Genomic DNA, 72,089 nt, shown 5'->3' with positions numbered 1-72,089 from the left:
GAGCTTGCAAGCTCTGGGGAAGTTTAACAATTGCCTCAACATTGGACATTAAATAGACAAGGAGATGCTGCATGATTTAAAATCAGGAAAGGTATGCCTCAGGGTTGTAACCTGTCACTAAACACTTTTAATCCAGATGCTGAGCAAGGAATCTGAGAAGGGGAACTCTATGAAGAAGAGTTTTGCATTACTACTGGAGGAAGACTCATTAACAGCTGTGATAAATCAATGTTAGAGCTTTGATTGAGACTGTTAAAAAGACTTGAATCACATACTGATGCTGATTAAAGACTATCTCCTTCATAGATTATACCGTAACAATAGAACACAAAAATGTTCACAACTGAGACTAGCAACATCATTAAAACTATAGAAATGCTTAAGGATTTAACGTTTTTGTGATCCACAATCAATGCCCATAGAAGCTGCAGTGAGGAAAGCAATGACATGGAGCAAAGATGTCATTTTGCCTCGGAGACCCAAGAAAGCGGTGGTATTTTCCAGTTACCTATATGGGTACAAAATCTGGACAGTGAATAAGGAAGACCAGAGAAGAATTGATGCGTTTGAATTATGTTGTTGATTAAGAATGATAACTATACCAGGGACTGCCAGAAAAATGAATCTGTCTTGGAAGAAGTACAGCCAGAATGCTCTTTAGGAGCAAGGATTTTGGTTTACCTCTTTAGGCACGTTATCCGTTCCTGGAGAAGGAGGCTGTGCTTGGTAAAGCCGAGTGCAGAAAAGAAGACACTCAATAAAATGGATTGAGTGGCTTCAACAGTGGATTCCTATGTAGCAACAATGGTGAGCTGAACACAGGCCTGGGCAGTGCTCGATTTGGTTGTACATGTATTTTCAGTGAGTCTTAACCTAACAGTGCCCGGGACAGCTTATCAAAGCCAGATTGCCAAACTACCAATGTATTTGAAGTCCCTTGGCCTGAAGGACATTAAAACGGAGATCTCCAGGATTACACAAAATTGCATCACACCACATCTGTAATGAGTTATTGATGTCATTACTTCCTTCTGTGATTACTCAATTACAATAATTAATATTCACTGGGGTTTGCAGCCACACTACCAGGCGCTAAATTAGCCTTTGGGGTGGGGTGGTTATGGAATTTGTTGATTTCAGGAAAGAACAAAGAAATTGCTTTGGGGGAGCAATTTGTGCCCGTAGAGGAATGAACCGTAAACTGGAACAGATGTTGTTCGCTTTTCTTAATGACTGGAATGTGATGTAATGTTATCACTTGCCCCTCCCAGGAAAATCTAGAAGGTAGTCTAAAGAAACTGTTGGAAGGCTGTCTCAGGATGCCGTGGCAGCAGGCAGCATTTTCAGTTATTGATTTCTCAGTGTTTCATGTATCTCTTACCAAATATACCATAAAATGAGCAATCGCTGAAAAGATTTTGGACTTAAAAATAATGAATTAAGTGGATGAATGAGCTGCTTTCATTTCAAGTACTCTTCTCTGTTAATCCAGCTAATTTTGGTAGAAAACTGAAAAGCACAAAATAAAGTATGGAATCCATCCTTTTGCTTCCAGAGGGCCGACATCCCAGCAGCAGTCTTTCTGGAAGTCAGCCATCCCCTGCTTCTCTCCACAGCATCGTGCAGCACAAGGACCACGGGAATCAGCCGCCATTTGCTCCAATTGTGTCCTCCCACGGGCTGTGTGACCTTGGGTGAAAATGAACCAAGGTCAGTTTCTCCTTGTGAAAAATGGAGATAAATATATCTGGCTTATGGAATGTTTTTAAAAATTCACAAATAAACTCATGACTATTTCTGTTCAATAAATATTTTCTATATTCAAAGTCCCCATCGACTGAATGACAATCAATATTAGTTTTCAATAAAGTGGGCCATAGGGGGGAGGTGGCGAGGAGGTAGGAAAGACCAATTCAAATGTAGAGATGGATTGTAACACTATGTTCTGATTTGGGAAAGATGGAAATGTGAAAAAGAAAAGCTTGTCCTTTAGGTATGAGAAAGCACCATGGTGGATATTAAAGAGATATTCATTTATCCTGCTTAGCGCTTGAGAGCGTGCACAGCAGAGAGTAGTTAAGCAAACATGTGAGGGAATTGAACTGCTGTGATATTTATTAACAATATGCTTTATTTATAATATGAGGAGGTACAGAATGTGCCGGGTCAAACACTTTTATTCTGGGTCCTCTAGGCGTTCCCATGTGAACTTCATTTCCTGTGGGAGGATTGGAAATACAATGAGATTTGGGCACTTTCTGTTGAATTAGCCAGACTCATCAACGGTGTTTACTGGTGACAGCAAACCAGAGAGCATTTAAAACACTGTATTTATTGGGAGTCTTAAAAGAACCTTTCTAGCATAATAAGTGAAACACGGGCACAAGTCAATTGATTATGAAGCTCATTGTGAAGCTTCTTCCTATGTTTACCAAACTGAGGCATTAGTTTATGGATGCCGTGCTGTTTTTATTTGGGGCAGGATTGGATAGCAAGAAGGGAGAGGTTTGGAGGAAAACTGGCTTTGGCTGTGAGCTTGTGCTTGTCCTCCATGGCTATGCTAATCCTCCTAACATGTTTCTGCGGATTGTCACCAAGGGCATTAGGCGGGTCAGGGCTGGAAGACCTGGGCTTAGAAACATAGGGCCATGTAAAATTCTAGACTTTTCAAGACATTGAAAAGTCCGGTTATAGGTGGATGCTTCAAAGTTAGTTTAGATGCCATCCCGTCGGTTCCCATTGTTAACAGCCCTGGATACAACAGAACAATACTGTCTAGTTCTGTACCACCCTCGCAATGGCTGCTTTCTGCTATTGTTGCTTATTGTTATAGCCGCTGTGTGTGTCCAGGTGTGTATAGATTCATCTGTAGATTCATCTATCTAAATAAGCCAAGTGACCCTGTCGAGGGTTTGTGGCTCTATATAGGGATTCTGAGTCCTAGCAATCATACAGAGAGTTTTCAAGCCTTCAAATCTCTGAATTGTTATGGAGCAAACATTCGTCTTGCTCTCTCAGAATGACTTGCGGGTTTTAACCTTGTGGTCAACGGTCCACTCCTTCCCTGGACTTTCTACACACTGTTATATAACTCATATGAGAGGTATATAACTTGTGTATGCTGGTATGTATGTAAGGAGATGAAGGCACTTAGACAATATGCATAGTAACATACACTCACACTCACTGCCATCGAGTCAATGCTGACTTACAGTGAACCCCCTCTGGGTTTCCCAGACTGTAACTGTTCACAGGAGTAGAAAGCCCAGTCTTCTGCAGAGCTGCTGGTGATTTTGAACTGCCCACCATACGAATCACAGCCCACCAGGGTTCCTACATAGTAATAAACTTATGATTAACTAGATAAAAATTTTAAAAAATAAATCAAGCAAATAGGCAAACAGACACCACAGAAAGATTTTTCTCAGTGAAGAACCTGAAACTTGACCTTGACAGGCATTGCTCCTACTCACCCCCTCCTTCTCTCTCATGCACACACCAAATCTCTGCTCGGGAATTCTTGACCTAGGTTCTGAGACATGCTTCTTGCACCTGACCCAAGTGGAGTCCATTTCTTTGTCGATGTCTACTCTTTAACAGGGCTGGGATTACTTTGGGAGTCTCTTCTCTTCTCAGGATTCTTGGTCTTTAATTTTAGAAAACATTGTAGAGCAACTATTATTTCAAATGTCTCTTTCAGAGTGTCTGCAGGGCTCTGCTACAAACCTTTAAAACAAAATTTCAAATCTCTTTCTTGATGGCAACACTCTCCAGTGACCATTGAGTCAGGTGCCTGGCATTGGGTTCAGATAGCCAATCTTTCATTTAGTATTCAAGAGCTTCATCATTTTCTCCATCCAGGGGCCAACCTAAATTAAGCCCACTGCCATGAAGGCGATACCGACTCATAGTCACCCTGAACAGGATTTCTGAGACTGCAGTTTTTAATGGGAACAGACAGCCTCATCTGCTTGTAAATTTGAATCACTGATCTTTCAGTTAGTAGCCCACCACACCCCCAAGGCTTCTTACTCTGGATCCAAAAATATCATTAAACACTTAATATGTTCTCTGCAGAGTGTTTTTAGTAATTTAAGCCCGTTACTTCTCACCCACAGATTAGGAGAACAGCATTAGGGCTGTCATGTCAGAGGAGCACACTGAGACTACTTGGACAGTGAACGTCACAGGCACGTCGGTCACCCAAGGAACACTTTCATTATAAACAGCTTGGGGATGCCATCAGAGGGGACGGTAGCAGTGATTTATTTAGTCCACCTGCTCATTTGAAAAAGCAAGAAAGTGGGTGTCAGAAGGGAATAAGTGATTTTTCCCAAGGTTTACATGATTGAGTATCTGAGCTGCAAACAGAATTCACCGATCTCTCTCTCTCTCATTGTGTGTGTGTGTGTGTGTGTGTGTGTGTGTGTTTGGAATGAATGTCTCATGAAATGGAATGGCAACAAGTCCATTGTTCTGGGACCAACTGTAAATTCCTGAACGATGGACATTTCGACAGTGTTCACGAGGTTGTGCAGCACCTGGACAGCACCTGGAACCACGCAAGGGAGAAGGGGGTGAGCTGCTGCCCCTGTCTTTCCGGGTGGGGGAGCACGGCGGTTTTCATCACTCAAAACTGCTTTGAGCTCGCGCTGTCAGAGATATGCCTGATTGCTGTTCCTAGAAGGGGGAAGTAAATAGATTAGGCGCAAAAGAGTAGGACTTTTCTAAAGGAACAGGACATTGAAAACACATCAGACAAATGGGAAAGCACTTTCGTCTTCAACCACTGCCTCATTTCTGAGTTCCCATAGTGTGACTTACCTTATCTTTAAAAGACCACACGCGAAGTTGCAAGTTCTGGCAGTGGTACTCAATGCTCCCAAGCCTTCCTTTCTCTACCTACAGAAAATTCAGGACTGTTCTCTATGACCATTTCCTTAACAGAGGTGACAACAAAGTCTTAGGCATCCACCCTGACTTACAGCTTCCTTCTAGATCAGTGGTTCTCAACCTTCCGAATGCCGTGACTCTCTCATACAGGTCCTCATGTGGTGGTGACCCCCAACCCCAAAATTATTTTTGTTGCTACTTCATCACTGTAATTTTGCTACTGTTATGAATTGGGTGACCCCTGTGAAAGGGTTGTTTGACACCCAAAGGGGTCGCGACCTACAGGTTGAGAACCACTGTTCTAGAAGGTGTATGTGTGAAAAACCATGTTTTGTTTTACTCCTTCCCTCTCTGGTGGGTCTTTTGAACTTCGCGGATAAGAGAAGAGTTCTGAGGGGTAAGAGTATGTGAAGTAGAACTACTGTGGTAGAAAGAGTGATCTGAGAGTTGTCATACAAGTTGAGAAAAACAAAACAAATCAAAGGTCCTCTTCCTGTCTAGAAAGTCTGTTTGCCTAAGCTTCCCATATAGATGTAGGCTTAAAAATAGTTTTATTGACATATGAGTCATGTATCAGACAAGTCAATGGTTTTCTAGTTAAAAATGGTTAAGTGGTTTCCATGGTTAAAGAAGGTTGTGCATCCATCGCCACTATAGATTTTAGACCATGTTAGTCTTTGTATTCATTATTATTAGTTCCCCATTCTCCCCAACCTCCTCTGGCAGCACTCTAAGAAACTATTATTCTAGTTGCTGTCTAGATACATTTATCTCTCCTGAATTTCATATAAAAATCGATGAAATAAACACAAATGCATAAACAGCAGGAAAAAAAAAACAGAGAAACACTTCAGTCCAAAGATAGTAGTTTAAAGTAACGACTAGAATAAGTTAAAATGGATCAAAAGGGGGAAAATGGAAAGGTGTTAAATGTTAACCTAACTGTCTGCAGTTATTCCCTTTGCAATGTCATCTTTTGGGGGATGAGATTATTTGCAGCCTTGGTCAGCAGACTGAGGGATTTCAATGGAAACTTAATCCACGTAGAAAAATAAGTAAATGGATTTGGGCCTTTCACTGCCATCCATGGTTTTCTGCAAACCAGGTACTCAAAATTTAAGTTATAGCATCCCCCTATGATCTTGGATTTTATTTTTAATAGTCCTTTGATAACCCTGCCCGGTTTGTGAACTTAAATGGTTACCACTTTTTTAAAGACAACTTTTTAAGATCTCAGATTCTATCTTTCTGATAGCTGAGCACCAACTGATTTCCTCACCACAAGGAAACAATCGTATCTTTCCTGATCACTTCATGAGGACACATCTTGAGCAGCACCACATCATAAGAATGAATTGTTCTTAGAATAGGACTTACAACAAAGATCAAGTTCAAAATCCATTGTGTATCTACAGTTTTTATATGTCCTTGGTCTACTTTAGAGACAGTAGTATCATTGGTTTCTTGAAAAAATAATTTAATTAATCTCCATGGAATATTTGGTAGACCTAGATCTTTCAATGCTCCCTCAGTCACAAATGGATTCCTTGGTCTGAGTCACTGTGCAGGTGTCTTGGTTTATTCCTGTCTACCAGGAAGCTCATATAAAATAAAAAATGTTGAAAGTCTAGTGGCAGTTTTCCCAACCTTTATCTGAGAGTAAGGAAGGTCAACTCAATCCCTGTTGCAAGCGATGGAACTGACACAGGACCTGCATCATGTATGATGCACTGTAGGACACTAGTATATTGATGCTTGAATCAACGTCATCGTCTATGGTCTGACCTAGTTCCTAGGTTAAACAATGGGATAATTTACCTGTTGGATGTATAGGAGTTCATGGATGGCACAAATGGTTGAGCACTTGATTCTCTTGGAAGTTCAAAGCTGGCAATCAACCCACCTCGATAGAAATGCGTTGGAAAACAGTTCTGACAATCTACTTCCAAAAGGTCACAGCATTGAAAATGCTGTGGAGTGGGGTGTGGTGGTACTTACATAATCTGTTGTCAATTTGAGACTTAAGACTGAAGGGGTGGAGTTTACTCTGTCAATCAGTTCCCAGCTTGATGATCTCATTTGGAGGTGGAAGGAGATAGATAGCTGATGGTCCCCGGCTATCAAATGATAGAGCATCTGGGGTCTTAAATGCTTGAAGACAATCAGGCAGCCATCTAGCTAAGAAACAACACACCCGGACACAAACACTGAAGACAGAACGGGTGCATAGGCAAATGCGGTGAAGAAAGCTGATGGTGCCCAGCTGTCAAAATATATGAATCTGGGGTCCTGTAGGCTGGAAGAAAAACAAGGGGCCATCTAACTGAGAAACAAGAAAGCCCACATGGAAGAAGCACACCAGCCTATGAAATGACAAGGCATCGAAGGGATCAGGTATCATGCATCAAAAACCAAACAAAAAAAAAACCCCAAAACCAAACATAGCATTGTGAATGAGGGGTAGTGCAAAGTGGGGAACCAGGGCCTATCTGGGGGGAATTAGACATCTCCTTGCAGAAGGGCTGCCGGGAGGAGACGAGCCAGTTAGAGTGCAGTGTAGCAATGATGAAATATACAATTTTCCTCAAGTTCTTAAATGCTTCCTCCCCCTGACTATCATGATCCCAATTCTACCTTATATATCCGGCTGGACCAGAGGATGTACACTGGCACGGATAGGAACTGGAAATACAGGGAATTCAGGACAGATGAACCGCTCAGGACCAGTGGTGAGAGTGGTGATAATCAGGAGGGTGGAGGGAGGGTAAGCGGGAACAGATGACAAGGTCTACATATAACCTCCTCCCTGGGGGACGGACAGCAGAGAAGTGGGTGAGGGAGACGTTGGATGGTGTAAGATATGATAAAATAATAATAATTTATAAATTATCAAGGGTTCAGGGGGAAGGGGGGAGCGGAGAGGGAGGAAAAAATGAGGAGCTGATACCAAGGACTCAAGTAGACAGCAGATGTTTTGAAAATGATGATGGCAACATATGTACAAATGTGATGGACACAAATGATGTATGTACGTATTGTGAGAAGAGTTGTATGAGCCCCTAATAAAATGATTTTTTAAATTATTCACAATTGGAAAGCAAAAGTTGGAAATAAAGAAGCCATAGCTGTCATTGGGAAATATCATCCTGGTGAGAGAAATAAAGCTGGGATAAACAGGATAACAATTTCTAAGACCAAGAACTTATTGCAAATAACTTTTTTTTCAACAACACAGAAGATAACTATACAGTGGACTTCTCCAGAGGGAAATCAAATTGATTACATATGTGGGAAGACATGATGGCAAAGCTCAACTAGCAACTAAAATCAGGTCAGGGGCTGGCTGTGGAAAAGACTATCAATTGCGTGTATGTAAGTTCAAATGTCTTTCTCACTGGCTTAAGGATCGGGTCCTGAGGAGTACCTGGGTCATCTACAGTAACATGGGATGCCCTCAAGGTTGTACGTTGGTTCTCATTAGGCTTGTTTCCGTTTTCTTCAAACACCATGAAGGGATAGTAATGGGAAAGTCAAGTCAGGGGAGGGGACAGGAAACAGACACAAAGGCATGACTGTCCATAGAAAAGGGAGAAGGGCCTCCGATTGGAGCAAATGACTGAAAATACTTTCAGTAAGAACCCTAAGGATGGAGTATTCCTGGTAATATGCACTATGGACATACGCCACATGTTGGGGTCACATCCAGGGGACCTAGGCCAACTGCTTAGAATACTAGGGCACTAAATCCTAAATCTTCAAGGTGCACAACACGCTCCGCAGGCCGTAGCAGAGAGATCTGATGCAGAAACTCCACTAGGTGAACTGGACTATACATCAAACACACTGGTAACCAAACAGGATGTTGAATGTACGGATTCTACTTTCCAATTCTACAGAAACTATAGTACTTTCCTAGGAGCTGGTTCTCTTCAGAGTTAGAGTCTGATCACTGTGGAGTGATCTCACACTCTTAGCAGGAATTGTGGCAGTCTTGTCAACAGAGTTGGGTCAGTACTTCTTGGCTATTGACAACTCACTGGAATATGAGCACTGATAGGCGAGTCCATTATAGTAAACGGAACAAGAGGCAGTCAGTCAGTCATAGGTTACAGAGATAAAGTAAGGTATTTTTAATTGATTCTGGGAATTCATATTTTTTCTTATTAACTCTAAGTAATCAAACTAATGAAGATCTCTCTGAACTCATGCCAAGATATATCATGATGATTAACATATCACTAAAACTAGATGAGTCTATTTCAAATGAATTGCTCATTCTGACTTCCTTGATTTAATGTTATTTCCCCTTTTTTTCTCCTGAATAGGTCCACTAATTTTCTATTTCCTCCCACCATCTGTTACCATAAGCTCATAGACAAAATATAGCTATAAATCATCATGCTAAAAATTCACTCTTTTTGAATCATGGATTTATTTATGAATGCACATATATTTATATATTCATATTATATTTGCTTTCTCTCTGGTTTTCTACATAAGGAGTGAAGTTACCTTTTTGCACGTATAATTTTAAGACACAAACTTAGAAGATAATGACTTTGAACTTCTAAGTTGGTCAACAATCTTTATCCATCACTGAATTTTTAGCAACTTTAGTGTAGACTCATTTTCTCACGTGGGTCCATCATTATGGGGTAGACTTGAATAGAGTGGATTTCTGAACACCTAAATCTGTTTAATGATTATACCATGGTGCTGCTGAACCTGCAGATTTGACTTATGAGCTATTAATTTCAGTATGATATTTTAGATTCTTTGGAAAATGCGATGTAATACAAAAGCAAATAAGTGATGGAGAAAATGCTGCCAGGAAAATCTTCTTCAGAATATGTTGTTTTTTCTACCTAACTTAAAACATTATGTAAAGGGACCTCACATTAATAAACTTGAATTATTGTAATACCTTAGATTCTAACCCATAACTGAAAGAACAAAAGAGAATAATTCAGTGCTGTTACAAAAAGATGTATCACTTGAATTCCAGTTACCTGTAGTTCCTCTTTCTTCTTTGCCTATCAGTAATGGAGCTGTGTGCACAGTTGTGAGAATCGTAGATAATCCGGTATAAATAATAACTGCATCTTACTTGGTGTAGAGAAGTGATAGCCCCCCTCAATTTACCACAGAGATAGCTGTTTATTTTATTTCTGACTCCACAGAAAAAGGAATTATTATTTTCCTCACACATACATTATTTCACTTCCACTGTATTTATGCCGTGGTATTAAAAAAATTACCTTGCTCTGTTGAATAGCCAACTGTGACCTTGCTTTTTCCAGAAGATGCATTCTATTTCCAAGTTTTCTAGGGCTGAAACAGACTTTAATGCAAATGAGTACACGTATTCTCATAAAATGTCACTAATAAACTTCCTGCCCTTTGGCATTGGAGAGAGATGTCACCCAGAAAATTACTTTTATGTTTCCACAAAAATCATTGAATTAACAGATAATTCAATGGAGGCTCGGAGTGATTACTTGCTCTTATCAAAGGGTTGCTGCTTAGCCACCCGTGGAGGTGTCAAGCATTTGACATTAGCTGAAAGTGTGTGTTGCTGGTAAATTAGCAAAAAATGCTTGACCTTAGGGGAGATGCGCTGACAGACACTCCTGAGAGTGCAGAAAGGTGGCTAATGTTTCTTCACTGAAAGAGAGACTCTGCAGGGTTGGGAAATAGTGGCTCTCCTTCCATGCTTCCATAATCTTACATGTGCTTTCTTGCTTCAGCCATCCAGACATTTCCCTGTGAGTCCCTTGTCATCAGCTTTCCAGTTTAATTTTCAAGACCTCCTGTTTCTGAGTACCCCTTCTAGTACATAGAAATGCCTTTATTTAGATGAGCTTAGTGATGCTAGAAGTGGATGTGTCTAAGAAAACAGAGATCCAGAGAGAGGAAAGGACCAGTCTACAGGTACTTTTGCCAGGACTCACCCGGTTGTTTTAATACATGTCTTTTCGACTTCCCAGGTTATCACATTCTATGCTTTTATCACATCTTCCAGTATGTCAGAAGTGATTCTGCTTATTATTAATTAATAAGTAGGCCTTAATCCTCGGCTACAGTTGTTCATGAATTGTCCTGCTTTTATACTGCTTCCAACACTCTGGCATGGTAGCTTCTAGAGGAACACAAGTGGCCTCTCTGTGGCCTTTCTTAGTAGGTCATAAGGTCCATAAAGCTTAAAAATGAAAACAAAATAGAATATTATTTACATAAAATATTTTAGCTTTCTTATATGCCTCAAAATGAGTCTTGGCGATGCCATAGGAGATGAATTGGGCTAATAACCTACAGGCAGATTTTCCAAAACTGCCAGCCATTCTGCCAGAAAAGAATACAGTTGTCTGCCTTCCAGAGTCTCAGAAACCCTGGTTGGACCCCCATGAGAAGTCAGAACAGACTTGAGAGCAGTGAGACTGTTTTCTGATGGCCTTCCTCTGTTCATTTTCTCATCGGCAACTCGAATACAACATTTTACCCAAATTTTCTTTCCTCCCCCTCTATTTAGCCCTTATTTATTTTATTTTTTCAGAACCATTTTATTGGGAGTTAATACAGGTAGCCTATCCTTCCATAGTTCCATCGCATGAAGCAGTATTGTACAATTGATGCCACAATGTTTCAAATTTTTCTTTTCCTTCTTGCGCTCCTTGACATTTGCTCTCTTTTACCCTCCCCCTACCACCCCCCACCCCCACCCCCCACAAACTGTACCTCTACTTGCTGTCCCTATAGGCTCATCAATCCTGAGTTTCATATACTGAAAACACCAGAAAAACCTATAACAAAAATTCAAGACGGTTGACCCCTGATGATATTACACATCTGAGCTAAACCACAATATGAAAAACAGAAAATGTTGAGAACCAGATCAGGCTACTGTGCATCAGAGGTGGGAATCAGCTGACAATGTTTTAACTGTTCACGTCTGTACTCATCTCTCCAATACACTCTGTTTAGTAACCACTTTCCTCCCCTCCCTCTATTGGTAGAGGGAGATCGCCGGAGGCTTATTTCATATGTAGTTCCCCCAATTATATCCTGGGCTCCCACTGTCCTCCAAAGCCTTCTGCAAACCAGATTCTCACAATTTAGCTTCTGATACTATTCCCTCCTTTAGCTTCAGATTATATGATTTGTGAACCTTTGGAGACTGACGCTGGAGGGCTCCTTCCATGTGGACTAAGTTGGCATCTCATTTAGATGGCTGCTTGTTTGTAAACAAGCCTTTACAACCTCAGATGCTATTTTATCTGATAGCCAGGCACCATGTAATTTCTTTACCACATTGTGCTATAGCGCCTGTATCTTCTGTGTTTCCTTCCTAAAGGTGACTATCGAGCAGGGCCATGATGTAAGAACTAATGAACTGTTCTTAAGTTGACGCTAGGATGTATTATGAGTCGCGAACCCAATTTTTATAACTAGATCTTCTTGCTGTTGGGTTCTGTTAAGTCCATTCTAAGTCATAGGGACACTGCACAGAGAAGGGAATAATGTCCCTTCGCAGTCTCCTATGGATGACTCCGTGGTTCCAATCATGGTGTCCATTTTGTCCTGGTCAGAGTCACTGCTTCTTCTCTGACTCTATTTACAAAACATGATGTTTGTCTGCAGGAAATGCCTCTTCCTGATAACTACCCATGTGCAGGAGGGAAGGTCTTGACATCCCGTATCTAAGCCACCTTCTATTGTAATTCCTAAACACGTTTGTTCGTTCCTTCTGAAGGACTGTGGTATAATCAATATGCTTTGCAAACACTCTAATTCAAAGTAATACAAGGCTCCCTGGCCTTCTGTTTTCATGTCCAGCTTTCATATGCATAGGATGCAACCTAGATGACCAGGCTTGGGTCACTTAGGGTCTTCCAAGTGATAGCTTTCCTTTTCAACACTGTGAGCAGGTCTTTTACAGCACATTTTCTCAGTACCATAAGAAATATTTTTAAAAATAATTGCAGATGTCCTATAATGAGACTGAATATCATGCATTAGTGAATTTTCTATCTGCATAACTAAGCATTGCTAAAATTATGTTATTTCAAATCATATCATGATAACTTTGGGGTTCACACAGCTATGTATGTTGATTAAACTGTTTTTGCATACATTCATTTATTATCATTTTGTTTTTCCATATAATTTTATAACCATCATCACTGACGATAGGTTAGGAACTCTGACGGTGTCCTCGGCTTCCTCCTGAGCAGTTCAGCATGAGGCCAGAGGTCTGTACCCATCCGTCTCTCTGAGGGAGAAAGACAGAGCTTCCTGCGTCTGTCAATACTTAACCACCACAAACTCTAAGGGGCAGTTTTAGTCTGGCCTATCGTGTTGTTATGAATCAGCTCTAAGGCACTGAGGCTTAGATTTGGCTTTGTGGTTTTTTAAAAATAATATTAAGTATTCAGGACAGAAATTCCCTTTCACCATACCATGAACATTGAATTAATAGTAAGAACAGCAACACACAAATATTACTTTTAAAGATATCTATTGAACATTGACAAGTGATACATTGGTGTAATTTTATAGTTAAGAAAAAGGAAGACTTTGAGAATGATGAGGGCAACGAATGTATAGGGTGATATACTCAATTGATGTATATATGGATTGTGATAAGAGTTGTATGAGCCCCAAATAAAATGATTTATTTAAAAATATATAAATAAATAAATAAAATTGATGCTGCATTTGAGAGAAAAAAAGATAAGAAAAAGGAAGACTAATACTTGCTGAGCAACCCTATGAACTATCTGATTTAATCCTCTCATCTGATACATAAGTATTATCTATATATCTGTGTGTATGTATGTTTGTTTTGGGTTACACACATAAGAGTGAGCATGTGCACACACATATATTTGTAATATGCTTACAATGTTTATATGCTTATGAGTGAGAATGAAGGACTTATAATACCTTTCCCAAGGTTATATTGTTAGTGAGTCAGTCCAAGGTATGATTTCAAATTTCATCAGATTATCTACCTCATAAAAGATGAAATTTGCTGAAAGAGGAAAGTTGCATCTGCACAGCCCAAAAGAATCATGCAATTTAACTAAATTCAAAAATAACGGAATCATTTTTTATAGAGATTGGAGGAAAGACATTACTGAGTCTCAACGCTTACCAACAGCTAATATATATATTTATTTAAAATACGTTGCTTTATATATACCATGTTTGCATATAGATTGCAGCAGCATTTTCTCAAAACGATCATGACCCAGATTCGTCTGCCTCCTTAATTCAGAAGGTATTCTTCCCTTTCACTGTCCCTCCATTTTACCAAGCCTGTGTCCTTCACTAGTGTGGCAGTGACATCATCTGGTGTCAGTTGGGGACTTGAGAGGATTCAGAGTGTAGGGGTGGAGTCTAGCCTGACAATCAGGATACAACCAATGCGGCCTCTGCGTGAGTGTGGCCTTCCCCTGAGGATTCTGGGTATTCCTGTATTTCCTCCTTGGAGGCGGAGGACAATCTCTCTCTGGCTCACTCCCTGAGAGATGGTCTACTTACAAGATGCATAGCATGAAACCATATGAACCTACCCTGATGCAACCAAACCTCTGGAGTCAGAGAAGCCACGTGGAGACCACTGCCAGCACTGAGATGCTTACAACACCACTGGATCCACAAGACTTCCCACCCATTGGTGTGATCTTCCTGCATTCAGCATCATTGCATGTGTTTCATGAGTCTAAAGAGGACTTCATAGATTGATATCAGACCTATGGGCTAATATCAGACTGAAGGACTTGATGTGGACTGGGAGGTTTTCTCAATATTCAATTGCTCTCGATAAAAACCACTTTCTTATATACATATGAGTGTCTAAGAATTTGTTTCTCTAGTCTTCTCCACCAGGGATTGGTCCCTCTTGGCAACAAAGAAGGTAAGATAAAATCTTGCCATCTGTGCCTCTCAGGAGCACTCAGCCCTTCTTCTTCCAAGACAGTTCTGTTTATCCTTTTAGCAAGCCAGAGTACCTTCAATAGTTTTTGTCAGCATTACAGATAAAGGTATTGATTCTTCTTCATTTGTCTTTCAATATCCAACTTTCATATCCCTATGAGGCAATTGAAAATATCATGGATTGGGTCAAGTGCACTTTAGTCCTCAAAATAACATGTTTGCATTTCAATAATGCAAAGAGGTCTTTTCAATACTCTAAAGATTTAGCTATATCAAAAAATTAATATCTGATTTGTATTTAGTTTGTGTTATCTTGCATATACTTAGTTTACCACAATTTTCAAAATAAATATTTGTAATAGGCATATTTAGTACCATATGTATAAAAGTTACAGCATGTATGAGATAAATCTGCTTTGTAGAAATTTAAAGTTCACAGTGATTTTTTTACTATTTTATCACAGTAACATATGTACAAAAGAGTAATAAATGTAAAAATATATACTATATAACATACAATATATGTAAAGGCATATACTTAAAACAAAACAAATTTCACTGCTATCTAGAGGGTTCAGATTCAGTGCCTATAGGGCATGATAGAAGCGTCATATGGATTTCCAAGTGTGTAAATTTTTTCAGGAGTAGAAAGCCTACCTTTCTCCCATAGAGCAGCCAGTTTAGAAAGGTTGACCTTACAAGTTATCAGGGATCCTAAAATGTGTTTTAATTGTTTTAATTTTATATAAGTCAAAATCAATGGTATAGAATATCTTTTAAACTCAAATAATTGAGCATGCACATGTAATTATTTTGAATATGTACAATGCGTTGTGTCTTTTAGCTAGATCCACAGTGATGTTCTGGTTACGTGTGAAGCTACTAACTAGCCTCAAGGTCAGCAGTTCACTCTCACCAACTGCTCTGAGGGAGAGAGGTGAGATTATCTGCCCTGTAAAGATTTACAACCTTGAAGTTCAAAAGGGAAGTTTTATTTCAGCTCTGGTCAGTCACTCATCAATTAAAAGATTCATTGCCATGCCTGAAGTGTTTACCAGCTATATGGGGAACCCTGGTCGCCCAGTAGATAAATGCTGAACTGCTAGTGAGAATGTAGGTCGTTAGAATTCACATGGTGACAACGCAGGAAAAAGGGTTGAAAATCTTTCCTGATTCAGATTATATCATAAAATCTCTACAGGGACATTATGAGTCAAAATCTTCTTAAGGGCACCGAATGAATCATCTGTATAGAGTGAGAAGACTTGGGTTTGGATGAGAGCCAATTAAGAGAACCAAACAATGTCCTATGTCTCAGCTTTAGGTTGTGTAGGAGAGAGGGAGTTTCATCTTTTAAATTACCTTCAATTAGCTCCTGGCATAGAGAAGACCCATTATCATTCATTCCAGTATGGAACGCTCCCACAGCAAGCAAAGGATGGAGAAGAGGATGCAGCCTTGCTTCAGAATAGGTTACTCTGAGGAAGATCAACAGCTCAGATGGGTTGGACTTGTTGCCTATCAGAATCTAACAACCGTTCTGGAAAGGCATGGCTATTTATTATATAAAACCAATCTAAAGAAAGCCCTATGATACCAATTATATGTCCATAAATATGTAGCTAATGATATAATATATTATACAAGGAGTCACTTTATAATTCCTGGTCAGTGATCCTTATGATAGAGCTTCCTTTTCTTAGCAACCAGGCCTCCTCCTTTGCCTCAGTCTGGGCCAACTCCACCTCCTTCATCTCTGCTGATGGCTTCCACCTCCTTCATTCCTGACCGACGAGTTCGCTTTCATCATCAGTCTGATAGACAACACGGGACATATCCTCAACCTTTTTTGCAGTTCTCCAAAGGTTGAGCCTTTAGAAACTTTGTTCTAAGGTGCTACTCTTATGAGACAGGAAGGAGGAGGAGAAGAAGAAGAAGAAGAAGAAGGGAAAAGCAAAGAAAAAAAGAAAGAAAGAAAGAAACTCATGTGGAGAATTGTGCTACTATGCGTTTACAGTGGTGGGAAGGTCTATTGGTTACTGTGTGCTGCCTAACTCACTTGGCTTTGAACCCTTCCAGGGTAAAGTTCCCTCTTCTCCCCTCAAGGTCTTGCCTCCTTCCCTCCTACTTTTGTCAGGGATGTGTGGACTCTTTCTGCCTTCTGATCTTTATTCAAGCCTGAATTTCAAGTAGATGGGTGTCCATACATATTATTTTATGGAGGGATAGTTTAAAGGTAAGGAGATAGTCTACTGAGAGGCTACAGAGCAATTCATTTGAATAATATTTATGAAAAGCCTCCTATGTCTCAGAAGCTGATTAGATGCTAGCTGGATGAATAAGGCAAAGCCTCGATTTTGGTGGGTGGAAGGGGGATTTTATGTCTGCCAGTAGATAAAGCAAACAGGTGCCAGTGAAGTGAAAAATTACCCTAGAGAATGAAAATCTGGATATGATAGCTGTCTTTGAATCGTGACAAGGCTGCCTGACACATGGTCCTTCTCAGAGTCCCACTCACTAGTAGGAGGCTCCATGATAGAAAGGAACAGAGATCTTTTGTTTCTGTTTACTAATATGAGTACCACTTATTGAAACCATATCAGAATAAGCTGGTGTCAGTTTGATCTGGATGTTTGTAATCTACCTGGGTTGTGTCTCTGTAACCTGTGGTCTGGAGAATTTAGAACCTCAGGGCCAGAGTGGAAAACTACTGAATCTTAACGCCTACAATTTTTGTATCAGCTTGTTCCCCTGAATGCCCGCTGTTTGAAGGTAACACTTTCATGAAGCAATGTAGGACATTCCCAGAAATGAGGTTTCCTCTTAAATCTATTTGTCTGTTCTCCTTGTGTGAAGCAATGTTATTACTTTGGGTTTTTGAATATTCAGCTGTTGTTTTGAGTCAATGAATTTTATCATTTTCAAATGATTATTTCGTTGCTGCTGTTGAGTTTCTCCCAGACTAAAGATTTTGTAAAGGTAAATGAGTGATCAATATGTTTCAGAGGAAAGCTGTGCTCCCTAAATTTCAATGACTTTGTAAAGCAAATTTCATCAGGAGTGAGGTTTTTGAGGTTTTAGTAAACATGAATGTTCACGCTTTCTCACTGCTGTTTAGAACTTTACTGATTACGCTTTGGAACTGTATAATTGTGTAATTAATCTTGAGGATGTCAGAATGCATATTTTTTAAAGTAATTTTCATAGGGAAATAACACATATCTCATCACTTTTTACTGTAATTGGTATTCATGGTCTCTTATTTTATAGGTACAAACCCTGCCAGAGATGGCCAGTATCAGTGCCATATATTATTAAAATGAATTAATTTTTCAAACACATATTCCATTCAATTTCTTATTAAAGGGACCTTGTAAATTCTGCTGTCAAGGGGAACAAATAACATGATTATGTAATACTGAATTATACGAAGTCCTCTTGGCTAGGATGGTTATCTGCCATAAACTCTGAATTCATTCATTATGAATAGTAACTTGAGGTGCAGTTGCCAGACCTAACCAAGAACAAGTTGCAATTCAAACTGTTGATAGTCTGTTTATTTCCACAAGTAAGGAGTTTGTGGTCATTCGTCTAGAAATGGCATCCATGCAGAGACCTCGATAGATTTAAATTTCTTTTACTTATTGTTGTGGAAAAACATATTAAAGATTCAGTGACGCCTATCTATCTTTGCCTAATGAAAATGTAGGCAAATAAAAAAGATGAATGAGGGAATGACTTGGGTAAACCGTAATGAAAATATCTATGTTGATGTGGGCATCTTACCTTCATCCATAGCCTGCGGTCTACAGATTCTGCCCTCTATGAAGGCGTGCAACCTAAGAAGATAAAAAAAAGAAAAGAAGGAGAGAAATGTAGGTATCAGTGATTGGAGAAATCCCAGGAACCAGGCTATTCGTGGTTGAATAAGAAGGGTTCAGCCCTGAAGGAGTTCACTATCTCTGGGATAAGCATAGAACCGAGAAGAGAACCATAATCATTTCAATGCAGTGGATTTGCAAAGACCAGGAGGAGGCATCGCTTAACGCTGTTTGTGGACTGGGCACAAAGAAACTTCCTCCAAGAAGGGGTGTCTGACCAGAGGCCTGAAGGCTCTAGAGAGGGCTATGTGCGACTAGAACAAAGGGCTGGTGGGACAACCCTGATCCCTCTTTTCTGGGAACTGGAAGATCCATGGATGTTTTGTTAGACCAAGTTTACTAGAGAAACAAAACCAGAGTCACTCATATCCGTGTAAGGAAGAGCTGTATATCAAAGAATAATTGTACATTAGGAAAATAACCCAGCCCAGTCCAGATCAAGCCCATCAATCTGATATTAACCCATAAATCAGATACTGGTCCATAAATCCTGGTCAGACTCACGTAGCACATGCACTGAAGCAAAATGCAGGAAGATCACGATCCACTGGGCGTTCTTCTAGAGGAAGATAAGGCTTCCTGTTCTAGGAAGATGTGTAACCCCACAAACCCCATATGAGGACCCCAGGACTCAGGATCGACTTGATTACAGTGGGCTTATGGGCGTCTACCGTAGCGTTTTAAACCAGGTTGAATTTTCAGTGTGGTGCCTAACCAATTAGAAGGCTGCGTAAATGCTCAAGGGATAACCTGGATTATATCTATTGCACAGCACCCATCCTGGGAGATGCTGTAACCTAGTAAAAGATCAGTGCCAAATAAACCACCATTCTGGGAAGAGCTGCTTAGGTGAACTGGATTTTGATCTAAATATTTGCTCACATTCTCCAGAGTATTATATGTTCATAGAATAAATAATTTATGAGCCACAGCATATGTTCAGATGAAGAATTTTAGGAATAAAAATTGAATTTTGAGTATGCACAAGTTTCTAAATGAATAATAAACACCCACATGGTTTTAGGCACCATATATGATTTACAATGTTTAACTATCTGAGATGTGTCTTTTTTGTCAGTGTTGGCTTGTCTTCCTTGTCCTTGCTTCCTGTCATCCATCCTTCCCTCCAAAATTATCCACGACTGGCAACTTCTCAAATAAAAACAAACAATCCTAGTTGTATTGAAAAGTCGTAATCTGAAGCCAAATCCATCTCAGATGGCTTTTCCTTATACTTGAACTCCCTACCATTGAGTCAGTGTGGACTCCCAAGGACCCTGTAGGACAGGGCAGAACTGCCTCTGTGAGTTTCTGAGACGGTACTTCTTTACTGGAGTAGAAAGCTCCATATTTCACCCGCTGCGTGGCTGGTAGTTTCAAACTGCTGATCATGCAATTGGTTGTGCAGTGTGTAGCCGCTATGTCACCAGGGCTCATATTCCTGACACTGGACCACCTACTACATACACACTTTACGCTCAAACCAAATCAAACCTATGGTGGTATGTCCGTTCTCACTCAAAGGGTCCCCTTACAACAGAGTAGTACTTACTGCCCCATAACACGTTCAAGGTTCTAGATGTTTATATAATAAAACTGCCACATCCTTCTCCCACGAGTCAGCTTGTGGGATAGAACTGTGCACCTTTCTCTCAACAGCCATTGCACATCAGGATGCCTTCTCTTTAAGTTGACTCGTACTGCATGCTTGCTTCCAAAGACAAGAACATGATCCTACAGGTGGCGTTTGCTAATCTGATCTATGCTTTTTGTGTATAATTGGGTATTTTGTGTATGTTGTAATTATAATATATGCAAAAGATGTAACATATAGCTATTTAGAAATAGATCTTTAGGGGGGAAAAGCTGAATTTCTTGATGAAAGTCTACTTTTTGACTCTCAAAGATAATTGTAGAATAGTGCAAATACAGGAGTTGAGATTAAGAATTGCTTTGAGCATTTAGAAGCCATGGTGGTGTAGAGTTTAAAGCACTCAATTGCTAACCAAAACATCAGTCGTTTAAACTCACCGGCCACTATGTGGGACAAAGATGTGACATTCTGCTCTTGTAATGATTGTAGCATTGAAATCCGTTGTGGGCAGTTCCTCCTATGTCCCCCATTGAATTGCTGTGAATCCTTATGGATGCGGTTTGAGTAGCGATTTCTCAATTTGCATCCTGCATGGAGATGAGACATAAAATGAAGAAGGCAGAGTCTGGACATGTAGACAGGTATCCTCCACTTTCTGAAAGTTCCCTTTACATCGCTTCAATTTTGTGAAGGGCTTGAATTGGTACCTGTTTTTTTTGTTAGTAGACGTGTTTTGAAAAAAGATTTCTACTTTGATGATAAAAGGTACAAGGGGAAACTGGCATTCAATATTTGTTCCACGTTAAGTCATTCAAGATGCTGTATGCATCTCAAACATGGAGAATAGCATATCTGGGAACCACACTCAGTCTTCAGACGGAAGGCACCGCAATTTGAAAAAATGTCTGTGAACATTATATGCCAGCATTCGTTTAGGCTTATATGTATTTATTTGGTAGGTTATTTTGGGGCTCTGCAATGCTCTACAATTCCTGTCATATAAATTAATGGTTATTGTTTCATGACTTATGCCATTTTGACTTACCAAAATTTTTTATAGGAATTCTCTGCTTTCTGGTATCAGAAGAAATCTATCCTACTTAGGTAGTCATTTAGGGAAAAGAGCAAAACTACTGAGTAATATATATGATATATATTAAAAATATAGAGTCATATATATAATAAATATTATTTTTACAAAAATATTTTAAATGTTGAAAAGGATATCACTTTGAGGGCTAATATATGCCTGACCCAAACCATGGTGTTTCCAATCATCTCATCTGCATGTTAAGGTTGGGCACTGAATAAGGAAGGCTTATGAAGTAAAGGTGCATTTGAATTATGATGCTGGCGAAAAACACTGCAAGTACCATAGACTGCCAAAGGGACTAACCCACCCCTCTTGGAAGAAGTACGGCCAGAATGTCCCTTAGCCTCAAGGATGGCGAGGCTTTGTCTCAGATGTTTAGATTATGTCATAAGGAGACCGGTCCCTGAGGAAGGACATCATTCTTGATAAAGGCGAGGGGTGGCGAAAGGGAAGACCTTCTACAAGATGGATGGACACAAAGTGGCAACAATGAACTCAGAAAGGACCACACTTGTGAGGGGGGCTCAGGGCAGGCTGCGTTTCCTTTGTTCTCCGTGGGGTTTCTGTGAGTCACAGCCAAGACCACAGAAACAACCAAAACAGCCCGAGACTGTGTCTGTGGAGGGAAGCATTAGCATGTATGGCCAAGTTTAAGAACAAGATACAAGTCGTATTGGGATCAGATACAGTTCAGGGCAAAATTTTCACCTTTGATGTGGAAAACCCAAATTCATATTCCAATCGATGCCTGTCTGTCAGTGAAGCCTTGTGTGTTGGTAGGGTATCTTGCACACACCCCATCACACACAGTCTGTCAATGGAGCCTTTTATGTTTTTATGTTGCTAAGCAGCTTTCAGCAGAGTTTTCAAACTAAGACAGACTCAACAGAATGGCATGGAATTTTCTAAAAAACAGCAAATAAAGAACCTTTCATCACTAAGATCCAAATAGTAACCAACCATATGCTTATCACAGGGTTGAGCAATATTTTATTCCTTTGTGCACAGGGTTGCCAGCATTAGGGGCCAACTTAATAGCAGGAAACAGCCATTCATCCTAGAGGCATGGGAAGGCACTAGAAATTTCTGAGTAGGACAGACCCCGATCATATTTATACTTTAGGAAGTCAATCCTGATGGCTATGTGAGACAAGAAAAGAAGAGAGAGAGCCGAAGTCCCGTGTGAAGTTTGAAGGCTGTTTCAAGAGCTCATGTAGTCAGATGGAAAGAGAAAAGGAGGGTCTAGTGATGAGACCAAGTCAACAGACAACCCTCGCTGTTTCCTGAATGTAGTAGAGTAACGGTGAGTTATACACTTTGGAAAGATATGTGACTCAGTAAATGGGGAAAGCTGGTGATGGCCGAACAATAGAGAGGATGAAGGAGGGGGCATTGAAATAGATTTCCTGGTCTCTGAGTGAGAGGAAGGGCGAGTCAAATTGGTTTCTGAGGACCTTTCTGGCTTTGGCATTCTTTTTTTTTTCCCCCAGAGAGGGTTTATGAACATATGTTTTTCTGGGAGGCTCTCAAGGGCTTCAAGATCGTTCTGCTGCTGCCGGATACTTTCAGACATAAGCTCTCTCAAGTGCTCTTTAGGCTAGGGTTTTCCACAAATGGAACAAAATGCTCCGGGAGGGGAAAACAGCCTCCCACTTTGGGAACTGTAATGAGGAACCTGAACATTTCCAGTCGAGAGCTTTTTATGGACTATGAATTAGTAAACACCGAGTGACATAGAAAGAATCGGCATATGCTTCACTGAAGTATGATATGTGTTTAGTGAGCCAATCAGAAACAGTGCAATACAGTTTTCGGAAGGGTAAAGATGGGCCTTGATCAAGTCTGAACCCAAGGCTGCACGGACCTGCTCTGGTCCATGTCACCCCACTAGATCTTTTATTTATTTGTCTGTTTACTCAGCAAGCATTTATTGGACATCTACATGTTGCCACATACCCGGAGAGGTCTGAAGATATGGGCAGTAAAGCTTTAAAGAATAGACGTAGTTTAATGAGGGAGATTCATTAAAGTGCCGTTGGTGTTAGAAACACGCGTGTGGACTTTTGTTTCTTGTCAAGGGAATTTTATCATGTAAGGGTGACTGAGTACATCTACTCCATGGAGCTTCTCTTGTCCTGGGATGGACCTATAGTGCAGTCACCTTTGCAATAAACAAGCAGATAACCCAGTTTACAACCCAGGGACCGAGACAGAGAGTGAAGTGACTGTGTTTGGGTCACAAGAGTAAATGGACTTGTGGTTTTTTGACGGACAGATACAGGTGTAGAATGTTGTCACTGTCATTCTCACAACTAGGAAAGCAGCCCAATACAAATGGAAAAAGGCCATCGACTCCTCTCAGATTCACGGAAATCACAGGGAAAATAACCGCTCCATAGGCCAGAGAGATGTGGCCAAAGTAACCACTCCATAGGCCAGAGAGAGGTGTGGCCAATCCCAACACTCATTGTCATCCAGTCAAATCCTCAGAGCACAGGGTTTAGAAGACTGTAAAGTTTTATGGGACAAGAAAAACAGAGAGTGGCTTTTCTTAAAATCAATAAGTGGTTGGTGGTTTCAAACTGCTTACCTTGTGTTTAGCAGCCCAATACTAGCCCACAAGAGCTCCCCTCCCAAGACAATAGAAGAAACAAAAGCAGGGACAATAGAGGAAATGTTCACCCTTGAAACTGATAGCTACCAAACTCATCAAAGGAACAAAGAAAGCAAACACACTGGCATCAGAAGGATTTTGACTCACACAACCCTCAGACAGAGTGGAACTGCTTCTTTGATGGCAGGGGCTGTTTATCTCAATGGGAGCCGAAGGCCTCATTTTCCACAGCTGCAGCAAACAGTAAAAACAGCTCAACTCCTAGCAGGTAAACATATAAGGCAGGGAAGGACATTTCAAAAAAGTGCATAAAAATGGAATTAAAGACAATAGAATGTTTCCTAATACCCAAAGCCTACTTGCTTTAATTCCTTTTATCAGATTCATTACATCTGACTCTCAACCAAAAAATTACAAGGAATGATAAAAGAGACAAACTCATATGTGTAATTGAAGAGATGACACAGCATCAGGACCAGACTCAACTATGCAAATATTGTGAAGTCATTCAGCAAAAAGACTTGGAGATACCTGGATGTGATCAGGGCATCCAGCCCCACAGCCCATGCATTTTACTGCAGGGCTTGGATATGTGGTTTGAGAATGCTGCTACACCTCCTCCAATTACCTATTGTTTCAAGGCCCCAAGATGGCTAAAGAGATGTGCAGATAGCTCATGCTTATCCTTCCGTTTCTACCATGGGTTTTTTTTTTTTTTTTTTTTGGTCTCCACTGGTAGGGCACATAGCCATGCAACCATTGAGTCTTCTGAGATACAACTGAGATAGTTAAAATGTATTGTGCTAACCTGGCCGATAAATACATGTGGGGTTAATTGAAGGGCAGAGAGATAAATGGTTCGGTGAGCCTCGCCTTTCGAGTTCTCAAGTCTCTTGCCTTCTGATGGTTGGACCAGGGTGCAGTTCCTTGCTTCAGCTGGCAAGGCTCACTTCCTGTGAGACATCCCTGAGGAGAAGCCACATGGACCTACCCTGATGCAACCCTGGGTGTTGGAGCAGCCATGTAGAGACCTCTGCCAGCACTGAGATGCCTACAAGTTCACTGATTTGGCTTTCCTCCTGCAGTTAGCATCATTGCATGTGTTTTGTGAGATGCAGGAGGATTTTGTGTGTTGGTGCTGGACATATGGGTTAATGTTGGACTTGTGGGCATGGGCAGCACTGGGTTGGGATGTTTACCTGATGTGCACTTACCCTTTATATAAAACTATCTCTTATACATATGAGTTTCTGTGGATTTGTTTCTCTAATGTACCTAGACAAACAGAATAGCCTATTGCTTCATATTTTTTCAGTAAGTAAATAAAACTCTATTTGAAATATGTTTTAGTAAGTGTTGGAGTGGAGATAAACATAAAGTGCCATAAATTTACAGAAGAAAAAAACATTTTTTAACTCTCATTGGGCAGAGAAGTGTTTCTAAGAATAAGGGAAAACTATGCCCTGGCAAGTGGGAGTTTTGCAGGCTCGGAGGCACAACACTGAATAACTCATGGAGATAAGATGGATGTAACCATGGCTCAGATTGGTGCTGTGGAGTGACAAGAGCTGAGAGTGGAAAGCAAGTGAACTTGGAGTTGGTAAAGGGTTATGTGCCAAGATCAAGAGTTTACCTTTATTAAAATCTGACTAGAATAGGATGCCATTGTTGCTATTGTTAGGTGCCACCAAGCCAGTTCCAGCTCAGAGCCACTCACTGTGCAACAGAACAAAAGGCCGCCCAGTCCCGCACCATCCTCACAAGTGTGCTTATGTGTGAGCCATGATCGCAGCAACTGTACCAATGGATCTGTCGATGGTCTGCCTCTTTACCAAGCATGACGGTCTTCTCCAGAGACTAGTCTCTCCTGATGACATGTCCAAAGTAGGTGACACAAAATCTCACCAGTTTTGCTTCTAAAGCATTTTCTGGTTGTACTTCTTCCGAGATGCGTTTGCTTCTTCTATTGGCAATCCACGGTAATTTCAATGTTCTTCACCAGCACCCTGATGCCAATGCATCAATTCTTCTTTCATATTCCTTATTCAAGGTCTAAATTTCACATACGGATGAGGCTAGTGATAATCCCATGGCTTGGATCAGCTACACCTTGGTCTGCAAAGCAATATCCTTGTTCTTCTTCTGAAGCCGATTTACCCAATGCAATGCATCACTTGTTTCCTGACTGCTGTTTCCATGAGCATTGATTGTGTATCCGAGCAAGATGACATACTTGACAACTTGAATCTTTCCTGATGTTATCACAGACTTTAATGCATTAATTTATTTCTTCTTTGTTTCCTTCTTCAGTAATATGGAGGAAGGGGTGCTCTAAACAGTTCCTGGAAAATTCCAATAACTTTTAATTCCATGTTTCCATAAACTTTTTGAAGACCCTTGTGTTTATTGAGCATCTAGTAGCAAACTCAGCATAGAGTTTAAGTTAAGAGCAAGGACTCTGGATTCAAACTGCTGAAGTTTAAATCTTGTTTCTGCTCATTAAAAACTCTATTTATAAATGAATTATGCAATCTCTCACTGCCCCTGTTTCCACATTTGCAAACTTGGAATAATTAATAGCTCCTACTTTAGACCATGTTTCACTGCTATTAATAAAGTTTCCAGTGGTCAATTCCTATGAAGCAGAAAGCCTATCCCTTCTTCATAGTCTGTTTTAGTTTGGAAGTTCTGCCGAAATCTGCCCATCTTTGGCGATGCTGCTGGTATTTGAAATACCAGTGACATAGCATCCAGCATCCAAGTGACATGCAAGCAACAGTACAGCACACTGGCCTGATCCAAACCATGGTATTCCCAATCCCCTGTTCATGTGAAAGGTATATAATAAATCAGAATTATCACAGAAGAATTGTTACATTTGTATTGTGATACTGGCCAAGAACGTTGAAAGTACCATGGACTGCAAAAGAATAAGGAAATCTGTCTTGGAAGAAGTCCAGCCAAAAATATTCCTTCAAAGCAAGCATGCAGAGACTTCACCTCAAGTACTTTGGACATCGGATTATTAGGAGAGACCCATCCCTGGAAAGGATATCTTGTTGGTGAAATTGAGGGTCAGCACAAAAGAGGACGGTCGTCCAGGAAATGGCCTGGCACCTTGGCTGCCACTTAACGATGATGGGCAGGAGGGCACAGGAGGGCAGTGTTTTGTTCCGGTGTGTGCAGGGTTGCTGTGAGCTGGACAGACAGTAGCCACAGCCTACCTTAGAAGATCATTGCCTAAAACGAACCTAACCTGTGCAAAGAAGTTCAATGCTGTCAAGCTCATGGTGAGCACTCACTTACTGCAAGCTACCATTTTGTACCTGAGAGGTTCTGGTGACAAGCACCATAGAAGTGCCTGTCCTTGCTCTCTGTGAGTCTGGGATCCATGGGAGAGGGGTATCCCATCTGAGATGGAGATTTGATGGGGCGTGTGCTGAGATTGAAGCACCGCAGAAGTGTCCAGGAAAGGCTGTAAGCTAGAGTTTTGCACGGAAATATTTTCTCAGGTGGGATCTCAGTAGGGATCACAGAGACAAACATTTGCCCCTGAAGGTCTCCTGTGTAAGTGTGCCTTTTGGAGTGCCCCCTCCTGGCAGCGTGAGTAGGACTGACCAGGAATTGGAGGAGTCCACTGTAAGGGAGGACCATGTAGAGAAGCTCTCTCTAGAGGCGACCTGCACCTCGTGGAAGTGGTGAGCCGAAGTTGTTACCCTGATTTTACAGCTGGAAGATCATTCTACATGGTGCTGAGCCAGGGACTGCAGCAGAGGTGGGCCCCCTCTCTCATAGTTGTGGTCCTGCTGGTTCTCAAATCCCCCACCTATACAAATGTATGGCATTGATAATGATGTAGCCAAGGATCTTATAGCCTCACCTATACAAATGTATGGGCATTGATAAAGATGTAGCCGAGGATCTTATAGCCTCACCAATACAAATGTATGGCATTGATAATGATGTAGCCCAGGATTTTATTGCTTGAATAACTCCTTCACACGTTATAGGCATGTGGTCATATTAATTGTTTCATGTAAATGAGAGCCTCAAGAGAAATCAGTCTAAACCAAGAAGTAGGTCTTGATGTTCCCAATCTTGTGTCCTTTTCACCATAATCTGCACTGGCTTTGTCTACAAGCAACACGAGTGGCATTCGCACTGCCAGCCCTGTGAAATGTGGTGACACTTTTGTGTCATCCCTATTGTCAAGCACAGCGGATATTGTAACACTGTGTTGGTTAATTTTCTTCAAACATAGAAACTGCCGTTTGGCAGTAAAGGAGAAAAAAAACTATTTGTTTTGCCTCATAGTGAAATTTAATTTTTCTTACAGTGATAGTGTTTGCTTTAAGGTATATGCTAATCAAGGGTAAAGAGATAAAATTTGAATTTTGTAAATAAAATTTGAATTTGAAGGGCATATGAGATACCATGGACTTTTCTGGGAATATAGATATATCCAAAAAGAACACCCAAACTCCCTGCCATCAAGTCAATGCTGGTTCACAGTGACCGCCTGTGGGTTTCCGAGACTGTAATTGTTGAAGGGAGTTGAAATCCCAGTCTTTGTCATGGAACTGCTGGTGGTTTCAAACTCCCGAACATGAAAATCGCAGCCCCAAATGTAACCACTACACCACCAGGGCTGTGTGTGTGTGTGTGTGTGTGTGTGTGTGTGTGTTTGTGTGTGTGCAAGCAAACAAAAATATCAAATGGTGAAGTTATTTTTCTCGACATATCTTCCAGCTAAGTTTATAAATATCTGAAAGTTTCCCTTTCTCTGCTTCTTCCAAAGAGAATTCTGAACTCTTCAATATACACCACATGAAAACAAGTTTTTTAAATGCTTGAGGGATTAAAATTGTGTTCTTTTTATATAGTATTGAGGTTGGGGAACAAGACAGTCTGAAGGGGTAAGATCAGGGATCCATGGTGGATGAGGCAAGGTTTCTCAAGGTCATTTTCATAGGACAGTTCTCGCAACTCTCAAACAATAAATACGCTGACTGTCACAAAGGGAAAATATTCCTAGTGCGACTTTCCTGGCCTATTTACGACTAATGCAGTCTATAATTTTCATCAAAATTCTTTACAGTAATCCCCCACTATCATCCAATGTCCTTTGAGGAAATCCATCAAGATTATTTCTTTGAGTTTTCAAAATCCAGTTGTCATATTCTTCCGAGCCAACCTCTCTTTGATGAATTTAACTGGCTCTGCATATCCCCTAGGAAGTCACAGTTTTTACAGACCTCTTTTTGAAGGCGCCTTAAAGAGATGACGGCAGTGTATTAAAGAGAGAACCTCTCTTTAATGACCCATGGATTAGAGATTTGTAAACATGTTTTGTTTGCTATATACCCATGTCTGTCTAAACTGGAACCCTAGCAGCAAGACTTTTTGACTCATTCTTGCTTGTGTGTATATCTCTGTGTGTTGTATATATATATGTGTGTGTAAATATGCGTGCATATGATACATATGTATCTATAGAGACACACACGTGTGTATACTTAATTTTGAATAATTTGATTAGATTCTAAAAAATGGTTATGTTCATAAGAAACTAATGACTGAAAGAGGAAATATAAATCAGACTAGAAAGTATATGGTTAAAAAAATTACTTTTCCACAGACATTTGAACCAAAATACATAACCACCTAGGGTGAAAGTCCGCCCCGTCCAGGAAAACCTGGATATGTAATGTGCTTTTTTCCGGGTCTTCATTTACTTCTCAGTGTAATAAGAATAATAGCTTAATTAATTCATAATGACATAATGATAATGGATTAATTGAGGTAGTGCATTTGAATATTTAGAACAAATAGCTTCTAGCACACAGGGCACAATACTGATTAGATATTAAATATATAAAGAATTTAAATATATAAACAAAATATTAAATACTGTGGACGGTAGGTCAGAGTTCCCATTTTACAGATGAGGAAATTGAGGGACTGGTGAGAGAAGAAACTTGCTAGAATTATAGATATGAATGCTCAGTGGGTAATCTATTGACTCCTTTAGAGCACTATCTCTATAACATTTTCCTTCTATTTACTCGGAATAATAATACAGAATGTAAAAAAATACAAACTCGTTGCTGTAAGGACACTGACATGGTAAGGGGTTATGTCAATTCGACACTGCTGGGTAAGGGTAGGGGCTGCGCCCAATTTACCAGTTAGGTCATGGCCCGATGATGCCTCCTTGGAGTCATAAGCCTTTTTGTATAAGAATGAGAGAATCTGGGGACTGCCACCTGGCCTTCCTGCTTGCTGGGACTATGCGTGGGGTGGCTCTCTGTGGGCGGCCAGATCCGAGAGCTTCCTGTTCCACTGACTTTGAATCCACTTGGCTGCACTAACTGGCTTCCAACCTTCCTGTTTCCCACTTCACTGTTCTGTATCTTTGGCCTTCAGCTTACATGACGTGACTCTGAAGAGGGACATAGGGACTGGCATCAGATTTGGGCTGGGATGCCTTCTCGGTGTGGAATTTCTTCTTGATATAAAGCTCTTTCTTAAACATCTATGGACGCCCTTGGATTTGTTTCTCGAGATAAACTGGCCGAGCACAGGTGGGATTTTAAGAATTAATGAAAGTCAATGTTTATTTTTTAAAATATATTTTAAAACATTAAAAGAATTTAATAGTTTTTGTTGCTGTTTTGGTTTTCCATTTGTTAGTCCAGAGAGATGGGCTTTCAACATTTAAACATTGTCTTCATTTCAGGGTTGTGGAACTCAATAAAAGTGTACTTTAATTAATATGGTGCTTTCAGAGCTCTGGACATGCTTTGTGCGGGGCTTCTGCTGAACCATCTGCCAACATGAAAAATGGTCCCTTTTGGCCCGTAGGCCTGTGGGGTGAGATAGGACCTGCACTCTTCTCAGGCAGTGGGAAACCGCGCTGTCTGGCGATTGACTGCCACGATCCATTTGTTAGCACTCAGCGCTAGCAGCTTGCACGTGCTTTGGGCCAAGCGCAGCATCTATGCTGGAGAGCGGCCTCCTCGCGATCTAAAATCAGCACCGGCGGCTCTGGCTGGGGGTCAGCAAATACCAGCTTTTGAAAATTGCTGTTTGTATTTCATAGACTACCTATAAAAATGTTTTGGCGCTTACATTATTTAAGCTTCTGGAAACTCCTCTAGCTTCTTTGAACTATCAGTTGTTGGTCTGAAAGTGAATGTAGCTTTTCATCTCAGAAATCTTCCCAGCCGTCCGGACTTGGGTGAACTAAGCACAAGGCAAGGTTAGATGGAAGAGGGCTGGGTTGAGAATCCGGATAACTTTCTTGTCCAATTTTGAGCAATTAAATAAATCTTCATACATTACTGAAAAGAGGTGCTGCACTACGAACGGCAAGGCAGGCAGTTCAAACTCAGCAGCCAGTCTGGAGGAGAGAGAGGCGCAGCTGTCTGTTGCTGGGAAGATTTTCAGTCTAGGAAACCCTGTCGAGCGGCATTATGGGTAAGACTGGACTCAATGGCGTCTAGCGGCATTATGGGTAAGGATGGACTCAATGGCGGCGTGTTTGCTTTCATTCCGTGCCAGGCAACTTGATCAGTTTTGTTAACGTGTTAGAGAAATGAATGTGAAAGCGGCTTCCATTCTAACTCTACATGTAACCCTCTGGTATTGGAAATCTCTCTGGGAGCAGACGACCTCATATGTCTCCTAAGTGACTGGTAGATTTCACTCCAATCTTGTGGTTGGCAGTTCAAGGAGTGCCCAACAGCAGCCTCTGGCTCCTAAGTGTACTGTCAGGAATCAGCATAGATAAGATGATAAGGATAAAAACAGTGAGGGAGTCCTGAGTTTCATAGGAGACCTAGGAGAACCACCCAGGACAGGTATTATGTGGAGGTGCTGATTAAATTGTTTTTAATAGACGAGTAGAAATTCAAATAGCACAGGGGTGGGGAGGACAGTCTAGACTGAGGAAAGAATGTGAAAAGAGGGGAAGAGAAAAAGAGATAACAGTGAGAAATTTGGAAAGGTGTTTCAATGTTTCTGAGGCAAAGGACTGTAGAATTGGGGGGAGATGAGACTTGAGTCAAAGGACTTTATTTGCCAGGTTAGAAAACTTTAGAGCTCTATCTAGAAAGTAATTCAGAGACATACAAAAATTATGAGCAGGATGGTGTCATGATTGTCATTGTTCTCTAGGCGCATCCTGGACCTCTATGTGGATACCGATTCTAGAGCGACCGGTGCAATGGCAGGTATACCATGTAGGTTATTATTTTCAGTGGGGCCTTAACATAAGCAGGAATAAGGGTAAGGCATTCCCTTAACATAATGGGGATAAGGGTAGGTATAATCATTTAAAATATGAAATTGATAGAAGCGATGGAATCTGAGAAAGACAGTGAAGATTTCTTCAACAATCACCTACGACAAGGAGGGTAGTGGTGCCCATATTAGGTAGAAAACTCAAAGCAGGGCGAGAAGAGGAGAATGAGTGGGCTTGGGAAAGAATTAGTTCATCACTGTTAGACTTGATGAACTTGCTTTGTCTAAGGTGAGATCTAGTAGGTCTTTGGAACACGAGAGATCACATTGGAGTTGGAAATAACCACGGGAGAATCATCCACAAGGAAGTGATAGCCGCACCATGGAACGGTATGAGATCACCTTGGAAGAGGGCAGAGTGAGGGAGAAGAAAAAACTTATGGTTTTCTGGGCTATACGCAATTCAGTGTCTCAGAGAAAGATGTATCTGGAGGCCATTAAGTACAAAGAAAAATTTTAAATAACTGAAACTATTCTGTTTAACAAATGGAGGAGAAACTTTATAAAACCCGAGTGCATTTATAAAATAGGAGAGAAGCTTACTTATTATGAATAAGAAATCAGACCACTTAGTTAAAGCTGTGAAGCTTCGTCTTATCTGTGGAAATAATTTTTCACGTATGCAAAGTCAGCTAGCATAACGACTTTGAGCGGGAGTGAGATCTCCGTGAATACAATTGTTTACAGATGTTGGATAACGATCTACTAGGTAAGGAGTAAGAGCAGTAGCTCCTAAATCTCACTGCATCGTCATCACCTAGCGATCTTCGGTGTTGAGTGCAGATTCCAAAATATCAACTCAGTATCAGATCTTCATGTATGCTTGTCTTGGATATATTTTTTTCTGGTCATATATTATTACTAGATCAGCACAAAATCATGGAACCTTGTTGGAAGTCCCTCCTTAGAAATGTTTGCTATGGGGGATGCCCCTATGAGCTTGTGTGGATCCATGTAGGTGAGTCATAAAACAGAAACAATTCCAAGTTGTGTCCTAACTGGTTCCCCAGCACCCCACTCCCTGCCCAAAATCAAAATTACATTTCTGAGAAGTAAACCATGCTTCCTTTTATCCTAACGATATTGTTATTATGTGCTATCGAGTGGTAGCCAACTCAGAGACCTTGTAGGACAGAGTAGAACTGCCCCAGAAGGTTTTCAAGGATGTAATACCCCCCCTATTTGATTGGGAGTTGATACAGATATCATATCATTCCATAGTTCAAGCACATCAAGCAGTATTGCACAATTCCTACCACAATCAGTTTCCAAACATTATTTTCCTTCGTGAACTCCTTGACATCAGCTCCCTATTCCCAGGCACCCCCCCTACACCCCCCCAAAAAAAACCCTTATTCAACTTGATGTCACTCTAGGTTCATAAATCCTACGTTTTACATACTGAAAAACAGAAAAAAATGTAATGCAAATGCAAGAGGGTGACCCCCAATGACATAACACATCGGAGATAAACCCCAATATGAATCAACAAAAAACAACAGAGTACAGACGATGTTGAAAACCAGATCAGACCTAGGGTGCATTTAAAAAAAATAATTTTCTTAGGGCTCACACAACTCTTATCACAATCCATACATACATAATTGTGTAAAGCACATTTGTACAATTATTGCCCTCATGCATCTTTAAGGAAACAGATTGCTCCATTGTCTTCTTGATGGGCTAGAACTACCAGTCATTTGGTTAGCACTCAAGTGCTTAATTAACTACTGTGTAAGGAGGGCTCCTTACGTTTGCCATGGGCACAGTTTTGGGGATGAGCCGGTGGCATAACCTGTTTATGTCAGAGTGGGCACATCATGATGACTGAAGACTTTTGGAGATGGTGTGGATTCCTTTGACATCATACACATGGCATTCATGTTCAAATTCTTTTCACGACACCATGATGCTTTTTCCTTTAGAGGAAAGTTGTGATCTCAGCCTTTTCACTCCTCCTCCACAATTTGATACTGACCTGCACTTTAGAAATTGCCTGAGTGACTAGCACATCTTTAAAAGCACTCTTTCTTTATTGTTATGGTTTTTAAGTCACTGAAACATTGAAGACATTGGTTTTCATCATATATCTTGTTTAGAGTTATGTTTCCCATATGCATGGGAATATTGAATAATGCATAATGCGGTAGAATTTTCTGTCATTTACTTAGTGATTAGGCATGTGCCCATTCCTGTTTTACTAGGAGCTGTCTGCTTGACCTAGCTAATTCTTAAATTCTATAAAATGAAGATAGTGGCAAATACCTCATATGACTATTGTAAGAACTAGAAAATCTAAGAAAACATAAAGCGTATGTCACACAATATGACACATTGGAATATACATAAAATGATAGATCTTTTGATTAGAACTATTGCTATGTTGCCACCAACCTGACAGTTTAAATATGCCTGATGTGAATAGGTAGATGACATTCAAATGCCTTTTAAAATGTTTTCTTTTCCCCCACTGGACTGTAAGGCCATAACCTAGGTGGATTGTTCACTGTCCATCATTGTGTTCTAACACTTAGAATAGTATCCAGCATATGTGAACACTATTTTGCCAGTAAATATTTGGTTGAATTGAATAGAAGATAAAAGCAGAGACTTGGGATAGGTGGGGTTGTGACCTAATTTTTTTATTGAGTAGTCAATCATTACAAGTATAAAATTTAAAAGAATAAGCTGTAAAAATTTTAAGGTTCTTAAAATTCCAGGATGATATATTTGAAAGTGTTAGACAGGATTCGCTAGAGATACAGCAGATTGCTGATAATTATATATATAGTTATAAAGATAGATAGATAACACAAGAAATGAACTGTTAAATTATATACAGATAGATATATAATAAAAGAAAAGAACAGTTAAATTATAAAGCAATACAAATGACTCAGTGCAACTCACTCCCGTGAGAGAGTTGTGAGACACTGGCAGTCCTTCAAGTCTTAAGAGCCTCCAGGTAGTCCTCTGTATAGAGAGCTAGGCTATCTCAGCACAGGCAGCAAACAGCAAGGCAGGTCACCAACTGTCAGCCAGGTCACCAACAGTCTATCCTCATCTCCAGGGATGTACATTCCAATTCTCTGGCAAGGCAGGTCTTAAAGGGACCTCAACTTACAGTGACACAGTCCACCAGCTAGGCGTCCCACAGGTAGTGTAACCTCTAAATTGAGGCACAAAACAAGCAAGGAAGCCACACACTGATCCGATGATCAAAGAGCGAGGAGACAAGAAACACGAGTCTCGCCGAGTCATTTATCTCTCTGCCCTTTAATTAATCCCACTTGTGTTTATCGGCCAGGCTGGCACAATAAATTAACTATCTCAAAGTGTTAGAAATAAAACTCATGAGATATTTTTGTTGCCTGCGCATCGGTTCAGTGGCAATAAATCCAAGTAAGAGATTTTTAAAGCTCCACATAAAATCAATTATTTCTTTGGTTGATCTTTTTAATTGCAATAGAAAATATAATGGTTTTTCAAGAGTCAATTTGAGGTCACCAAGTATATTAGTATAAAAAAATATGACCATATGATGGATGGATAATGAAATGCAGATAATATATGCAGATCAAAGAAGTGATCTGAGATGCTGAAGTAAGCTATTCCAATTCATTAACCACACCTAATGAGATGTGAAGAGGATGAATTAGTTGGTCAGCACTTCTGACTAGATGCAGACACATCCTGTCCAACAGGTCTCCAGTCTGTGGAGGAGGACATTATGCATGGTAAAATAGAAGATCAGCAAAAGAGAGGACCAGCGAGGGTTTGTTTGTTTGTTTGCTTGCTTGCTTGCTGTTGTACATAAAACTCCAAGATCAAACACATTGCCAATGAGTCAACTTTGATCTATATCAACTCTATAGGAGAAAGTAGAACTATTCCTTAGGGTTTTAAAGACTGTAAATCTTCATGGAAACCTACAAGCTCATCTTCCTCCTGTGGAAGGCTGGTGAGTTTGAACCACCGACTGTGTGGTTAGTGGTCAAATTCATAATCCACTGCTCATCAGGACTTCTTCGGTTCTACATAAAATCACTCTGAATGAGAACCGACTTGACTGCGCTTAACCATGACACCAATAATTATTCATTATTATGATATGCACTGGATATTGAGGGTTTGTCCCTTCCATTTCATTATATTTCTTAGAGAGTTTTCTAGAAAAGGAGACTGCATCCGGCTGTCATTGAGCCAATTCTACAACCCATGTTGTCCCCAGGTGTGTCAGAGTGGAAGTGTGCACCAGTTGATGTTCAGTGACTTATTTTTCAGAAGTAGATCACTAGGCTTCCTTTGAAGCTTCTCCGGGTGAGCCAGATCCAGCAACCGTTTGGTTAGCAGCCAGGTGCTTCACTGTTTGGGCTACACAGGGGCTCCAGAAGAAATTAGGGAGATGTAATCTCAGAGTAATTAAAAAGCAAATAGCTCCACTGAAATTCATACACTTATCTCAGTCCCCGGTTCTATAGGCCCTGGTAGATCAGCTTTAATGAAAGGAAACAGAGGCACTGGGCTTGCCTCCCCCCACAGGAAACTTTGTTATTGTTTTCCTTCCTGATATAAATTCACTGAAATACCAGTGCTTGCAACACTGGTTGTTTAAGGGGGAAGGATTTTCTTCCTTTGTTTTTGTCCCCAAACCATTTTAATGGGAGCTAATCCAGACATTATACCATTCCATAGTTGGAGCTCAGCCAGCAGTATTGTACAGTTGCTCCTACAATCAGTTTCAAAACATTTTCTACCTTGTTGAGCTCCTTGATATCAGCTCCCCTTACCCCCCACCCCCACCATGTAGTTGTCATACACCTGGCCTCTCAGGTATGTGACAGACACCCTGCAATAAACCCCCTCTGGACAGATGATATCCCCTGGCGGGTGCATTCACCAGACTGCTTCACCTCTACATATTTGAAATGTAGGAATGCCCCCAAATAACTGCCACAAGCCCCCAAAAGCACAGTTAGTACTACCTGACTCATCCTAACGCTCTCTTAACTTTAGAAAATTTAAATACAAGAGAAAATGTGGTGAGGCAATTGTGTGCATGGTCCTTGTTTTCTTTTAGAATCTGTATGTTGAAGCATTTAGACTCTCTTCTTCCTTTGAAGAGTGGGGTATAAAATGATACCACAGCATGAGGTGACCAAGCAAATATTTTTGGTTAAAGAATATATGTGTATATATATTCTTTTTTCCCTTTCTTTGTTGTGAAGAAATGCATGGGGGCCGTATCTTTTTTTAAAAACATTTTATTAGGGGCTCATACAACTCTTATCACAATCCATGCATATACATACATCAATTGTATAAAGCACATCTGTACATTCTTTGCCTTAATCATTTTCTTTCTTTCTTTTCCTTTTTTACATTTTATTAGGGGCACATACAACTCTTATCTCAATGCACACATATACATACATCAATTGTATAAAGCACATCTGTACATTCCTTGCCCTGATCACTCTCAAAGCATTTGCTCTCCACTTAAGCCCTCCGCATCAGGTCCTCTTTTTTTTCCCCCTTCCCTCACGATCCCTTGATAATCCACAGATTGTTATTTTGTCATATCTTTCCCTATCTGGAATCTCCCTTCCCCCCCTTCTCTGCCGTTCATTTCCCAGGGAAGAGGTCACATGTGGATCCTTGTAATCAGTTCCCCCTTTCCAACCCACTCACCCTCCACTCTCCCAGCATCGCCCCTCACACCCCTGGTCCTGAAGGTATTGTCACCTTGTGCCTCCAGCTCCCATGTGCACCAATGTACAATCTCTGCCCTATCCAGTCCTGCAAGGTAGAATTTGGATCATGGTAGTTGGGGGGAGGAAGCATCCAGGATCTGGGGGAAAGCTGTGTTCTTCGTCGGTACTACATCGCACCCTGACTGACCCGTCTCCTCTCCTAAACCCCTCTGTGAGGGGATCTCCAGTGGTCGACACTTGGGCTTCAGGTCTCCACTCTGTACTTCCCCCTTCATTCACTATGGTATATAAATAAATAAATAAAATACACACACATGTATATATTCTCTTTTTTTTTTGCATGATGCCTTATACCTGGTCCCTTTGGCACCTCGTGATTGCACCGACTGGTGTGCTTCTTCCATGTGGGCTTTATTGCTTCTGAGCTAGATGGCCGCTTGTTCACCTTCAAGCCTTTAAGACCCCAGACACTATCTCTTTCGACAGCCGGGCACCATCATCTTTCTTCGCCACATTTGCTTATTTACCCGTTTGTCTTCAGCGATCGTATCATGGAGGTGTGCAGCCAATGATATGATTTTTTGTTTTTTGATGCCTGATAACTGATCCCTTTGGGACCACGCGAGAGGGCCGTATCTTACCCACTTCGGCAACACAAGGAGTAAGGAAAATTCAACTCCACATCTTCCCAGGAAGATTCCTGGGGGCCGAAGCCAGGCATTCCTCCACTCTCCACCATTTTTGATCCCGATGCTAATCATCTCTCCTACCGCACTTATATCTGTGTTGGGCTTGAAAATATGTTTCACCGGCCACACAAAACTCACAAATAATGCCCATGATTATGAGATTTATGAGGGAAGTTAACAGGTTACAAGTCAGGATTAAAAAGTAAACAGATTACAAATCGGGATCATTAAGGATACAGTGATTTTTTTCTTCAGTGACTCTGTTCAGCCAAGCTGGGAGGCACCACTCTCTCTGGGTCTCAGCTTCTCAGTCATAAGGCCCCCAGTCCTCTCTCCAGTTCTACTAAGTCTTCTGATGAACCTTAAATGTTGATAAATGCCCAAAGGGAATCTCCAATGGGCAAGCCAGCCAGCCTCCTGGCCCAAGGCCATCAACTTTGCTCATTCTGTTGGCCCCAGAAGCCTGCAGCCCCGTCTCCTGATCGCATTGCTGTGTCTCTGGTGCTCCCGCTGCCATCGCCGCTCCCACAGGATCTCATACATGCTCGCTGGTGGTGACTTTCTCTTGGTCATGGGATTTCTCTCCATGCTTCTAATGTCACTCACTTTATACCCAGCAGAGGGATGAAACTGGCCAATGCCCGAATCAGGGAGTTCTCTACAGCTTCGATGAGGAGAGACCAAGCCCATAGAGAAGGGCATGGAAGAGCTTCAAGCAGATGGATGGACACCATGGCTGCATCAATGGGCTCAAGCATAGGAGTAATTGTGAGGATGGCAGTGGACTGGACAGTACATTGGGTTGCTATGACTCAGAATCAACTCAATAGTACCTAACAATGACAACAACAACAACTTATCTACATGACCTCACCACCCATCAGATTGGAGCTGCAAGTATTATGCTTAGAAGAACCCTATCAAGTCATTTCACTTAACTGCAAATTATAACTTGATATTAAAGTTCTATAACACATTTTGGGAAATAGTTGATCCTATAGGCGTTGTAGCCATCACAAAGCATCCAGTCATCTTTTTAAAACATTTTTGGTACCATAGAAACAGGGAGTCATTCCCTAGTCTATATTTTAAGAGAGATAAGAAAATATGTTGCCCCTAAACTAAAATTATAGCTTCGAGGAGCTGGTCTGGTCTCATGAAGATGAATCTATGTTTCACCTAGACAGCGTCTGTTTTATCGTAGAATAGTGAATGGTTGACACTCTCCGTCTATTTCTCTAGCATATGTTGATGAGGTCAGGGCGCTTTCAGCAAACTCTTACCTTGAAGCACTATCTGTAAATGGGATGGAGAAAGAAGTAGAGCATTTGCTGGAATCTAATGGAAAGGTTTCTCTTTATAGAACATCGAACAGGGACGATGGCCCATAAATGATTCAGTTGAGGTTAATGACCAGAGACAATGATGCCTTACTGGAGTTGGGGCCCCTTGGAAATACATCTGCTCCTGTTCTTCCACAATGTCACCCTGCGAGTCATTTTAGTTTATTTTTATTTTGGGGTGAATCTAACACAAATGTGCATCTCTTAAAGCCCCATTGAAAAGAAGCATGTAGTGATCTGTGGGCATTCAGGATGTTTGTGCTTCCGAATTACTGATGGGATAATACCTGCCAAGTCTTATTCATTGGAATCTTTTCTTTGTTCACGTTCTGCTTTATAGAGAGTCTGGCATGTATGTATCAGGGTAAGCCTGGTGGAATCCTTTCATGAACAAAATTATCACATAAGACCACTGGAGTCAGTTCTTGAAAGGTAAGGGCAAATCAAAAATGGCTTGGCTGATTGTCTGTCCTGACTACAACCAGTTAGAACTCCTATTCCATATACCTGCACCCTTTCTTTTAGCCTATAGCAGACTTGGCCACCCATATAATCCCCTGCGGTGGCCCAAAGTGGAGTCTCCTAGCTAGCAATTAAACAGCATTTTTATTAGTATTCCTCATAGTGTCCTGGCGTCAACTGGATGGCCCTGGTTTTTTTGGTTTGTTTATTCATTTTGTTTTAATTAATGTTACTGTGATTCATTTTTTCCTGCATTCAAAATTCCATCTCATAATTCAAATTTCACTTCACATTTGTTGGGCTGTTAGGAATAGCTGTTCATTCTAAACACCCTAATTTGTAAAAAAAATAGGAATGATAGGGTCCAAAACAGCAATGTCGTCAAAAAGAACAACAAGCTCAAAGCCTAGCTGCCTCCTCTTCTAGTTCCTACAGGCGTTGTGCTTTCTTTTACTAATGTCAGCCATCTCTACTTCTCTCCATAAATTTACAGTTAGGAACAAAAATATCGGTACTAGGGTACTAGTTTATGCATGTATAGATTGATTCCAAACAAAATGTACTAAAACTCATCTTTGTTATCAGTGCAGACAAGTTCTCTCAGTAAAATACTCATCTTATTTTTATAAGGGTGCTTTCCAAAAAAAAAAATTTGAGCTGAAGGAAGGAGAATTATTTTGATGCCAGAACAATAACGTCAAATTAATAAGCTCAAGTGGACTTTTCAAATCCCTGAAACTTTGCAGCACATTTAGGAGAATACTGTCCCACTGAAAACAACAGTTTTTAGATGGAATAAGTATTTTAAGGAGGGTCAGGCAGACCTGCTGAAAAATTGGTTGAGAAAGATCATCAATTTTAATGAATGAAGAAATTGTGGCTTAATCTTGTAGAAAAAGTAGAATTAAAATTGATGTGCTAGCTACCAAAATTAGGATGTCATATAGATGAACATTTTCAATTTCAGTGACGTAATTGGCCTCTGTAAGTGTTTGGCGAAAGTGCCGCATAGAGATCGGCAGTCGCAAAACTCTAGTCATTCCATCAGGCTATTGAAACAGATCCAAGTTAATGAAAACAACTACGCTCGGAGATGAGTCGCTTGGATCAACAAATACAACCCAGAGAGCAAGGTCCAAAAAAAAAAAAAAATCGTTTCATGGGGTTTCCTCCGGGCAAATTAGATTCAAGAAAGGGCAACTCAAAGGGTTATCGGGACTTTTTAAAAATCTCAAAAGGTAGGTTTTAAAAATCTCATGGTAGGTTTTCTGGAAGGATACAGGATGATCATGGGGCTCAGGATGAAGAGGTGTGTGGAAAATATAACATGTCATCGGTGAGACAAAGTCCAGACACACTGTTCTGAGGCATATTTTCTATCCTGACAATACAACTTGTTCATCCCTCAAGCGTGGCAAGAGCCGCTCTGAAAGCCTTTCATTGAGAAAACTCACTCCACCCACTCTAGGCACCTTGTAGGCCCCACTGTGCCCTTCCAGACTTCTCTTTGTTCCCATAGCCAATTAAGATTTCAACAAAACAATGCTTGAGTCTGGAGGAGGCCCAAACTGCTGTTTTTGATATGGTGTAAACTTAAAAAGGACCAACTTCTTTGAAGGAGGGTGTAGCTAGATAGAAACACCACATTCGGATCTGAATACACTTAAATGGAGGGTACTCTGAGAAACAGCAGCTTCACATTTTGATATTTTTGTTTAAGGAAATGCTCTATGATTTTGTAGCAATGCTTTCTGACTTACTTGTGTATTTAGTTTTTTCCCTCTACTAACTAATGCCCTCTACTTAGTAGTATATTTTGCTTCCTAATTCTCTTGTGCCTCACTTGTATTTTTCTTAGCTTTATCTGTTTACATCCTTTCTACTTATTTTTCAGATGTAGTCTTGTACACATCTTTGATAGACCCTGTTCCTGTAATATATCAGATAAATTATCAAAGGTTCATGAGGGAGGGAAGGTAGGAAGGGAAAGAGAAAATGAGGAGGTGACACTAAGGGCTCAAGTAGAAAACAAATGTTTTGAGAATGATGATGGCAACAAATGTACAAATGTGCTTGACACAATGGATGCATGTATGGATTGTGTTAAGAGTTGTATGCGCTCCCAGTAAAATTATTTTTTTAATGCAATGGTGGGAGTCAGGAACACCTTACTTCTAAAAGTAATCTCCTGTTCTTCAGCACATTAAAGAGGTCTTATGAAGCAGATTTACCTAATGTAATGTGGTTTTTGATCTCTTGACTGCTGCTTCCATGAGCGTGGATTGTAGATCCAAGCAAGACAAAATATTTGACAATTTCTAACTTTTCTGCATTTTTCATGATATAACCTATTGATCCAGTTGTGAGGATGTGGACTTTATTTACATTGAGTCATAATCCACATGGAAGGCTTCACTCCTGGAATCCTTGATCTTCATCAACAAATGCTTCAAGTCTTTCATAGTTTAGCAAGCAAGGTTGTGTCATCTGCATATCACAGGTTAAATCTTGCTCCAATCCTGATGCCACATTCTTCTTCATATAATCCAGTTGCTCTGATGCTCAGCTTTCAACCTCTACGCTGAACAAATCATCAGAGAAGGTGGATTATTTGAAAAAAAGTGTGGCATCAGGATTAGAGGAAAGCTTATTAACAATCTGTGATATGCAGATGACACAACCTTGCTTGCTGAAAGTGAGGAGAAATTGAAGCTCTTGCTTATGAAGAGCAAGGATTGTAGCCTTCAGTATGGGTTACAACTCAATGTAAGGAAGACCAACATCCTCACAAATGGACTAAAAAGTAGCAACATGATAAAATGAAGAAAAGATTGAAGTTGTCAAGGATTTGGTCTTACATGATCCACAATGAGGACTCATGGAAGCAGCTGCAAATAGATAGAAAAACGTATTGTGTTAGGTAAATCTGCTGCACAAGACTCCGTTAGGGTATTTTAGAGCATGTGTGTTACTTTGAAGACTAAAGTGCACCTGGCCCATGCCATGATGTTCTTCATTGAATCATATGCATGTGAAAGTTGGACATTGAATAAGGAATACCTGAGAAGAATCGATACATTTGAGTTGTGGTGCTGGATAAGAATATTGAAAGTACCACAGACTGCTAAAAAGACAAGCTGGTCTGTATTGGAAGAAGGCCAGAGTTCTCCGTAGAGGCAAGGATGGCAAGACTTCATATTACGTACTTTGGATAGGTTGCCAGGAGCAACCAGTCCCTGGAGAAGGATATCTGTTTGGTCAAGTGAAAAGGAAGTGAAAAAGAGGAAGGTCCTCAGGGAGATGGATTGACACAGTGGCTGCATCAATGGGCTTAAGCATAAGAACAAGTTTGAGGATGACAAAGGGCATGCAGTGTTTCATTCTGCTGTGCATTGGGTCACTGTAGGTTGCAGCTGACTTGATGGTACTAACAACAACAACATAGAGATTGGATAAGTATGATGATGGAATACAATCCTAACATAGATATTTCCTGATGTTAAATCATGCAATATGCTCTCGCTCTCTGTTCACACAACTGCCTCATGATCCGCACATAGGTTCCATGTGAGCACAATGTGATGCTCTGGAGTTTCTTTTCTTCTATAGCCATAGTTTGTTGTGGTCCCCACACAATCCAGTGCCTTGGCACAGTCAATGAAGCACAAGTCAGCAGCCTTCTTGTATTCTCTCCTTTCAGCCACGCTCCGTCTGATATCAGCAATGATATTTATTGTTCCACAGCCTCTTAGGCATCCAGCCTGAACCTCTGACAGGTGCCTTTCAACATATTGTTCCAACCATCGCTGGAGCATCTTCAGCAAAATTTTATTTGCATGAATATTGATGATATTGTTTTTATAATATTCACATTCTGTTAATTCATCTTTCTTTTGAATAGGTTCAAAGATGGATTTCTTCCAGTCACGTGGCCAACTGGCTCTCTTCCAACTATCTTGGCGCAGATGAATGAGTGCTTCCAGTGCTTCGGCAGCTTGTTGAAACATTTCCATGGGTATTCTGTGAGTCCTTGCTGGCTTGTTCTTGTCGAATGTCTTCAATGCAGCTTGGGCTTCTTCCTTCAGTGAAATTGGTTCTTGAAAATACACTACTTCTTATAAAAGTTGGATGGCCATTAATTTGTTGGGTTCAATGTCTCTGTGTATTCTTTCCATCTTCTTTTGATGCTGCCCGCGTCATTCAATTTCTTGCCCATAGAATCTTTTAATATTGCAAATTCAGGTTTGAGTTTTTAATAGAGTCTATTGATTTTAAGATATTCTGAGCATGTTCTTTTATTTGACTTATTAACCCTACGTTTTGCACAGTGCATTATAGTTTATTTTGTCTTCTCGGGCTTCCTTTTGAAACTTTCTATCTAGCTCTTTGACGTCATCATTTCTTTCATGTGCCTTAGCTCCTCTACAATTAAGAGCAAGTTTCAGAGTTCCTTCTGACACCCCCCTCGCTTTTTTATTCCTTCCCTGTCTTTTTCATGACCATTTGCTTTCTTCATTTAGGATGTCCTGATGCCCTCTCACAGGTCATCATATCTTCTGTTATTAGTGTTCCATGTGTCAAATTTGTTCTTCAACTATTCTCAAAATTCAAGTGGGATATATTGAGATAATATTTTGGCTCTTAAGGGTTTGTTTTAGTTTTCTTCAGCTTGAACCTGAACTTACATACTAGTAATTGATGTTCTCTTCCCCAGTCAGTCCCTGACCTGCTTTCAAGTGCAAATATTAAACCTCTCTCCTCTACGCCACAGATGTAGTCAATTTGGTTTCTGTGCATTCCCTCTGGAGAAGCCACGTGTACAGTTGTTGAAAAAGGTATTTGTGCTGTTGAAAAGGTATTTTTGATGAAGAAGTTCTTGTTCTGGCAAAATTCTATCATTCAATCTCCAGCTTTGTTTCTGTCAGCTGGACCATATTTTCCAACTATTATCACTTCCTCATTTACAACTTTGCAATCCAGCCACCAATAATTATCAAAGCATCTTGATTGCATGTTTGATTTATTTCAGACTGAGGAAGTTGGTAAAATTCTGAAATCTCTTCATCAGTAACTAGTGTTTGGTGCATAGATTTGAATAATAGTTGTATTGACTGGATTTCTTTGTACATGGATAGATATTATCCAATCACAGACAGCATTGTACTTCACAGATCTTGAAATTTCCTTTTTGATGATGAATGCAACATCATTCTTCTTTAATCTTTCTTCCCTAGCATACAGACCATATGATTTTCTGATTCAAAATGACAAATGCCAGTTCATTTCATCTCACTGACACCTAGATATGGATATTGAAGAGTTGTGTTTCATTTTTGACTACTTCCAATTATCTTAATGTCATACTGTGTACTTTTCAAATCTGATTATTAACTTCTATTGGCAGCATTTCCTTCTCATTTTGCGTCATGTCCCATCAGCAAATGAAGGTTCTGAAATGTTATCCCACAGGTGTGACTGCATTCGGATCATTAAGGTTGACTACTTTCAGAGGCTGTGGATCCTCAGTCATATTTTGAGAGCCTTCTGACCTGGGGAGTTCCACTTCTGGCACAGTCTATGGTAATGCTCTGCTTCTCTTCCTGAAGCTTTCAGTCTCTGACAGTGTTTCAATGCTACCCACAATCTTTTCAATGGACAGACACAGGCATCTTTCATAAAAACAACAACAAAACCTCACTGCCATCAAGTTGATACCGATTCAGATACTTCATAGCCCATATCAAATTCTTCCTGATTGCCTGCTAGGATTATTTTTATTCCTGTTGTTTAGTTCTTTACTCAGAAATCTTACTGGGAGTCATAGATCAATGTTGAAATTTTGATGGGTATGGCTGTATCATGAGATCTTTTTTGAATGTGCGTGTACACCTTTCTTTTTTAAAAAATGTGAAGCTTTATTGAAGTTTGTCCTTTATACATACTTAAACAGTACAATCTGACATCATTGGCATGTGTATGTATCATGTGGCATGGAATTTGTCAAATCAGCAACATAATAATGGGTTTCTGAGTCTTTAAATCTTTATTGGAATAGAAAGCCTCATCTTTCTCCAGCAGAGTGACTGGTGGTTTCAAACTGCTGACCTTGTAGGTAGCAGCCTAATGCATAATTCAACACACCACTAGGGCTTCTTGTGTCTTCTTCTTAGTCACCAAAAAAAAAATCTATGTTAAATATCTGGAACCTTATGCATCCACGTATATAAGTAGCTAGTGATACCTAGCAGATAATAGTCTAATAGATTATCCAGGCTCAGAGTCAGAGGCCCATGTCACACAGGAGCAGAAGGACTGGAGGCCAGATGATGAGGAGTAGAGTCAGAGAAGATGGTTTCAAGCCATGGAACCTAATGGAATTTGAAACCAAGATTGATTTCTAAATTTACCTTCCATTTTCTCAATTTTAGAATAGGAATATCTAAAACTATTATTTTCATGTGTCCCACAATTGTATTTTTGGGAGCTAAACCCACTGCCATGAAGTTGATTCCAACTCATAGTGATCCTGGAGAGGGTTTCTGAGGCTGTGAATCTGTATGGGTGTTCAATAATTCCTTAGTCCACATGGTTGCTTTCATTGTTATTTAAGACAGGAAGATAAACCCACTCTATATTACTATATATTTTGGTCACATGTAGAAACTCCCCATCGTAAACTTCCTGAACCAAGAGAATAAATTGCTTTTATGATCCATGTCTCCCAGCATAGGTAGTAAAATACCTTGTACATGGAAAAATGTCCAAATAAATGTTTGCTGGGTAATTTAAATTTCCTTTAAAAATGAACACTAAGACTTTGCTCTTTGCTTGTTTTTGTACCGATAACAGCTTCCTCTAAAAACTGGAGTGCATTGAAATAAAATTCAGTTTACTTCAAGTCCAGAGAAATTGGAGTTTAGTTCACTGAGGATTTGGTGATTTACCCTCAAGACAGATTTTTGTAACTAAACGCCATTTTCACTTCTTGTTTTGTAATTAATGAACCAATATTATTGTCTTCCTACAAGAAAATCAATGGTAGACTTGGTGGGGTGGTTATACAGAAATGCCGAGCTGATAATAAACAAATGAGTCTTAAATAAATCTGGACCTTCTTTTGAATTCCCCTTTGTTAACTTTATTATTCTAAAGAATTAACTCTTTCACATTCACTTTTTTAACCTTTGAAATGTATACATTTTTAAAAGTTTTTAAAGGTTTAAACTGCATTGAACTATTTGTTGAATTCCATCTGTTTATTATCATATGACACGTGCTTAAGATCCTGGAAATTACCATCTAAACCTTTTTTTGGTGGGAGGTAGGGGGAGCGATTAAGGGCCACAGCTTCAATTCTTATTTCTTTTTTTTTCCTGAAGGGGTAAGGCAAAACAAACTGCACAATGGTTTTAAGATAGATTTGTTTGATAAATGCCCTACAGGTGAATGCAGATAATGTGTTTGCAAAATCGGCAGTAGCTTTCTAAATTAATATTATGGTTCTATTTATGTGAATAGCAGTCATTGTGTGAGAAGCTTTAGTAAACATTTAGCATTCACCTTGTTCTTTGGCTGTGCTGGCTAACAGTGCTTGCAGAGCCTTGAACCTTTGTTTGGTCTCTCACTGGGCATGCTTGTGCAGGGCCCTCTCTCCTGCTACTTCTGTCAGAAAAATTCAGCCACTCTCCTTCTGCTTCACTCAGATGCCTCTTTCAGCTTATGTATGACTTCTAGAGGCAAGTCCTCTGACTACCTGTGGTGGGCCAAATGCCTGAATTTATGCACTCACCGACTCAGGCTCCTTATCATATGACATGATCTTTATAGTATGATTATCTGATTAATCTGTCTTGTCTAATACATTTTTAAAATTTTACAATATAATTTTATACTCCCTAAAAGGCATCCATGCACAGGCAAGCTTAATGTATTTTTTTAAAAGCGTTTGCCCATATAAGTACTGCCCATGCCCCCATAGTGACCAAATCTCATATAGGAAACTAGTGGAGGAGGGAAATGCCCTGCTTGCAAGAAGTCCGTAGTGCATGTATTATTCGCACAGAAACATGGTGTATTTGATAGGTACTTCCATAGCTTCTATAACCAAGTCTCATATAGGAAACTGATAGAGGAGGGAAATGCCCTGTTCACAAGTTCGTAGTGCATTATTATTCGCATAGAAATATGGTGTATTTGATAGGTATTTTCCGAAGCTTCTATAAGCGGACTTGCTGGAAAAAGGTCACCTTCCAGAATAGCTTGAGGCAGCGGATGAGTGATGCCCGCAGTTTCACTTGGATCTGTGCTCTTTTTAAAAATTCTCTTTAAAAGGACCATTGAAACCTATTGTTTGGGTATTGCTTTCTTTCCTAACAATATTTATTTTCATTTTCTCTTTGTTGCTCTCCAGGCTTAATCATTTTCATCGGTTTGCTGTGGGATGTCCCACAGAGCTTGCTTTCCTCTCGGGAGAGAGAACAGGGCGTTCTTCACAGGCAGGTAAGGTCCTGGTGGGATGACTGTGGCCACGCCTCACCCTGTGCCTACCACTAAGCTGAGCTCCAAAACGATTCCTAGAGTTCTTCACATTTCAAATTCGTCTAATCACAGACTTTGGATCCTTGAACATACTGTTGTCGTTGTCGGTTCCAACGCATAGTGACGCTTTGTACAACAGAAATTGACACTGCCCGGGCCTGTACCATCCTCACAATTGATCTTTTATTTGAGCCCATTGGTATAGCCACGGTGCTGATCCATCTCCTCGAAGGCGTTCCTCTCTTTCACTGCCCCTCCGCTTTCCCAAGCAAGAGGTCCTTCTCCGGGGACTGGTCTCTCCTGACAACAGGTCCAAAGCACACGAGATGAGAGATCACCATCCTTGCCTCTCAGGGGCATTCTTCGAGGCCAAATCGCTTTGTTCTTTTGGCAATCTGTGGCATTTTCAATACTTTTTGCTAATACGATAGTTCAAATGCATGGGATTTACTTCCGTCTTCTTTATTCAATGTCCAATTTCACATGTATGTAGTCATATGGACATTGCCTGCCATAAAACTCTTTTAAAATTGTCTTATGCATGATAAGTAACACGAAGAAGCTTCAATGAATTTGTAGAAGCATTCCACTATGTTTCAAATTCCATTTTTCCCCCACAACCATTTCGAGGCCAAATATGTATAAACCTGTAAAGAGTCCTGATGGTATAGTGTGACACGTTGGGCTGGAACCAGAAGGTCAGAAGTCGGAGACCACCAGTCCTCCCCTGCTACAGGTGAGTGGGAAATGGCTCGATGGCAGTGATTTAGGTTATGATTTTCATATATACATTTTTAAACCAACTTTCACTCTATAATGCTTCTATGATCTAAGTATAATCTATTCGCAGCTGTCACAACAGCATTTAGATTTTTGATACTTTGCCCTGCAGTACAATCCAACTACTTTTGAATATCTGTGGATCATTTGTACAAGTGACTGTAAGGAAAACAGTGCCCCGGGCTGCATCCGCTCACCATAGTGATGAACGCTATATGCTGCAAGGAGCTGCAGGACAGGAGGAAGAGTAGCGTTGGAATCGGAGGAAGGCCTGTAACAACCGGCGGTATGCAGGGGACACCTCATCTGTCTTGGCATTTCCTTTTGGTTCAGTTGTGAGGAAAAGATCGAAATGGTCAAGGATTTCGTTTACTTGGATCAATACTCACTGAAGCAGCAGTCAAGAGATCAAATGATGCATTGCATTAGGTCAATCTGCTACACAAACCCCCCTTAAAGTGTTGAAAAACAAGTATATTATTGAGGACTAAAGCCCGCCTGCTCCAAGGAATGGTATTTTCAGTTGCCTCATATGCATGTGGAAGTTGGACATTGAATAAAGAAGCAAAGGATTGATTCATTTAAAATATGGTGCCATTGAAGATCATTGAAAATACAACGGAGTGCCAAAAGAACAACCAGATTGTCCGGGAAGACGAATGCTCATAACCAGAATGCTACTGAGGGGCAAGTATGGTGAGACTTTGTTTCACAGACTTTGGACAAGTGATCAGGAGAACCCAGCCCTGGAGAAGGTCATCGTGTTTGGTAAAGTGGAGGGGCATCATGTTTGGTAAAGTGGAGGGGCATCATGTTTGGTAAAGTGGAGGGGCATCATGTTTGGTTAAGTGGAGGGGCATCATGTTTGGTAAAGTAGAGGGGCATCATGTTTGGTTAAGTGGAGGGACATCATATTTGGTAAAGTGGAGGGGTATCATGTTTGGTAAAGTGGAGGTACATCATGTTTGGTTAGGTGGAGGGGCATCATGTTTGGTTAGGTGGAGGGGCATCATATTTGGGTAAGTGGAGGGGCATGTTTGGTTAGGTGGAGGGTCATCATGTTTGGTTAGGTGGAGGGCATCAGAAAGGTGGAAGGCCCTAGACAAGGTGGATTGCTACCGGGGCTGCAACAATGCCCTCAAACCTAAGATCAATTGGGAGGAGAGGGTGTTGCCTTCTGTTGGGCAGAGGGTTGATATGAAGCAAGACAAACTGGACAGCACCTCACAGAAAACAGCATTTGTTTGTCATTTCCTGCAGGTTGTGGTGTCGTTAAGATAGAGCAGACAGGCCAGGCAAGAAAGCAAGGTATGCTTGTATATGAAAGAACCCATTTTGTGGTCAGAGTGGCTAGAACTGAGGATGGGGCAATTGGCCTGGAAGGGTAGGCAGCTAGCAAGTTGAATTAAAGAGTATATCATTCATGCTCAGGGGCATTAAGATTTTTTCCCATAGAAAGCAGAGATTGAATTGTAGATTGAGCATGGATAAAGGTTTCATAATGAAAAAATTAATATTATCAATGATAATACCTGGGATTTAGTAAATAGTTGCAAGTTGTTTGATTAGGTATTTACTTATACATCTTATCTAATCTATCAACATGTCGACTAGTTTTATAGTTTGTTGGGGGATTTTTATTTTATAAATGCAAAAACTATCCAAGGACTAAGTAATTCTCTTAGGCCACACATCCAGTTCATAGTAGAGCCAGGATCCACACACAGTACTTCACACTACAAAACTAATCATCTGAACCGCTTTATTGAACTAAAAAACACAATGATAGGGAGTTCATTCACATTGGAGTTGATCATTTAAATAACTGAGAACTTCCAGAGTTGCTTTTCCAGAAAGTGTGTGGGTATTTTTTTGTTTTAAAGAACTTTACAGTCAACTGGGTCAAGGTCAACAATTCATACACATTTTGTGGGCTTGTTCATGGTCATCTCCTCTATGTTTTCATTTCATTTCCTTCCTAGTTTCCTGTTTCCATGTCTTCGTTACAAGCTTCTGAACCCTGTCCCTGGACGGCTATTGCTTTTTTTATCTTGAACTGTTCATTATTCTAAGATATGCATACTACCCTACTATGCTGCTTATAGATTAGTCTATTGTTTGGCTAAAATTTGAGCTGAGAGTGAGTTCAATGTAATTCTTTTGTTAAATTCAATGAAATGGATGTGATAGTAAGCCATTTAGTTTTCTGATCTCCATTGTAGAGAATGATGTTTGCATGATCTCTTTCTTTATTGGACCAAATATTTCCACGTGGCTCTCTATTTTCTTTCTTTCGCTTTCTATTTTCAACTTTGCTCCTGCCAGACCAAAAGTTGCACCTAAGATGGCTGCTCATGATCCTTAGGACTTTAGTTGCTAATCACCAGTGTAGGATGTACAACATTGTCTTTGTAAACTATGTTGTGTTAATTTACCTTGTGTCCCCTAAGACTATGCTCCTGAATTCTTAGCCCAGTGACTCATTTCCTCAAGGTGTTTGGTTATATCTAAGAAGGTTTCGTAATTTGCTGCCCCTGAAAATATCAACTTACTTAATTAGTATTGAATTCTCTTATTATCATTTTGTAAAAGAGCATAAATGGATTTTTTTTCTTAAGAAATATAACAAGGTCTCATGGAATTGATAGAGACAGCTGTATGATAGCTAGGTAGTCATACAAATGTAATAAAATGTTTGATCATTCTAGTGATTTATTGGAATGTCAGAATTGGTTATAAGAAAACAAACAAATGTTAATGGTAGACTTTACATGCCCTTGCCTACTTGTTCTGCAGAATTAACTATAATTTGTGAAAATTGAAACATGGAAACAGGTTTCTAAACATTTTTTAAACTTTTTTTCTGGAAAATAGCCAGATGTTAGTCAATCAAAATTAAGTAAATTTGTGTAGGACTGTCCAATGGAATAATGCACAAAGATACATTCATGAATGTTGACTTTTAAGAGCTAAAATATATTGTCTTATGGAAAATCTGAAATTTATGCAGCATGTCTGTTTTTCAGTTTTATATTCAAAATACTTAGAAAGTGCAGTCTGTAGTACAATAAAATTTGGGGACAGGGAAGCTGAGAGGCTTGGTTTGTTACATAAAATTCTGCACTATTTAAATAGGGAGCAGATATTATTTTTCATAATAGCAATTGAAAAATCTATTTTTTCTTCAAAAGAAAATCTGTACTTGTTTCTTTGACATTTCCTATATTTTGAAGACCAGCTGTATAAGAAAACTGATATATCTCTTTAATACCCTGCCCAATTGGTTCCAGATTTTATTAGTGAGAGAAGCAATATAAATATTTACAAGCAAAACTCTAAGAGTCATGGTATAGAGAAAAAGACTATTTTTCTGTGACTCATATTGAATTATCTAAACTATAAAATAAAAATGCAGGCTTCTTTATAACCAACAAAGAAATGAAAAAGCGATGGGAATGTATCGTTTTTGTGATTTTGATAGAGTGGAGTTATTGTGGGAAATCACCGAATATTCTATAGCAGAGGTTTAATTTAGTTTCTTCAAAGTAGTAATAAAGTTCTCTAAGATACTTGGTAGATGCTTTTAAGTTTAAGCCTCACATAGAATTTCACTGACATATTGATATAGACATTCATTCAAATCAAGAAAAGCTTTTCCTGTATTTTTAGGGCTTTTCATTCTGCTTGCAATTTCCAAAACAAAGTTTGTGAATACCCACTTTCCTTTCTTAAAAAGGATTATCTTAAATTATACTCTAATTAAACAAATCTTTGGAAGTTGTTTTGTAGAAACATTGGCTCTGTTTTCCTACAGTTTAACCTAACACCTCCATGATTATGGGCCTGTCTAGGAGATTTTGTTTTCTTAGATTTTATATTGAACATATGAAATAAAGATGTTCATGGTAAAAAATGACACTAGTAGATAAAGGTGGAGCTTTATTTTTTTTAAAAAAATGTTTATTGTAATAATATGAAAAGAGATTTAAATTGTTTCTCAACTCTTATTTAGTTGCGTATCTTTTTCTTGAGATTCATCTAGGTTTTACATATAAAGAAAGCATACACTCATTTTTCAGTTTACATCTAATCTCTTATCACTGACAAATGGGAACACAGAGAATAGCATGATAGTGAAGATTTAAGCCACTCTTATTAAGAACTTCCTACTTGCTAAGTAATTTACACTTAGTATCTTATTTGATCCCGAACCTATGAGAAAGGATTGTCCTCAGTGCACATTGCTGTGGAATCTATCTCTGGACCTAACTTGATAGCCCATAATTGGACCATAAAAGGTATTTGTTGGACTAACAATGGGCCAATTCATTCAGCTTTTGCAATTGTCTATGAGTGAAATAGGAAGTTCATAACTGGTCTCATCCAACAGACAAGGAGAGAAGAAAATAACGAATTGACTTGCTCAAATTGATGCAACAAGTAGTAATGGTCACATCCTAAGGATCACAGTTCTTTCTAATGTATAATCGTCCTTCATTTATTTATATTATTCAGTGTGTACTTATTATTTATTTACTCAGAATTTATAGGGAGCCTTATATGTACCATAAATTGTATTAGATGTTAGATGCTAAAGATACGTGAAGGTTATAATACGCAAGCATCTTACCTTAGTCTCAGCCATTTAGGTCTTTGGGTTTTCCATAGGCTATGCTTTCCCCCAACTCTACACAGGGACACTAGGCCAGAACACCCTGACAGGTCTTTCTTCCATGCCCCGGTATATTAATTGGTGTGTTGGGGAGGGGTGCGTAGGGCTCTCCAATCTATTGTGTGATCTATGGACGTGGGAAGGAAACCTGCAGAAGTTTCCAGATTGCCTTCTGACATATGGACTTTGGACTATCCATCTCCTCCCAGTCACATGACCCAATTTTGTAAGTCAGTCTCTCAGGTCCATAATAAGGAAGATAGGTAGAAGGTTATTAGTAAAGCAGAAATGCCTACAAAGACTAGTTTAAAACTAATCTGAGAAAAAGAGATGAATTTGTGTTTTATATAAATTGAATCTATAATTTGAAATATATCCAACACCTGCACAAACATCTCTAGCTCCATATGAGAGAATTATGTCAAGCTTTTCAGGAATACAAAATTCTTGCCTTGGCCTTTACAATTTTTGCAAAGAACATGTGTAGAAGGGATGTTTATTCTATGCATTGATTCTAAATAATATTAATTCTATATAATCTTGATTCTAAAACAAGACAGAGGCACTATCAGCATAAGAAAGGAAAACAATTGGTATCAATAGCAATGCTTAAGAACAGTAAAACACAAATATGCTATCGAATATAAGAAAACAAATTTATTTTAGGAATAAATAATTAGAGACCCACAGACCACATGGCATAGCTAGCCTCACTTTCCCAAGATCTATAATATTTTCCAGAAGAAGTGTTATCATGAAATTTGAGGCTTGAGGTTTTCAGAGGGTTTAGCTAGGTATTATGTTGGGTTCTCAGGAAAAGTGATAAGGATGGGGATGGTCAAGTGATAAGACTTGGGGTGGGTATTGCAAGCAAAAGGGACCACTTTTAACAGCAAAGTCTGAGCACCAGCAAACAAATGACACTGGGTCATCACATAGGTAAATACCAAAAGTGGCTCAGTAGGGCCAGAGCTATGAGTGAAAGGAAGTAACACAAGGGGGCTACTGTAAGGTGCCATCATTTCTATTTCACCCCATGACATTCCCATGTGTGTAGAGAGAACTACTCCAAATGGGTTTTCAAGACGTAGCCACTTAGGAAACAGATTGCCAGGTCTTGTAGAGCATCTCGGGGGGGGGGGGGGTCTCAACTGTTAATCTCTTGGTTAGTAGTTGACACTTAACCATTAGTGCCATCTAGGAATACCCAATGAAAGATGAAGTTGGTAAACTAAGTAGAAAGTTGAGTGGAAGAGGCTTTATGAGTCATAGTATGAAGTTGCATTTTCTTTCTTCTGGAAAAGAATAAAGACTCAACTGCAGTATGTGTGATCATAAAGATTGCCCAACTATGGACAATCAATTGTTAGCAGGAAAAATTAGAGATCCAAAATATAAGCTGTGGCAGGCATCCAGACAAGATTTTTAAGCCAACCAAACCCACTGCCCCAAAGACCACCGTCCAGTTCCTAAAGCACCTATATGCAGAGCTTCCCAGCCTGTGACCCTATCCCAGAGCAGTCTCATCTGTCTGCAGAACAGTTGAACTTGAACCACTGACCTTGCAGTTAGCCTAGTGCTTAATTCACAGCACCACCAGAGCTACTTTTAGAGTGGGGGTGGAAAGTAGTCGTGACGATGGAGAAGAGTGAGTCTCTTCAAGTAATATTTGGGAGCTAAAATAGATCAGTGTGCAGGAAGGCCATTGAAATGTCCTTGGGCTGAGGGTGGGTAGAGGAAAAGACAAATAGACCGAGAAAGGGGAAAAATGGCTTTGAAGAAACACAAGAAAGTATTAGTAAGGTCTAAAACCTGGGATGAATTTTTGGGGTTTATCCTGACCTGGAGGAAGGGGATCAGACCTTTAAAGTCCACTTAGATTAGTCCTAAGGTATAGGATGGGTGAAGCAGCCCTATTGGGGATGATATCTAATAGCTCTCAGTTAATATTAACTCTTACCACCTGGAGACATATGTGAAGAAGGATCTAGACAGGGTGACCTCTACAATTGGGTGTTGGGAGTTCAGCTCACGATAAGTAAAATATGGGACTAGAACTTATGGTAAAGGGCCCTGATGACGTCAGTGGGCTGCTAATCACAGTCAACAAGTCACTTACACCAGCTGCTCCAGAGGAGCAGTATAGGCCGTCTACTCCTATAAAGTCCTGCAATCATGGAAACCCACAGGGGACATTCTACTCCATAGAGTTACTAGAAGTCGGAGTGGACTCAATGGCAGAGGATGAGAGCTTATGGTTGAAGCAGTAGTTAGTGAGTTAGAGTCTGTGTAGAGGCAGAGGGAACATAGAGGAAATAGTTTAATTGGGTGAGAGGGAGCACATTAACTCATTTCGTCCCTGTTGAGTTTGATTAATTCAGAGGGAGATTCCCACTAGCAATCTATCAAGTCCATAAATTCTTGCATTATGCCTATATGGAGTGTTGTATTACTACTTAGATGAAAACAGCTGCTGATATATAGAATGGTTTTGTGCACACTAGAAAAAGGTTCCCCCATGGGCATATCCTGGCCCTTGAGCGCTTAGCCTGGGAAGCAGGGCATTGACTTTCTTAGTCTAACACAACAGGGCCATTTACCAAGCATACAGCCTTCCACAGGTGCCCTAAGTTAAATCACAGCAAAGTCTTGGCAGTGAATTAAATTGCTTTACAAATTGGCTATAATACTCAAGGGAACCTAACATTTAAGGAAAGAAAATAGCAGGAGTTACTCACAAAAAATTTAGATGGACCAGTAAGGAAGATATGGAAAAATGTTATAAACAAAGAAAAGTAAATATTAAAAAAGAGGTTTCTCCTGTCTCAAAGCCTGCAGGGAGAGCACATGAAAGAAGACTGCAGCGTTTCCACGGAGTTTACTAACATCGTGCTAATAGAGTGTAATTAATGCATTAGCACTAGGACACTTGATCGCCGTTATTACTTAGGGATTCAAAATTGCTTCAGGATCTTAAAAGGCTACTCTCAGAATCATTAATATGAATAATATTTGCCAGACACTGACCACAGTGAAAGGCACACAGTCTAACAAAGATATACTAACAAAGAACACACAAATGTTAGATGATTGAGACTTAATGATAAGCTACCATTTTCATACTATGCTATTCAACCTCACAACAACTATTTTTTTTAAAAATTAGGTGCCATGGAGTCCGTTTCTGCTCGCACTATACGACAGACCAAATCACTGCCCGGTCCTGTGTCATGTTCATGTGTCCCTATGAGTACGTTGCTGTAACCACTGTCACCCCATCTCACTCACTGTCTTCCTTTTCTTCACTGACCCGCTACTCTATCAAGCATGATCTTCTTCATCAGGGACTGGTCCCTCCTGATACAGTCAATATAGTTGAGACAAAGTTTCACCATCTCTCTTCTAAGAAGCATTCTGGTGTACTTCTTCCAAGACAGATTTGTTCTTCTGATAAGCCGTGGTCATTTAATATGCATCACCAGTAACATTAATTCAAAGGATTCAATCCCTGTTTGATCTTCATATTAATATTGTACCTTTCCCGTGTGGAGGAGGTATGTACTTGAAAATACCAATACTTCCTGTGGGAGCACTTCAGTCTTCAAAGGGACATCCTGGCTTTAACATATTATAGAGATCTTGTGCAGCGATTTTTCCAATGAAAGACATCCTTTGATTTCCTGACTTCTGCTTCCATGGGTGCTGATTGTGAAGTCAAGTCAAAATTTTTAACCATACATTTTTTTCTTTTTCTTGTGATATTGCTTATATCTTCAGGTTTGAGTATTTTTCATTCATGTTGAGGTCTAAGCTATGATTAAGGATGTAATAGTTGATCTTCACCAGGAAGTCTTTCAAGGCCTCTTGCGTTTGAACCAATGAGGTTTGTCATATGCATATTGAAGTTTACTTATGACTCTTCCTCTAATACTTATTTTCCATTCTTCTTCGTGTCCCCAACCTTGTGGACTAGTCAGTCTGCACACAAACAGAATAATTGTGGTAAAAGAAATAAATGCTGACGGATATTTCTCCTTATTTTTAACAATACAGGAACCCTCCACACAATGAAGCATTCCTGAATTCCAATTCTTTGTGATCTCATTAATAATATCTTATGACACTCAAATGATTATGACAGTCAAATGATTTTGTAGAGTTAATAAAAATAATTATAAATCTTTCTGGTAATCTTTGCTCTCAGCCAAGATCTATCTAGAAGTCCCGTGGAGATGCATTTCTTATATCCATTTTTTAATTATCTTCTGCAAAATTTACTTGCATGCAATATTGATGATGCTGTTCTACAATTTCTACATTCTGCTGACCCACCGTGCTTTCAAATGAGTACTAGTATGGTCCTCTTCCATTTAGGTGATGAGGGAGCTATATTCCAAAGTTCTTGGCATAAACAATGTACTCCTCCAGTGTTGCATCTAATTGGTTGCAATATTTTAGTTGATATTTGGTTCTATTAATTCCTAGAGTAATTTTTGCCAAAGTCTTCATATAGCTTGGACTCTTTTCTTCAGTCCTGTTAGTTCTTGATGCTATGTTACTTCCCTTGTGAAATCGTTAGTCATTGGCCAATTCTTTTTGATACAATGGTTTTGATTTCTCCCATTTTCTTTTTATGTGTCCTGTATCCATCAATATTTTCCACAAATATTTGTTCAGTGTTTTAACTTATGACCTGAATTTTTTCATCAGTTGTTTTTCAAGTTCACAAACAACAAAAAAACTCTCCATTTATGGTTTTCTGACTCCAAGTCTTTGTACATTTCATTATAATATTTTACTTTGTCTTCTCCAAATGCCCTTCAAAGTCTCTGTTTAACTCCTTTACTTCATCATTTCTTCCTTTCACTGTAACTATTATATGTTCAAGGAGAAGTTTTACAGTCTCTTTTGACATTAATATTGGTCTTTTGTTTCCTATTTTTTAAATAATATTTTGCTGTCTTTATATAAGAAGTCCTTGATATCCTCCCACAACTTACCTGGTGTTCAGTCATTAGTTTCCAATGCATCAAATTTGTTCTTGAGACAGTCTATAAAATTTGGTGGATGCTACTCAAGGTCCTACTTTGACTTTCATGGATTTGTTATATTTTCACTAAAGAAAATTATATTAAATTTAAAATTTAATTTAAAATTAAATTTAAAATATATTAAAATTAAAGCTTTTTCAAAGCTGGGGGCCTATTCCTCAGAAATCCCCTGATCTTGGTTTGGCTGATTGTATTGGCCTTATCAATCATCTCCATCGATGCAAACTATTTGATTCCTGTGCATCTCATCTGGTGGGATCAGGTGTATAGGCACAGTTTATGTTGGGAAGCACAAAATTAGTGATTGGTCTTGTACAAATCTACCAGGTGATCTTCAACAATATTTCTATTACCAAAACTAAAATTTCCAATTACTATCCTTTGTTTCCAAGTTTTATATTCCAATTACTGGTCATTTTCAGTGGCTCTTTCTTGACATATTGGACAGAGAATACTGAAAGTACATGACTGGCCAGAAGAACAGACAAATTGCTTGGTATAAGTGTAGTCAGAATTCTCCTTAGAAACTGCGGTGCCTCTTTACTTTGTCTCATGTATTTTAAATATGTTATCAGGAAAGATCCGTCTGTACACAAAGACATCATGGTCGTCACAGTAGAAAGGCAGTGGAAAAGAAGAAGACCCTGAATAAGATGAATTGACACAGTGGTCACAAGGGTGGGGTCAAATGCAGCAGTAAATGTGAGTGTGACACAGCACTGGAAAGCATTCAGTTGACTGTTTTGTTCAAAAGAAGCTAATGACAGCAACATGTGTATTTAGTTATTTTGCAAAAGATACTCTAGAAACGAATACAAATCAATAATAACTTTTAGGAGCAAAGTAGTGATAAGTACTAGTGTTGGTGAAAAACTATAGAAGAGCTAAATGTAACAGGGAGACTTTCGTACATCCAATATTTTCTATAATTTTTACTTTGAACCCTATACGTATTTTCATGTGAGTATTTGATGATTAATAGTTTCTTGTAAGCATTTCTTTAAGCTGCATTACACATATATTTATATGCCGCTTTTTAATATTTAATGTAAAGTAGTTATAAATTGCCCTTGAAAATAAATAAATAAAAGATAGATAGATAGATAGATAGATAGATAGATAGATAGATAGATAGATAGATAAGTAAATAAATTGCCCTTGAGACTCTAGTTTTACTCCTGGACCATATGCTGCTGTTGTACGTGGGTGCTGTGTAGTCATTTCTGACTCAAAGCAACATTACATACAATAGATTGAAATCCTGCTGCTTCCTGTACTTTCCTCACAAATGTCATATTTGAGCCCATTGTTTTGGCCACTGTATCAGTCCCTCTCCCTTGGGAAGGTAGAGATATTAAGCAAACACTAGAACATTGAAGATTATTTCAGCCACTGTGCCAGGAGGAGACAATGAAACATTTATATATATATTTTAATAAGAGCTATAACTCTCAGCCTGGAGAGAGAACGCATTAAATGTACTACCATCACCTACAATGAGAACTTCTGAGAACATAGGACTGAAACCAAGACTGAAATAAGCAATGAAACATGTCCAAGAAAAGTGAAAGCTCTTCTTACTAGTTTGGATTCCATTAAAGATAGTCCTATACTTTTATCTAATTATTTTATTTTGAGTCAGCCTTGTTGGTATTAGGAGATAGAAGTGGCCTTCTGGTCATTGTCTCTTTACTATTGTAGCTCTTGGCTTGATGTGCCTATGGCTGTGGTTCAGTCTTGGAGGTCATTCTCTACTAGCTGACGGGTGGCCTTGAGACAAGCCCTTGGTGGAGGGTGTGGGTCCAGTGGGTTGTTTTTGCTGCTAGGTGCCATCAGTTCAGTTCTAACCCATAATGACTCCATGCTTAACAGAACAGAACACTGCACGGTCCTGTGCTGTCCTCACAGCTCTCCTTGATCCCATCATGCCCCTTTATGTCCTCCTCCAGGGACTGGTCTCTCCTGACAACATGTACATGCTATGGTTCCTCCAGGGCCTCTTTAAGACCCCTCTGTTTTCTTTGGCAATACAATGGTGCTGCCATACAGCTGTACACACGTCACCTCACCTGGAAATCCAGACCTCTATTTGCTTGGAGCAAAAGGACCTCCTGTGGCTTTTGAACACTTTTGGATTCTGTCTCTGACAGACTATTCTCTCCCTCACTCATATTTTGAACTGAACGGCACCCATCGCCATGTGAGACATTTCCTCCATGTTTTGTGAGTATCTATGGGATTTTGCGGCAAAGCACAGAATCCAGGGATGTGGGTGAACACACTCAGATTGGGAGGCAAAATGGAGCAAAGTAGTCTCTTGGAAAAGTTCAACATTTGGGGGATATCTTCAGTGTTCAACTGTTTGGAATTAGCCTGGTATTAATTCTTACACAAAATTAATATGAAAATTTTAGACCTATCTAGTTCAGATGAAAAGGTTTATGGAGTAAAAGTGATTAAACTATAAACAAGTTATGTTTATATGGAAGTATAGATCACTCTTATGCTCCTGAAAGCATTTGATATTTTTAGAATTAGATTAATTGGAATTTTCTTTTAGACTACTAAACCAAATAGAAAAAGTCAAGATATAAGGTTTATATTATGGAAATGAACACATGATGATGTGTAACACTGAAATCTTCAGATGTGTTAAGACAGAGAAAAGGTGTGTCATGTAAGATGTACAGATACTTCATAAGCACCTGTTAATCAAATGTATTTAAAAATGTGTATCAAGGATTATTCTAGATATTAAGAAAAGAGCCATGAATGCCACAAACAAAATCCCTTTCCTCATGGAGTTTGAGCACACTCAGCAAAGAAGTACACATGGTGTGCTCTAGCTGAGTACCAGAACCTTGAAAGACAGTGACAGACAGAACCCATTCTTAGCCAAGGGGTCCTTTAAAGTTTCTTGAACAAGTTACTTAACTTGAGTCATTTCAATAAAACAGATCATAAAGGGAGGGCAAGAGTCATAATTAGGGATAAAGACTAAGATTATGATAGAGGGTTATGGGTAGAACTGGACTAAAGCGATGATTATATATGTTGGGTGTAAGAGTTGTAATAGAGGTAGGGCAAGGGCCGTGCTCATGTTCGTTTTAGGGTTATAATTATGGCTACAGTTAGGGCTAGTTTTATGTCTCACACCAACCCACTGCCATCAAATATGTTAGACTCATGGTTTGTTAGACCAGCTTTGACTAGAGAAACAAATCCAGTTATCACGTTTCATACATACATGCAGTGTGTCAAGTACATTTGCACATATGCTGCCATCATCATTTTCAAAGCATTCTCTTCCCACTTAAGCCCCTTATATCAACTCCCCATTTCTTCCTCCTCCCTACTGCCCACCCTCACTCATGAACCCTTGATAAGTTATAGATTATTATTTTCATATCTTACATCATCCTCAGTCACCCCTCCCCCACTTTTTCATTTTTTGACTTCCTGGGAGGGGGTTATAGGTTGATCCTTGTGATCAATTCTCCTACTTTCCCCTAATCCTCCTGGTATCTCTACTCTCCTTGTTGGTCCTGAGGAGTTTCTCTATCCTGGATTCCCTGTGCTTCGGGCTCTTATCTGTAAGAGTGTGCATGTTCTGGTAGAATTGAGATCATGATAGTGGGGTGAAGGAAGCACCAAAGAACTAGAGGAAAGTTGTGTGTTCTACCGGTGCTATACTGCACCCTGACTGGCTCATCGCTTCCCTGTGACCCCTCTATGAGAGGATGTCCAATTGTCTACAGATGGGCATGGTGTCTCCACTCCGTGCCCGCCACCAATCACATTGGGTAAGTTTTTGTTCTGGGTCTTAGACATCTGACACCTGATCCCATCAACACCTCATGATCACACAGACTGGTGTGCTTCTTCCATGTGGGCTTTGTTGCTTCTCAGCTAGATGACTGCTTGTTTATCTTTAAGCCTTTAAGACTCCAGATGCTATATCTTTTGATAACCCAGCACCATTAGCTTTCTTCACCATTTTGTCTTCAGCGATGTGTCGGGAAAGTGAGCATCACAGAATGTCGGATTATTAGAACAAAGTGTTCTTGTGCTGAGGGAGTACTCGAGTTGAGGCCCAATGTCCATCTGCAATCTTAATTCTTAACATGTAGATATGAGTACATAGATCTATTCCCCTTTCATTTATATAGTTACATGTGTACATGCCTGTATTTAGACCTCTATGAATGTCCTTTGTCTCCTGGTTCTTTCTTCTATTTCCTTTTTACTTTCCTCTTGTCCCATCATCATGATGGGCCTTCATTCAGGTTTAGTAATTCCTTGTTGCTACATTGCCCTTGATTAAGTCCCACTAGGCATTCTATGCCATTCTTTCCATTGATTTCAGTTCACTTGTCCATGGGAACAACACTATAACCCCCACCACTTCCTTTCTCCCACCCCCCCTTTTCCAGTATCCCCCGGAACCATTGGTCCTGTTCTTTTCAGATTAAAACAATTATTTATCCTGCCTATCTTCTTTAGATAGACATGCAGGTACATTAATAGGCACAAAAACCAGGCAAAGCCAAATAAAACAACAAAGGCGCCAAGACCAACAAAACAATAAAACAACAACAACAAAACAAACAAACAAAAACAGCAACAACAAAAAGAAAGTCACTGACAAAAATGGAAAAGCCTATAAATAGTTCAAGGTCTGTTTGTTGGCATTTATGAGTGTTTTCCAGTCGAGTCTGATGGGGTGCCACCCTCTCTTTTTGGTACTTCCTGGGGATTTCATCACTTTGCTCCCCTTGCTGATCTGCTGCATGCTCTTAGTGTTTTGCCCCAGTGTGATGGGGTCAGAGGGTGCACAATTCCTGCACTGTGTCTCCAGTGTTGTCTCCTGCAGCACTATGGTTTAGTAAGGGCCATCATGTCTCGTGGTGGGGCCAGGCTTATGGTCCTCTCTGCGTTGTCTGCTCTGAGCAGGAATATTGTCCTCAGGGCTTGGTGGGCCAGGATATCCTCCCCTTCCTCTCCACCCCTTTTCCTTTCTCCCGTGTGCTATAATCAGATGCACCCAAGCTGTATCCCCAGTGCTGTCCTCTGAAGTGCATTCTTCTGATGGAACTGGGGTTGTACCCATATTTGGGATTGTGGTCAGCCCTGCAGAAATCTCTATTGGTTCCCTGATACATCTCGGTATGTTGTATTCATGTCTTGGTGCATTGGGTTGAAGCCTGGTCTCTCTCTCTCTCTCTCTCTCTCTCTCTCTCTCTCTCTCTCTCTCTCTCTCTCTCTCTCTCTCTCTCTCTCTTTCTCTCTCTCTCCTGTAGAGACATAAACAATATCCTCCCCTTGGATTATTATAAGGATTAAATTTTCCTGATTTTCAGATATTTTCTTTGCTCTGAAATCTTACATAATATAGAATGCCAAAATTTCTATGAACTTAACTCGCTTTACCACTTCTGTCAAGTCCTCCCTCTGATTTTGAAGACGTCACTTAATAAGCAACTAATTTCTCAGCACATACCATGCATGTGCTTGTCTTCTTATTTTCCCACCTCGGGCCTCTCAAATTTGCCATTTCCTTTGATGGATTCCTTCTACTCAAAGACCACCTGCCCCTCACCCTCTCACCCAATTCCTATCTGTTCACCTGGAGCCTGTCTCTTCTATGGATCCTTCCCTAAATGCAGTACTACCTGCTTGTATAGCCCATATCGAAAGAGTCGAAAAGAGCAAGATGTAGTCAGTTCACAAAATCCTTCTGTCCATCATCCCTCGTGTGATGTTTGATAAATGTTTGCCTCTGGTTATATTTCCATTTTGGAGTGTATTCTCGGTCCTGCTAATTGACAGGAGAAAGTGTGACGGATTCTGAGTCTCCAAGTTACTATAGGATATGGATGAATTCACCACCCTTTGTTTCCTTGGGGACATGCTTTGCTATAAGACAAAAACACATCTCTATCAAAGCCATCCCTCTGTGTAAAAGAGTCATTCCAAAGCTAAGAGAGAACCTCAGAGCCATCACGAAGGAAGAACCACCAGTGAGCATACTCAAAATTTCTGTTTAAAATGACAGAGGCTGAGGCTCAGGCACCATTATAGCCGGGAGACCATGGGGCAAAGCAAAGGGACCACACTGAGACCAGAGGCCAAGGCAAAGGGACCACAAGCAGAGGAACATCATGGAGACTAAGAGAGGGTGGGGCTGAGAAAGAGGCTATTTTCTTAGCCCATGGAGGCAGAAGCCAAGGGACCAGAGGACTGAGGACCAGAAAGAGACATGGGTGACAAGAAGTGCTCCTCTGGACCAATGACTGTATTCTCACCATTTATTGACCCTGGCTTGTGGTAACTGTTTACTTCCTCTGTAACCCCTGCCCCCCGCCACAACCTCCCCCCGCTCACCACTCCATGTCACTATAACTGTGACTGTCTTTTGTGAGTTCTTTGTGGCAAATGCAACAGACTATCAAGCCCAACAGAACAACAGAGCCTTGTGAGAGGTAGCAGAGGAGGATAAAAGAAGGATGGGTGATGGAAGCAATAGGCCTTGAGTTAGTGGGCAGCTGGAGGCACCTTCTCCCTTGTGTGGCCAGAGGAGGTCAGATGTTGCCTCCACACCGCTTACTCAAGGAGACAGAAAAGTGCCCCTGAGAGAGAGAAAATTAAAAAGGGTATAAGAAGAAAGGAGAGAAAATCAGAAAGTAAAATGAAAAGTTGGGAAATGAAAAGGATCGGAGAAAAAGAGAGGGAAAAATCAGATACAGCTAATATCTGAGCATAGCTCTAGGTTAAAGAGAGTCTGAGAAATGACTGATCTCTGAACAGAACCTTCCCTATTACATGCTTCACTATCATCGCACTTGGGTCTTCCTAGACTGAGTTTCTTGGCACTAGTGACCTTCTCTTCAACAACTCGGCATTGTTAATGCCATATACACAAGCAGCTTTGTAAATAACCCTGGACTGAGTGGATGAACCAAGTGTCATCAGAGTGTAGAAAGACAGAAAGCAAAGCATGAATTCTGCTTAGGTCAGAACCCTTCCACAAGGGCGATTGTGGAAGGAAGGCATCTTCGAGGGCAAACATTTTAGCTAAGGACTAAAAGAGTCGAAAAGATTTGTTGTCTGTGGTTTGTCTGAAGCCTTTTGGAGTGGAAGCCTAGAGGCAATTGCGATACATGTAAATTGTTAGCATAATTTGGATCCTCTTCCTTTTTAACATAAATTTGTTCTATAAAAAATGATTTGAAAATCAGTGAGATAGGTTACATTAAGATTCTTATTTTACAGAGATTAGGGAACACAACCAGTGAAATTCAAGTTCACAGCTAGGAAATGATGATTGAAGGAGGCTCTCAACCTAGGCAGTGTCTCCAGACGCTGCATTTTACACCAAGCCTGTTCAGCGTGATTGTGAATGATGAGTTTTGGGGCCCGGCGCTTATCATTGAGAAAATTACACTGAAAATTCAAGTCTGTGTTCCAAGCCAGTGTGCTTTCTCCTCCTCTAGGTTGCCTCCAGCATAAAAAACACTATTTAAAAATCGAAGAAAAAAAAAGACCCACCCCAGTGATTGTATGAGCAATGTGATTGATATTACTTACCTTAGCTAGATTAAAATGTTCTCAAGGAAAAAAATCTATAAAGACAACATGAGCCATTATACAAAGCTATGCGGAGTTGTCCAGGTAGTAAAATAGATGGCATAAATTATTCCTTCCTCTAGGAGAGGGTTAGTCTCTTTCTCTTCAATCTAACAAATTTCAAAAGCATAGAAACCACTCAGAGTCATCAGATCAGATTAAATTCTCCAGATTGCAACTTCAATGATTCTTCTCAGTGCTCTCATCAAATGCTTTCCTTCCTCGGGCACTAAGGCAAAACTAAATGTACCATCTTGGGGGAAATAAGTGGAGAAAGGGGGCAAAGTCACCTTTTCTAATACTATGAGGACCCCTGGCGAAAAGAACCACTAGAGGGACCTGGAAGCAGGCAGTGGGCTTCCTCTGGGACCCTAAGGACCCCATTCTTGAAGGGCTTGTCATAGACTTATCACTTATCATTGTCTTATCCCTTATCATAGTCTTACCACTTATAGTCTTATCACTTATCATAGTCTTATCGCTTATCATAGTCTTATCGCTTATCATAGTCTTGCAAGCACCCATCTTGAGTGTCCAGTTCCACATTCTTCAGCCTCTGCTGCCATCTCATCAGGCCCAGCTTTAAACTTCCAATGAGAGATCATTTTATGCATTTCCATTCATCTTAGGCTAACTGTGTCTTCTTTAAAAGGCAGACTTCACTGTACCGGGTGATCCCAGGCATTTACTCAGGAGAGGCAGAGAGAAAGCTTGACCTGTGGCTACAGAATCCCCAGACTGGATTTGCCTCTGAACAGCTGCATGGGGAAGGAGCCCTACTAGCTTAGAGGGTTATACAGGGGAGTGCGAACGGAAAAGGAAACTTTGAACCCACCACCAGGCAGCTCCACACAAAGAGCTTTCTGCTCTCATAGAGACTTACAGCCTCAGAAAAGCAACGGGCAGTTCTACTCCACCCTGCAGGTCATCATGCATCGCATTTGACCAAATGGCAGTGGGTTTGGTTTGGTTGCTTTTAGCTGCCTGACAGATCAACTCACTTCCCTGAAACTCTGTTTTGCTGTTGTTTTTATTTGTTTGTTTTTTCATATATAAAATTAAGACAACGGTTTTTATTTCCCCTCCCACAGGATTATTATAAGGATTAAATGATGATTCTGTCCTGTGCCAACACCTGGTAGAGATGCAATCAATACTTATTACTTTTAATGCTTCGAGAGAGCTTTGTGCTGCCTACATCTACCAATTCTGTAATAATATTATTACAATGAAAGGATATGAAAGGGAATGGTGGAGTAATCATTACTATCAATTATGGATCTGTTTTTTAAGTTTTATTTAAGGTAACTAAGAGGAAAATAAAAAACTACTTACACTAGGAGACTTTATTTTTCTTCAGTAAGACAAAGGAAGCTTATCCTATTTGCTAAAATGGCAAAAATTATGCCCGAATTATTAAATTATATTGGTTGCAGAAGTCACAATGAAATGCTTCTGAAATCTGAAGCATAAAGCAGCATACAATTCTCATAAAAAATTGATGGATCTCTTCTCTTCTGTAAAGAAATAGTAGAATATTTCCTCTGGAGGCAAAAAACAAAACAAAACCAAAAAACACCACCACCACCAACAAACCAAACTCTTTGCTGGCGAGTAGATGTGTACTTATCACAGTTAATTCTATAGGAAATAATAGAGCTGCTCAGGGTTTCCAAGGCTGTAAACCTCTCAGGCACAGGCTGTGGCATCCTTCTGGTGGGTTCGAACCACTGACTTTTGAGTTAGCAGCCAAGCACTATAGGAAGAGGCATTAATCTGTAGGTTGAGATTGGAGAAGGTCCTCCCTGAGTGATGAGTGGCTCAAAACCAAACCAAACAAACTTAACTGTTATAGAGTCCTTGCTGAATCATCGACTCTATGGGATAGGGTAGAAGCACCCTTGTGAATTTCCAAAACCGTAACTCTTTATGGGAGTAGAAACCCCTGTTTTTTTCCCCTGGTTTTGAACTGTTGACCATGCAATTACCATCCCAACACGTAACTACAATGTCACTGGTGCTCCTTATGAATACCTATGTTTAGAAAGCGTCTTTCCCAAATCTCTATTTCCCACTTCCTCTTGGAGGCAAAGCCAACCGGGATGACGAAGCCACTGGGACAAGGGTCTTTTCTGGAATATTTATCTTTACAGATTTGAAGTTGTGCACAGAGAATATCATAGAAAGGTAGGTGTGCTGCTTGCATTTACTGACATGAGGACATTTTTAAGTCCCTAGCCTGTGTCAGGTTCAGGTAAAATCTGTGCCATGTACCTTCTTGTTGGGGCTTCCATCATTGAATGCCCAAGAAGCTGCTTCAGCGGTGAGATCTCCTGTCTGTGCGGTGAGCACTCTACATAATGTTGAACTCGGGCTGAGGATCATTGATCAATATAGGAGTATTGAGTGTTGTCCATTTCTGTCTTGTAATGCTTGCATTATTGCATAGAAAGTACTTTAGTAGTTTAGCAAGCAGAGGGACAATCAATATGATACAGAGTGCAGCAGGTACTATTTTGGCTGACACATGAGGTTTGACCCTGGTAGGCTTTTGGCACCCCAGAAAATGAAGACAGTAGAACAGTAGACGGGCATGTTAGTCAGAGGAAAGCATTGCTCTTTAACCAGTCACCTTGAACTTCTTGGTTGACTCCTCTTTCCTACTTCCTGTGTGTACGAGAATCCCACAGGCTAGAGAAGGCATTTGCTGGGAATCCCGGAGTCCGGCTAGCACAAGCTCGTATTACAAGCTTATCGTGTGCTTACTGCATTCACTTTCAGTAATGCTCACAACCGTCCTGCCCTACAGAGATAATGGGCACATTTTAGAGTGAGAAAAAAAATGGAGGCTACCCTAGTAGTATTCTGCCACGAGTTATCAATCTTTCATTATTTCATTATTTTGTTTCTCTTTACTTTGTTTCTGAAGCACGGACAAAGACCCCAAGACCAACTGCCTCGGACTGAATGGACTCCAGCTCTGCTGCGTACTGTTTTGATTTTTAATTAAATTCATAGTGACTCAGTCACTTTGTAAGTTTAGCAATGGTATTAACCCTGAACGCTGCAGGGTTCTAAACACCTTATATGACGTGTGAAATATTTAACAGAAGGGTGAAAGGGTGGCCATTATTATTGTCCCATGGTCACAGCCGGTGCGTTTTTGATTTGAGACTCACGCGCATGTTAGCCAATGGCTGCACTCTTGCTATTGACCATGCTACTTCCGCTTCTGCTCCTAACCCGTGACCCACAACTCACAATGCAAACGCTGTATCATACCTTTTTCCTCATCTGACTAATGAGCTGGAGAAACTGAAGCTCTTTCCCCTTTACGTGCTGCTCTGGGTTGTTTTTTTATGTTTTGTTTTCTTCAGGTTTTGCAGCAAAACCAAATAGGCAATGAATGCTAGTGCAAGGCTTGCCATGGGAACGTTAAGATGAGAGGTGAAACAGAAAGTACAGAAATTCTTCTTGGTCTCTTGGACACAAAGACAAAAGGCTGAAAATATAGTGTTAATGGATTTCATCAAGACACACTGTTAAGTTTTACACCTATTGAGTTCAGTCTCCCACAGTTTATCTTCTTTGGGGAGGTTGGCTCCCCCTAAATAACAGGTCTATAAAGTTAATATGACCATTTCATGGTATCTTGAGAAAATCTAGTTGTCAGTTCTGCCAGATGTTTTTGATCCAAGTCAGTCTAAAATGCCCTAATTATCAAGAAAAGCAAGTTTAGATCAGATTATTGGCTGGCATGTTTGAGACTATTTTTCTTACTCAACCAATTTTCATTGAGAGACTCGTGCTCTAAGAAGCCCTTGTGATGCATTGGGCCAGTGGTTCTCAACCTTCCTGATGCCGCGACCCTTTCATACAGTTCCTCAAGTTGTGGTGACACCCAACCATACAATTATTTTCATTGCTACATCATCACTGTCATTTTGCTGCCATTATGAATTGTAATGTAAATTGATGATGTATTTTCATTGTTACAAATTGGACATAGTTAAAGCATAATGATTCATCACAAAAACTATGTAATTATATATTATGAATTTTTTTTTCTAATTACAAATAAATGAAATCTGGTCTTGAAGCATAGTGTAGCATGGGTAACAGTCTTAATATAACAACAGTCAACGACGTTGCTACATTTTGCGACAGTCAGTATAAAAAGCCAATGTCAGTGGGAAGGTTGAGAGCTTCTTTCTCACCAGATCAGCGTATCTGCATGTGGACGGACCCGCTTGGAGACGGGTAGAAGGGCCGTGTCTCCGTTCCTAAGACCATCGGAAATATGTGTTTTCCGATGCTCTTAGGTGACTCCCACAGGTTGAGGACAGCTGCATTAAGCGATCCACAACGAGCTGAAAACCAGTGGTCCTTGTCTTTCTATGCGGGGAACGAAGATGGCAGTCTGCTTCTTTAGCAGTTTCTCCTCTTTCCTACAGGATCACTCTGACCTGGAATGCAGTGGATAGCAATGGGCATATTGCTTTGGGTGTGCTATTAGGAGATACCAGCCCCAGCGGGAGGACATAAAGCATGATCAAGTGCAGGGTCAGTGAAAGAGAGACGGACAAAAGAGCCAGAGCAATGGACTTAAGCACAGCAACAATTGCCAGGATGGCTCAGGATCCGACACAGTGTTTCGCTCTGTTCTGCATCGAGATGCTCTGACTGGGAGCAAGAACCACGTGCTGTCAGGAAAGAAGTATAGTAATGTTATTATGTCATATTAATAATGATAACCACTATAATGTATATCTATTATTCTACATTCTCTGGGAAAAGCAGTTGCATGCAAGCATCCAATGCTTATTATATATAAAACTAAGCACTCATAAAGCTCTGTTAGGAATTGTCCTAATTCTTAACCTTTTTGGTTCTCAC

Source organism: Tenrec ecaudatus, chromosome 8 (genome assembly GCF_050624435.1).
Source record: "Tenrec ecaudatus isolate mTenEca1 chromosome 8, mTenEca1.hap1, whole genome shotgun sequence".
NCBI classification, from domain to species: Eukaryota; Metazoa; Chordata; class Mammalia; order Afrosoricida; family Tenrecidae; genus Tenrec; species Tenrec ecaudatus.
The sequence above is the reverse complement of the archived record's forward strand: the minus strand, read 5'-3'. Positions refer to the sequence as shown.